This window comes from Arachis stenosperma, chromosome 6, assembly GCF_014773155.1.
Source record: "Arachis stenosperma cultivar V10309 chromosome 6, arast.V10309.gnm1.PFL2, whole genome shotgun sequence".
In the NCBI taxonomy this organism is placed as follows: Eukaryota; Viridiplantae; Streptophyta; class Magnoliopsida; order Fabales; family Fabaceae; genus Arachis; species Arachis stenosperma.
Window position 1 is genome coordinate 133648407 of NC_080382.1, and position 72089 is coordinate 133720495.

General features: G+C 34.1%; 5 protein-coding genes across 6 annotated transcripts; 4 read left to right on the forward strand and 1 right to left on the reverse strand.

Annotated features, from left to right (window-relative positions):
- Positions 1 to 11751: 11751 nt before the first annotated feature.
- On the forward strand, positions 11752 to 16404 carry LOC130934688 (UDP-glucuronate 4-epimerase 3-like). Its single transcript, XM_057864231.1, has 3 exons — positions 11752 to 11772; positions 14981 to 15531; positions 15648 to 16404. The coding sequence occupies exons 1-3, from the start codon at positions 11752 to 11754 to the stop codon at positions 16402 to 16404; spliced, it is 1329 nt and encodes a 442-aa protein (XP_057720214.1).
- Positions 16405 to 21335: 4931 nt separating this feature from the next.
- On the forward strand, positions 21336 to 23163 carry LOC130932853 (uncharacterized). Its single transcript, XM_057862296.1, has 2 exons — positions 21336 to 22262; positions 22809 to 23163. The coding sequence occupies exons 1-2, from the start codon at positions 21442 to 21444 to the stop codon at positions 22810 to 22812; spliced, it is 825 nt and encodes a 274-aa protein (XP_057718279.1). The 5' UTR covers positions 21336 to 21441; the 3' UTR covers positions 22813 to 23163.
- Positions 23164 to 23708: 545 nt separating this feature from the next.
- Positions 23709 to 26440, forward strand: LOC130934689 (B3 domain-containing transcription factor VRN1-like). The gene is made up of 4 exons (XM_057864232.1): positions 23709 to 23816; positions 24731 to 25079; positions 25191 to 25342; positions 26109 to 26440. Exons 1-4 carry the CDS (start codon positions 23709 to 23711, stop codon positions 26370 to 26372), a joined length of 873 nt encoding a protein of 290 aa, XP_057720215.1. The 3' UTR covers positions 26373 to 26440.
- A 1675-nt stretch (positions 26441 to 28115) lies between these two features.
- On the forward strand, positions 28116 to 34965 carry LOC130935310 (uncharacterized). 2 transcript variants are annotated; one of them, XM_057865004.1, is made up of 3 exons: positions 28116 to 28401; positions 32045 to 32115; positions 34536 to 34965. In XM_057865004.1, the coding sequence occupies exons 1-3, from the start codon at positions 28189 to 28191 to the stop codon at positions 34609 to 34611; spliced, it is 360 nt and encodes a 119-aa protein (XP_057720987.1). In that variant the 5' UTR covers positions 28116 to 28188; the 3' UTR covers positions 34612 to 34965. The 2 variants fall into 2 exon arrangements, with proteins under 2 accessions (XP_057720987.1, XP_057720988.1); XM_057865005.1 differs by having other exon boundaries at positions 34553 to 34960.
- Positions 34966 to 35476: 511 nt separating this feature from the next.
- On the reverse strand, positions 35477 to 37096 carry LOC130935309 (hydroquinone glucosyltransferase-like). Its single transcript, XM_057865003.1, has one exon. The coding sequence runs from the start codon at positions 37078 to 37080 to the stop codon at positions 35653 to 35655; it is 1428 nt and encodes a 475-aa protein (XP_057720986.1). The 5' UTR covers positions 37081 to 37096; the 3' UTR covers positions 35477 to 35652.
- Positions 37097 to 72089: the final 34993 nt, after the last annotated feature.

Sequence of the window (72089 nt, forward strand, 5' to 3'; positions counted from 1 at the left end):
TTATGCCTGATGGATATTTAATGGAGCCATCAGTAAGTTGGAGGCATATCCGGGTTGGTTTGACTTCTTCAGTCAACCCAAGTTTTCTGATAGTGGATGCAGGTATTAGATTGATACTTGCTCTAAGGTCACACAGGGCTGTCTTGGTGCAAGCACCTTCTAATGTGCATGGTATCATAAAGCTTCCTGGATCTTGAAGCTTTTCTGGTAAGCTTTTCAGAATGACTGCACTGCATTCTTCAGTGAGAAACACTTTTTCAGTTTCACTCCAATCCTTCTTATGACTTAAGATCTCTTTCATGAACTTAGCATAAGAAGGTATTTGCTCAAGTGTCTCTGCAAACGGAATCTTTATTTCAAGAGTCCTTAAATAGTCTGAAAAGCGGGCAAATTGCTTATCCTGTTCCGCTTGGCGGAGTTTCTGAGGATAAGGCATCTTGGCTTTATATTCCTCAACCTTAGTTGCTGTAGGTTTATTCCTTACAGAGGTGGTTGGAGAAGCCTTTTTAGAGGGGTTACTATCAGCACTCTCAAGTGTCTGATTCCCCATTGGCGTTTGAACGCTAGGATTGGGTGAAGAATGGGCGTTTAACGCCAACTTTTCCCCCTTTTCTGGCGTTTGAACGCCAGAACTGGGCAGGGAATGGGCGTTTAACGCCAGCTTTTCCCCCCTTTCTGGCGTTTAAACGCCAAGAGTATTCCTCTCTGGGCTCTTACTGTCCTCAGAGGGATTTTGGATAGTGGTTTGGCTATCCTCTGTCAATTGTTCCTTTATTGGCTTTTTGCTACTTTGAGCAGTGTTATTCAATGTCTTTCCACTCCTCAGTTGAACTGCTTGGCATTCTTCTGTTATCTGTTTAGATAACTGTTGTTTTGCCTGATTCAACTGTGATTCTATGTTCTTGTTAGCAATTTTAGTTTCTTGGAGCATCTCTTTAAATTCTGCTAACTGTTTTGTCATCAGGTGTAATTGCTGATTAAGCTCAACCATCTGTTCTTGAGGATTAGGATCAGTGGCTACTGCCATAACTTCTTCTTTTGTAGAGGACTCATTGCTAGAGTACAAATATTGATTTCTAGCAACAGTATCTATAAGCTCTTGAGCCTCTTCAATCGTCTTCCTCATATGTACAGATCCACCAGATGAGTGGTCTAGAGACATCTGAACTTTTTCTGTAAGCCCATAGTAGAAGATGTCTAACTGTACCCATTCTGAAAATATTTCAGAGGGGCATTTTCTTAGCATACATCTATACCTCTCCCAGGCATTCTAAAGGGATTCATTATCCTCTTGATTAAAGCCTTGGATGTCCAGCCTTAGCTGTGTCATCCTTTTTGGAGGGTAAAATTGATTCAGGAATTTGTCTGATAACTGTCTCTATGTTTTTATGCTTGCTGTGGGTTGGTTATTCAACCACCTCTTAGCTTGATCTTTTACAGCAAATGGAAACAGTAATAATCTGTAGACATCCTGATCTACCTCTTTATCACGTACTGTGTCAGCAATTTGTAAGAATTGTGCCAGAAACTCAGTAGGTTCTTCCTGTGGAAGACCGGAATACTGGCAATTTTGCTGCACCATGATAATGAGTTGAGGATTTAGCTCAAAGCTGCTTGCTTTAATGGGAGGTATACAGATGCTACTCCCATATGCAGCTGTAATGGGGTTAGCATATGACCCCAGGGTCCTTCTGGACTGTTCAATTCCACTTAGGTCCATGATGGAGAAAGGGAATATGATATGAATTCACAAGTAAAGTAAATTTTTTTTTATTTGACCGAAAATAATAAAATAAAGCAAATGGAAAAAAAATCAAATTTCGAAAACTAAAAGAAAGTAAGATCAAAGCAAATTGAAAACTAAATCAATTAGTTAATTAAAAAGATTTTGGAATTAGCAATTGAAAATATATGATTGAAAATTATTTTGAAAAAGATTTGATTTTTGAAATGAGGAAAGAGAAAAACAACAAAATGACACCAAACTTAAAATTTTTAGAAAATCAAACACAAATTTTCGAAAATTTTAAAGGAAAACACAAAGAGGACACCAAACTTAGAATTTTTAAAGAACAATAAAGGACTACGAACATGCAAATTCGAAAAATTAAAAGAAAACAAAAGCATGCAATTGACACCAAACTTAAAATATGAAACTAAACTCAAATAAAAGACTCTAAACCAACAAAAATAAAACAGTCCTAATCTAAGCAACAAGATAGACCGTCAGTTGTCCAAACTCGAACAATCCCCGGCAACGGCGCCAAAAACTTGGTGCACGAAATTGCAATCACACTTTTGCAATTCCGCACAACTAACCAGCAAGTGCACTGGGTCGTCCAAGTAATACCTTACGTGAGTAAGGGTCGATCCCACGGAGATTGTCGGCTTGAAGCAAGCTATGGTTATCTTGTAACTCTTAGTCAGGATATCAATAATTATCAGGGTTGATTGTAAAAAGTAAAAGAACATAAAATAAATACTTGTTTTGCAGTAATGGAGAACAGGTTGAGGTTTTGAAGATGCTCTATCTTCTGAATCTCTGCTTTCCTACTGTCTTCTTCTTCATGCACGCAAGACTCCTTCCATGGCAAGCTGTATGTAGGGTTTCACCGTTGTAAATGGCTACCTCCCATCCTTTCAGTGAAAATATTCAACGCGCTCTGTCACAGCACGGCTAATCATCTGTCGGTTCTCAATCGGGTTGGAATAGAATCCAGTGATTCTTTTGCGTCTGTCACTAACGCCTAGCCCTCAGGAGTTTGAAGCTCGTCACAGTCATTCAATCCTTGAATCCTACTCAGAATACCACAGACAAGGTTTAGACCTTCCGGATTCTCTTGAATGCCGCCATCAATTCTAGCTTATACCACGAAGATTCTGATTAAGGAATCCAACAGATATCTACTCAATCTAAGGTTGAACGGAGGTGGTTGTTAGGCACACGTTCATAGTTGAGAATGATGATGAGTGTCACGGATCATCACATTCATCAGGTTTAGGAACAAGTGATATCTTAGAATGGAAGCAAGCATGATTGAATGAAAAACAGTAGTAATTGCATTAATCCATCAAGACACAGCAGAGCTCCTCACCCCCAACCATGGGGTTTAGAGACTCATGCTGTAGAAGATACAATGAGAAACGTGTAAAGTGTCATGAGGTAGAGATACAATATCAAAAGGTCCTATTAATAGTGAACTAGTAACCTAGGGTATACAGAAATGAGTAAATGACGTAAAAATCCACTTCCGGGGTCCACTTGGTGTGTGCTTGGACTAAGCATTGAAGCTTTCATGTGTAGAGACTTTTTCTGGAGTTAAACGCCAGCTTTTATGCCAGTTTGGGTGTTTAACTCCAATTTTTGTGCCAGTTCCGGCGTTAAACGCCGGGAATTCTGAAGCTGATTTGCAACGCCGGTTTGGGCCATCAAATCTCGGGCAAAGTATGGACCATTATACATTGCTGGAAAGCCCAGGATGTCTACTTTCCAACGCCGTTGAGAGCGCACCAACTGGGCTTCTGTAGCTCCAGAAAATCTATTTTGAGTGCAGGGAGGTCAGAATCTAACAGCATCTGCAATCCTTTTCAGTCTCTAAATCAGATTTTTGCTCAGGACCCTCAATTTCAGCCAGAAAATACCTGAAATCACAAAAAAACACACAAACTCATAGTAAAGTCCAGAAAAGTAAATTTTAACTAAAAACTAATAAAAATATAATAAAAACTAACTAAAACATACTAAAAACAATGCCAAAAAGCGTATAAATTATCCGCTCATCACCCTCCAAAGTTACAACCTGATCCTACACTCCAGACTCCTCCAAGATTAAAACCAGGGACATTGCATGTTCCTAACACTCCAACTAATGCTACTTTAGAGGACCTGACTTCTGTTTTAAATAAAATTATCCAGCAATCGCAAGGCATGATACATCGAAGCCTCCAATCGAATTAGATCCTAACACTCGGGAACAACTTCGATCACTCATCAAACTCTTGGATCATCCACCTACCATATGGGTTAATGATCCCATTCTCAACAAACTTCTGGAAGATTGCTTAAATTTCTCCTTTGTATTGCCAACTAACACACCACATTCTGCCTCAATCCAAGAATTTCAACAACTTCTCAATGAAAGTGTTGCATCTCAATTTCAACTCCAAGAAACTGAAACCGAGGAGGCTACAGCCAAATCTAAAATAGAAAACTATTTTGCAGTTGCTCAACCAATCCAAGTTTTTCGTGAAGAATTTGATCTTAAGATCTCCCATGCTATTTCTGTTCAGGCTTTCCATGATCAAGAAGAAGCAAGACTCGAGGCAGAATTACCTCAAATTCAAGAACAACTTACTACTATTCGCCAAAATCGAGCCACCTTAGCCAAGCCTCTAGCCGCAGCCCAACAAGAGCAACATCTTCTTATCCAGAAACTTATCTCAATTGACACCAAACGGGGAGAATATGAAAAAAAACTTGAGAAAATCCAAATTGACAAGCTCAGGTGGATTGAAATGCTTACAATCCTGGAAAACAAAAGAACAAAGCTGCGCTCCGATTTGGCAAAACTATTGACACCTTGAACTCCTTTTCTATTTCCAACTTTATTTTGTAGTAATTTTCATCTTTTCTGAACTTTAATATATGTTGAAATTCTAAGTTTTCCAACAATAGAAGAGTTTTAAGTATTTTCCATTGATCGAATTAATCACCTTTCCTGACTTGATATCTTTAATTTGATAGGCATTTCCAGAATATGTCCCTGTTATTTGAAAGGGACCTTCCCAACTATGGGACCATTTACCTAGAAATCTCGACTTCTTTTCCATCGGTAAAATGACCTTTAACACTAATTCGCCTATGTTGAAAGTCTTTTCTTTAATTCGACGATTATAACTTCGAGCCACACTTTCTTTTTGTCGAATTACATTATCGAGTGCCAGGATTCGTTCCAAATCTATTTCATTTAACTCATCAAACATTGCATTCCAATAATCATCAACTGAAAAATCATTCTGTTTTGATACCCATAAAGTATTTACATTAATTTCCAATGGTAATACTGCATCATGACCATACACCAGCTTATAAGGTGAAGTTAATGTTGATCCTCTTGGCGAATTTCGATAAGCCCATAGTACTTGGTTTAAAGTTTCATGCCATGTTTGAGGCTTATTTCCAATATGCTTTTTAATTAGACTTATCAGAATTTCATTTGCTGCCTCTACTTGCCCATTAGCCTGTGCATAATAAGGAGTCGAAGTAACCATATTAATACTCCTCGAGGCTGCAAAATTCTTGACTCTCTGACCAGTAAACATAGTTCCTTGGTCAGTACTTAACGTCTGAGGAATACCAAATTGATGAATAATATGTTCCTCGACAAAGTCTATTATTTCACTTTGACCAACTTCTATTAGGGGAACTGCTTCAACCCATTTTGTGAAATAATCAATAGCTACTAAAATAAATTTGTGTTGTTTGGATGAAGGAGGGTGAATTAACCCAATTAAATCCAAAGCCCAGCCTCTGAATGGTCATGGCTTTATTATCGAATGTAACTCGGCTGCTGGAATCTGTTGTATCGAGCCATGTTTCTGATATTCTTAACATGCCTTTACATAATCGATACAATCTTTTATTATAGATGGCCAATATACATGATTGGGATATAACACCCATTTCATTTTCTTTCCTGCCTGATGAGCACCACATATTCCATTATGAACTTCATCCAAAGCAATATTTTGACCTTCTCGACTCAAGCATCTTGATAAACTTCCATCGATCCCTTTTTTATACAACTTATCAGCCATTAAAACAAAGTTCATTGCTCATAACTTTACCTTTCTATCGATTGTAATACTGGGATCTCTCAAATAATGAGCAATAGGTTTTCTCCAATCAGAATCCTCCCATCCATCCACACACAAAACTTCTCTTTCATTTGCTGGAATTAAAATTTGATGGATATCAGATAATTTCTTCAAAGTTTCTGGACCAACCCGATATCTCGAAGCAATTTAGGCTAACTTGTTAGCAATTTCATTATGAATTATAGGGATATGTACCAGAGAAATCTTCTAAAAAGACGTTAATAACTCCCAAGTAGTTACTAAATATTTCTATAACGTCTCATTATTACACTTATATTCTTTCGACAACTGCTTTAAAACTAACTGTGAATCCCCTAAAATTTGAACTTCTAAAGCTCCCTTATCGATTAAAATTTCAAGACCCAAAATCAGAGTTTCATATTCAGCCACATTATTAGAACAAGGATACTTTATCTCGAATAAAAATTTTGATGGAGTACTCTCTGGTGAAATAATGAGGATTCCAACCCCTGCACCATCTTTATGCTTAGATCCATCAAAATACAATTTCCAATAGTTGATTTCCACATCAACTATATTTGTCCCTTGGTCATTCAGAATTTTCGAGTTATCCATAAGAAAGTCTGCAATGATCTATCCTTTCACAGCCTTAGCTGAAACATATTGTAAATTGAACTCTGTTAATGCCAACATCCATTTTCCCAACCGTCCCCTTAACATAGGAAAACTCAACATATATTTTACGAGATCAGTCTGTGCGATAACTTTTACTGTTTTAGCCACCATGTAACACTTTAATTTCATGCAAGCATGATATAAAGATAAGCACAATTTTTCAATTGGGGAATACCTTATTTCAATATCAGTTAAAACTCGACTAAGCTAATAAACTGCTCGTTCATTCCCATTTTCATCATCTTGGGCTAATATACAACCTATAGTAGTTTCAGTTGCCGCAATATATAATTTCAAAGGTTCAAAAGGTCGAACATTGGCCATAATTGGGGCTTGAGACAAATAAGTTTTGATGGAATCAAACGCCGACTGATGGGCTGTTGTCCACCCGAAATGTGAATCATTTTTTAATTTTACTAAAGGTGCAAACACTCTAGTTCGATCTGAAAGATTCGAGATGAACCTTCGAAGATAATTCACTTTCCCCAAAAACGATTGTACTTCCTTTTTCGATTTGGGCGCAGACAATGCTAATACAGCATCAGCTTTATTTTTATATATAGCTATCCCTTTTTTATGAACAATAAAACCTAAGAAATTTCCAGCCGATACCCCAAATGCACATTTCAAAGGTTTCATTTTTAATCATTTCTTCCTCATAGTAAGGAACGTCTTTCTTAAACGGTCAATATGTTGACTTACAAAAATTGATTTGACCATCACATCATGGATATAGACTTCCATAAATTTTCTGATAAATTCATGAAAAATGGCGTTCATTGCTCGTTGATATGTTGCTCCAGCATTTTTTAAACCAAAAGGCATAACCACCCACTCATATGTACCTAAAGCTCCAGGACAACGGAAGGCAGTTTTAGCCACATCATCTTCCACAATGAAAATCTGGTTGTATCCAGAATAACCATCTATGAAACTAAGAACTTCATTTCCTGCTGCGGAATTGATTAACATATCGGTAATTGGCATAAAATAATTATCCTTTGGAGTAGCATTATTCAAATCACGAAAATCGATACATACCCTCAATTTTCCATTTTCTTCATTACTGGGACAATATTCGATACCCACTCTACATACCGAGCAGTTCGAATAAATTTTACTTTAATCAAGCGTTCTATTTCTTCTTTAATTTTCACATTGATTTCAGGAGAAAAATGCCTCAGAGCTTGCTTCACTAGTCGAGCATTAGGTTTCAATACTAATCGATGTTCTACTAATGAACGATCGAGACCAGGCATCTCATGATAATCCCACGCAAAACAATCTTTAAATTCATGTAACAGATTGAAAAGCTCAGTTCAAAAAGGATTAACAAGATCTTTACAAATATATGTAATTCGAACATCATCATGAGTCCCCAAATTAATTTCTTCCAAAGGATCTTGAGATTCGAACCCTTTATAATGATCATCCTCTTTGGTTGAATATTTTTCAAATCCCAAAAGCTCCAAATCATAAATACAATCAAAAGTAAAATCAATAGAAGCATTAGAAATAGAAAAAACTTGATCTTTGATTAAATCATCATTACTTTTATTTTCTACACAATGAGCCTCTGTTATTAAATCGGCAGTTCAACTCACATCATTAGTTTCATTACAAGTAATAGGGAAATTATAACTAAATTCGACTGGAAGTGTCGAATCAAACATACTACAATAAGTAAATTTACTAATCCTATCTGATTCAACTTTATCAGAAGAATCATCTTTATTCTCTAAAACTTGAAAAGTATTTAAATAATTATGTAAAGTTACCAGGTAGTCGGAAACCTCCTCAACCTGGTCCATAGTTCAAGCTTCGAGGTCTTCAAGAAAGACGATCCCAACCTGTTGGCTCGAAACCCAATTCTGGATAACGCAACTTCACCGAAAGGCCTTCCGAAGTCAGATAACACCCTTCACAATTGTAAGGATTCAGAGATCGATCAACATTTAAAGGCTTTAACTTGCGGTTATATATCCTAAAATCGACATGCATTTGTTCGACATATAAACTCGAATCTGCTTTGACAACTTCAGGTTTTCCTTCTTTAGTCCATAGAAGCACGCTCTGATGCATTGTAGAAGGTACCGCACGTACACCATGGATCAAACCCCCCCAACAAGACATTATAACTGGCCTTCGATGGTACCACTACAAATACGGAATGCCTTTCTGACGACCCCACTTTTACAATTAAAGTGACCAGCCCTCTCGCTGGCGTAGAAATCCCACTAATATCAGTCACAACAATATTTGTAGGGATCAAATCATTAGGATGCTTTCCTACTTTTCCCAACATCCTTTCAGGCAGAAGACTAATTGCTGCCCCACCATCGATTAACACCTTGTTTATTTTAAATCCATTCAGTATAGCAATAACATGAAGAGGGCGTAAATGGGACATTTGTCTCTCAGTAGGCCAAGAAAAATAGCCTGGCTCATCTTCAATACGTATGAAGGAATAAGCTTCTTCATCTTCCTGATCATAAATCCTCATCTGGATTACTTTCACATTCCCCAAGATATTCAGTTGGAATGATCGAGATCGTCCCCACCATGTCATCATCTCCTTCATCAAAATACTCCTTATCAACATCGACATCTTTATTTTTATCGACTCCGGAAGGCTGAGCAACCGCTTTGCCCTTCTCCATCTTTTTAGGTGACGAAATTTTTTTAGGATAAGTTTCTCCATCAGAAGGAAAAACAATCCGAGAATACACAGAGGGCATTGCCCCCTTGCTTCCCTCTTTACCTGTCTCTATTTGAAGTTTCTTATTTTGAATGAAACTCCTTTTTCCACTTCTTCCTCTCGGGTAACCCCTGGCACGTCCTCGATAGAAAGCATATTGATTTTGAGACGGTGCTCGATGCCCCCACTGAGGATTGCATCGATACAAATGATTATGCCTTTGGAATTCTTGACAATTTCTAATCCACTGAACACCTATGGCCTGAGATTGACTCAAAGGTGCAGTTACATCACGCTGAGGAACCTTTGAACTAGAACCCTCCATACGTCGAATTGGCTGCCTTTGACACGCTTCTTCTTCCCTGTGAGCTAATTCCTTCTTCATTCTTTCTTTTTCAAAGATTGCTGCCACCTCAGCATCAAAGACAACATTGCACCGAGAACACAGAGATACGTCCCAATCTTTGATCTTCTGCTGAACTAAGAAATTCAGCAAGCCATCTCCCGTTCGGGGATAAATAGATCTCACCTGTGACTCAAAATCATCAAGAGCCACATCAAAATCATAAGACATACCAACCATGTTCACCCCCAAATAGGGCTCAACATAACTAGTATCAACCTCGAAGGGATCAACATCAACATTCATCTCCTTCTTGCCATCATCAAATTTCAACCATCCTTCCATGATTGCTTCTTGGATCAAATCCCTGAAACAGACACAGCTTTTAGTCAATTGACTTGTTGTTTCATGAAATTTACAGTAAGGCTTTCCTTTTAAATCTTTTACAGAAAGCAAAGTTCTACCCTCAGACAAAACTAATTGTTTATCTTTAAGCAACACATCAAAAATCTGATCAGATTTTGAAATATCAAAACTATACTTCTTTCCACTTTTTAGTTTTGAATCATTCGACTTTTCATTACTAGAAAGCTTCTATAATAAAGAGCATACATATGGAAGACCTTTTTTAAGTTCAGCCAAATCGACCTCTGTTTTGAAATCGATTTCCTCCTCTGAGGATTCCATGGTTACATAAGTAACCTTTTCTCTTCGAGTAAATGGTTTACTCTTCAACCTTTGCTCATTTCTATATTTTTCTTTCTCTTTTTTCATAAGCTCGGTCTGCCAAACTTTTTCAGTCAAATGAGCCAGATAAGGAATATGCACATTAAGCAACTTTCTGCGCATATAAAATCCTAATCCCATAGTCACTATTTTCACAGTCTCACTTTCAGGTAATGTTACATAGCACCTACTTCTAGCATTTTTGAAATATATTAAATAATTATTGATGGTTTCACCATCTTCACGTTTCAAAGCTACTAGATCGGTAACTGCTACATTCATTTTCCCTCGATAAAACTGAACGTAAAAAACAGTTTCCAACTGATTCCATGTTGTAATCAAATTTGGTCTGAGATTCAAAAACCAAGTAAATGCATTCTTTGTCAATGATGAAGGAAAGAATTTTATTTTCAAATTCTCATCATTGGCTAAATTTCTGATCTCAACCAAATAACAAGCAACATGTTCAGTAGTGGACTCTCGAACTTCTCCAGCAAATTTTGTGGTTATTTTTAGATTTTTTACCCCTCTTGGTACTTCAGCCATCTGAACCACTTGAGAAAAAACTGACACAAAATGTAGTTAATTCATAAAATCAACATTAAGTCCAACCTGATTCAGTACCTCTTCTACAATCCTAGTTACTTGGTAGCGATCACCACGCAATCCATTTAAAACATTATCAGCATTTTCACCTCAAAGAACCACGCGGGAATTTTCTCGATTTGGAATATAATTTTCATTTTGAAAAATATTTTCTATCCCCTCATTGCTTCCCCGGGCATTGTGCCTTTCACCTTCATCATAATCGACGATTCGAGCAATCCTCTCAACTTGTCTAGCAAGATGCTCAAACCTCGATTCATGATCACCCATCATGGGATTTAGAATTGTAGTCATTTGCTGAGTCAGTAAATTGACCAGATCATGATGACTTTCTTCCACTTGTTGTCGATATGCTACCATCGAATTAGCAACATTCGAAGTGGAACCCATATGATAATCATGAGAATATTCAGAAGGTTGTGGGTTTTGAACATTATTCGCTCCATTTACATTCCCAAAATGGATAGGCGGCATAAAACCACCCGCCGGTGGAGTATAACCAATAGGAAGACCATAAGGGGGCCAACCAGCGGTTAATGGAGGTTGATATGGTGGTACAGGATCACGCGGACGAGTGTTGCGTCTAATATTTTCAGTTTGAATAGTCATAACGACTATACTTTCAGTTCTAATTGCACTCTCCGAATGTGAAGATACATCGGTTTGTTGCATGGACACTGGTATGCTATTATTGGTGGATGAACCACCATTCACATTTGATACTTCATCAGCCATGTGAATGATCTTCCCACTTCACAATCGCATACACTAAGTGATTACTAAAAAAATACTTATTTTGACACACTTTGATTTAAAACTGTCCCACCGGGCATGCCAATTTATTTTGTCGATTTTTAGCAAATCGATGGTGGTTCGATATCTAATGGTCTGGGAGCGAAACCTACTCCTCTGTGCGAGTACCAGTTTCTAGAAGTGCATCAAAACGTCTCCGATTAGACAAATTATTGAAAATAAAAAACAAAGAAATTTATGAGCTAATAAATAAGATTCAAAAATTAAAGATTTGAAAATTAACGTTTTCAAAAAAAAAAAAACTAAGTACATGGCAAATGAAAAAGTTTGTATCAGAATTAGAAAGAAACAATAAAAATGCCTTTAAAGAGATCAAAAGACTATTAAAATCATGTTAAAATGCAAAAAGATAAATTCAAACAAAGGAAATGAAGAACATTTAACAGATAAGATTAATTGGAATGTTAAGTGTACACAGAAAATAAATTGAAAGAAATAGGAAGGTGGAAGGAATCCTACAGAAAATATAACTCAAGTGCAAACTCAAGAATTTTCTGGAATGTGAGAGTGCAAGAGTGTTGTTTTCTGAGTAAAAGTTCCAACCCCCATTTACTAAGATTTTCTAGTATTTATAGGCTAATCTTACATAACTGCCCATTAATTTACAATTAAATTCGACATTTCAAATTTGAAATGCAGTCTCTCTTGGTAACCGTTCCCGCCGCGTGATTGTAGATATTCTCCATAATCTCCTCGTGCAATAAAAACTATTAACTTCCCATTTCTACAACTAATCGATCAGCTCTTTCGAAAGCTTTGCTCAATTCTTCGAATCGAATCTTCTATTCGATTTGGCTCACTCGATCAACAACACAATCGAAATACACATCAGCACCGATTACCTCCAACTTCAGATTTACAAGCATATCCTTTCGAGAAACCATACTCAACTCATTTCGATTTAACTCCCTGTTATCAAAAAATATTTTTCGATCAACAATATATAATTTTCATTACTTATAAATTACTAGAATTATAATTTTAATTAGGTAAAATATTACATCATAAAAAAATATATATATATAAGAATATGAATTTAATTAAATTCTAATAGTTATAAAATTAATTTAGTTACTTATAATAAAATAATTTTTAAAAATAAAGAACACCAATTTATAAAATAAATTATAACAATGGGTCGTTACATTTTATTAATTTATTCTAAATACTAAAATTCAATTTTATACTATTAAAAGTTTTCAAATAGGCTAAAAAAAAGTCTCATTTAATAGCCAACACTTAAAACAGAATTTTAAAAGATCTTGGACTTTAACTTTATAGTGGTTGTTCTCCCAAAATTTTATAGCTCGTTCATTACATTAGTATTCCTATTGAAAGTCAACTAATCGACAAAGACTATCTATAATTAATTAATTATGAAGGTTTTATTCGGTGGAGAATTTTAACTAGTAGAAGGCCGAGTGAAATAGTACTAAATAAAGCGTTGTAGAGTGTAACTATCGGAATACTAGCTGGACTCTCTCACTACAAAACTTACTTAGTTTTTCTAAGATCTTATAACTTATTGCATTAGTGTTTTCATTGAGAATCAGTCAACCAAAAAAGATTACCTGTAAAGTATATATTATGAACCTTTTGAGACTAATAGCACTTGAAAAGAGCAAATGTTGTAAAAAAATTAACAAAAATTGTAAAAAATTGAAAAAAAAAAAAAAACAAAACTTAAGAAGAAAAAAAAAAGAAAATTTGTAATTTGCAATACTTGATTTGCGTATACAAAACACACTCACATATGCGGTGGTATACTCACTATTTTATTTGGACAAATGCATATCACTTTTGAAACTCTGTTTCTTAGTTTTCCAATAGCACTAGAACCGTCTAGTTTGGATCTATATAGTTCATATTATGATCCAATTAGTGTATAAAATTCAAGATTTGACAGCATTAGAAATACTCATTACACTAATTTTTTATTGTGAGTTTTCACCTACAATTATTGAGAATTAAAAAATGTGAGCAACATAAAAATTGTAGAGATCAAGTTCTCATTTCTAATGATTCCATGTTTGCTTCAATTCAATTACTATAACTCTTTATGATAGATCACTCTTATTTTAAGTAATACCTTACATTTCAATATTTTTATGGGTATATTAAATCAATTATACTCAAATTAAAAGTAAAATCTGTATAATTTATGAATGATCGCAATTACATGAGAGAATACAAAACTAATTTAAATTATACGAAAAGTAAAATAACTTTATTTAAATTAAATAAATGTATATTAAAAAGATGTAAAATAGAGATTAATTTTAGAAATGGCCATTCATGTAAATAATTATTTATTAAAAAGATGCTCTACGACATGGAAAGGACTATGGTTTTAAATTAGTAAAGACCAATTTATATTTTATATGCCCAAAATAATCTAAACTAAATTATAGTAATACTAAAACTCCCCAAGATGGCATAGTAAATCAATGAAACTATTTCCCCTGAATATATACATTATCAGAAGTTATGTTAATGGTGGAGAAAGAGAGATCCTCTTATGGAAAGGCCTAAAAAAGTTACCATTTACTTAAAGACAGTCACTATTTATTATGCTCTTCTAATTACAAACTTAAACTCTCTTCCCCTCAATGAAAACAACTTTTCTCCCACACATTATTAATTTATTATATCCTCAAATAAAAAAGGATAATGCAAACTATTGGAACTCCCAACTTCAAGGCCTTACATCCAATCAATTTAGCTTTATTTTAGATAAAAGAGAAATATTAGACTTCTTTTACTATTGAACTTCCATTTCCAGCAGGCAAACATGTCTTCTTTTTTTCTTTCTTCTTTCTTACAGGCAAATATCAAAAGGATACACATACAATAATTGGAAACAAAATTTTGTGTTTTTAAATCAAATTATTATAAGCCTTTTGATTCACCACTAACCAAATGCTTCAAACTTTCTTTTTTCTATCTAAGCAATATAGGCAGTCTTTCCAAATTTTTAAATTCTTTGGTTTGAGAAACTATAAACCCAAAAGAGTGGCCATAATAACAACCTTAACAGCCAAGAAACAAGAAGATTTGCATATATAACATTGAGAAAGTTCTCTTTCATTCCTTTGATCCTTTCACCATCCTCACATTGAACATCATTCCATAATGTCCAAGTATAGTGATACTTAATTTTCTGAAATAACAATGCACTATTTCTGAAACAATAAATTCTTAAGGAAAGTGCTCTATCTTCTTCACAATTTGTGAGTAATTCAATTTCATATTCTCTATCATTTTAATAAAAATCGTTGAAGAAAGTTGAGATGGATAACACGCCGTCCACACCTGGGAAGTTCAAGATGGAGAAAGGTTCATATTTTCATAGGCCTCGGTGGCACACTTCCTTAGCCAAGCTCACATTTTGGTCCTTTGTGTTCTTGGGTCTAATGTTCATCTTCTTCTTTAGAACCCCATCAATACCATCACCATCATCGCTTCCTACAGACCATTCACGCAGGTCCCTAAGGACCTATAACAATTTTGGTGCCGCATGGGAGAAGAGGGTTCGTTCTTCTGCAAGAATTAGGTCCCCGAATGGGGTGTCTGTGCTTGTAACTGGTGCTGCAGGTTTTGTTGGAACCCATGTCTCTGCTGCACTCAAACGTAGGGGTGATGGAGTTCTTGGCCTTGACAACTTCAATGATTATTATGATCCCTCTCTAAAACGTGCACGCCAAGCTCTCTTAGAGCGTACTGGGGTCTTCATTGTTGAAGGAGACATTAATGATGTTGACCTTCTCAAGAAACTCTTTGAGATTGTGGCTTTCACCCATGTAATGCATTTAGCTGCTCAAGCTGGTGTCAGGTATTGTTTGTTTTATACCCTAATTAGAGACTTATGTGTTCCTATGAAAAAAGGTATTGTTTTTTGACAACTCTTGAAGCTTTTAGAGAACTAATAAGCATCAATATTTGACATAGGTATGCGATGGAAAACCCCGGTTCATATGTTCATAGCAACATTGCAGGTTTTGTGAATTTGCTTGAAGTTTGTAAGTCTATGAATCCACAACCTGCTATAGTATGGGCATCTTCAAGCTCAGTATACGGATTGAACACCAAAGTTCCATTTTCCGAAAGGGATAGAACTGACCAACCTGCAAGCTTGTATGCTGCAACTAAGAAAGCAGGTGAAGAAATCGCTCACACATATAATCACATCTATGGACTTTCCTTAACAGGCTTGAGGTTCTTCACTGTTTATGGCCCTTGGGGAAGACCTGATATGGCCTACTTCTTTTTCACAAGGGATATCTTGAAGGGCAAGTCAATTCCGATCTTCGAAGCGGCGAATCATGGAACGGTTGCTAGAGATTTCACTTATATTGATGACATTGTGAGGGGTTGTTTGGGAGCATTGGATACTGCAGAGAAGAGTACTGGTAGTGGAGGGAAGAAAACCGGACCGGCTCAGTTGAGGGTGTTCAATTTAGGGAATACTTCGCCGGTGCCGGTTTCGGAACTTGTGAGCATTTTGGAGAGGCTCTTGAAAGTTAAGGCAGAGAGAAACATCATGAAGTTGCCAAGAAATGGTGATGTTCAGTTTACTCATGCAAACATTAGTTATGCTCAGTCAGAGTTTGGTTATAAACCAAAAACGGATTTGCAGAATGGTTTAAAGAAATTTGTTCAATGGTACATCAATTACTATTCTGATGGCAAGAAAGCTGATCAGTGAATGATTTTGTGGTAGGATCGTAGGAGGGTAAATTTGGGAGAACAATAAACAGTCAACATGCATCTTGAGATATAATTGTTTGATTTTTTATGTGAATTTTTTGGCTGATTTTTATTGTAGCCTACTATAATTCTTGTAGTTGTACTTTGGCATTTCTGTTCTGTTGCTTGTTCAATGTGCTCTTCATATGTGACAAAGATGGCTTATGAGGAGGTTCATTGTTTCCTGCATTGAGGAAGTCTTGTTCATGCTTGGAGACTAACTAATGCCTTGGCACCTAGTATCAAATAGGAAGAATCACATTCTTCTCTTTAGTCTTTTCCCTAAATGTAATTATTCTTGTAACATTAGAAAATGTAGCATTCATTGCAAGTGTATATGCCTTTTGTTTGTTGTCACTAGAACAGTATATGCTGATTTCAGGCCATGTAATATTTTGAGAAATTTAAATTTTAGTTTACATAAGTTTACAACTTCAGTTTGATTGATATTGAAAATTTCAATATATATATATATGATGCATATTAGTGGTTTAGAGAATGAGAGTTAAATCTAGGCCTCTTTTAATTTTGTTTGAGTAATCTTAGAATTGAATGGGATTTTTGAATTATGTAGAGTTACTTCGGAAGAAAAGTAGAAGATATTTTTATTTTGTCTATTGTAAAAAGAAGGATTCAGAAAAGAATTGTGTGCAAGTTATATAGCTGTGAAATCTAGTTGGATAGAATAATTAGGAGATTATTTTGTTTTATCCCTAAGATATAAAACTAGAAACAGAGAAGAGACAGAGAAGTGACACAGCCATATATCTTGGTTCAGCTACTCAGTGCAATGTAGCTTATATCGAGTCTCCATCACAACAATGACAGAATTTCACTATCTTTGAACAAGATTACATTCACAAATTTTTTTTAAAATTCTACCCAATCCTATCTGGGACAAAGTCAACTTTTATCCAAGCTAGATTTGACTAGAAACTCACCTTAACTTTCAACTACAAAGTGCTCACCCAATTTATAAGAGAATCTTGTCAGGATCATGAAAACAAAACAAAAATACATACAAAAAATTTCTGAAATAAGCATTGACTTTTTTCCAAGTCTAACTCTTTCTACTTTTTTCATTAAAGGAATTGCTACCTACGGTTCACCACAGATTTTGCGGATGGCATTTATGATAGAATTTCAATAAATAATGAAAGGAGTTGGAGTTGAGAAGCATGTTGTGGGACTATGTTAGGGAAACTATCCGCCACGGGTTTGAACAGAAGATGAATAGATTAAAGAAGAAGAATGAAGAGGCATAGGCATACTTGGACAAGTGACCTAAAAGGTCATGGACAAGAGCATTTTTCAGTCATGGATCGAAGATGGACAACATTTATAACAATGGCCATGAGGTATTTAACTCAAGAATCAAGGAGTTAAGAGCGAAGCCAATTGTAAAACTATTAGAGGAGGTTCGGATATTTATAATGAGATCAATTGTCAAAAATAAAGTGAAATTATCTCACCTTATTGGCAAGGTGCCCCCAATCCAACAAAGTCGGCTGCAGAAGATCAGGAAAGAATCGTAAAAGTGGACACCTATATGGTGTAGAGATGATGGCTATCAAAGTTTGAAATGTACGACTGGCCTACTAACATAGCAGTTGATTTAAGTAAAAGCATCTGTACTTGTAAATTCTGGCAGATAGCAAGTCCAATATGATTTTTTAGTTAACATTTTTAATTTGTACATTTAAGAGTTTTAGATTATGACTAATTAAAATTTGAATCTGTAGGCATGTCGTGTGTCCATGCATGTGTAGCAAGTTTAAAGATAAACAGAAATTTCGAAGACTTTTGCCATCATTGATTAACTATGGAGACATATAAGGCTATATATATGCATTCCTTAAATCCAATACCGGGTGAGAAACTGTGAAAGAAATCTGAATACAACAAGTCTCAAGCACCTAAAAGTAGGACAAGGCCAGAAAACCTTAAAAAGAAAAGGAGAAAGGAAACTGATGAAGAGCCTTCGGGAAGTAAAAAGTCCAAAACTGCAACAAAGTTAAAGAGGGTGTACAAGGAATTCACTTGTATCTACTGTAGTGTTAAAAGACACACTAAAAGAAGTTGTTCTCATAGGAAAGCTGATGATATTGCCTAAGCTCTTTTTGCTGCTGCAGCAGCTGTTGTAGCTAAATCTAAATTCCAAGATAGAACTAACGTAAATGCACCCAATGATGCTGCGACAACTACTGGTATACAAACTGTGGATGCTCCACAGGCTTTAGAGATTGCCATCACCCAACCCACTTGTTCACAACCAGAAATTATAGAGTAAGTAACATTATATAATACATTAATTAATTATAGTAACTTAATCTATCAAATACATCTATTTACATGTAGGTGCCTCCACCTCCACCTCCACTCACAAGGCTGGATAAGCTACTGCATAACGAAGAGCAACTCCGAGTGTGGACCTAATGCAAGAAACTAATTCTAGTACAACATCAAGGTTGGCAGGATTTATGAATTTTTTTTTTTTTTACTCTGGGCTTCAAAGCACCAAAGAAGAAATAGAGATTAAATTATATTGTCTTTTGTGGATGAATTTGATAAATGTAATCCGATGTATTTTGATGTTGTCTTGTGGCTGAAGTTTGTGTTAGTAGTTGTTTATGTCTTTTGTAATGTCTTATATAAGGCTGTATTTTGGAACCTTTTAAATAGTTCTTTTGTTTTGTGTTTGTAATGATGATACTCTAGACATCATTTTTGGTTTATCATGAGTTAGAATGCTCATTGTCATGACTATGGTTGACTTATAAAATCATATTCAAAGTTTATTATTATACCTTATTTTGTAATTTAGAGATTTTGTATATATATGACAAGTTGGTTCATTAGTTTTAAGTGCAGATTTGTAAAATACTTCTTCAGTCTCTTGTTTATCCTTGTATTTATCATTTTACAGGTTTAGTAACTTCTAATTTACAGAATCGTACATATTTATAATAGAAAAAATGTACATATTTAAAACATTTGGAAGAAAATGTTACGCAATTACAACTTTTTAAAATACCAGACGCAATTATAACTTTCTTAATTATATATAAACTGCGATACCCTGCCAATATAAACTGCCACTGGGTGTAGCGGTTTATGCACAAGCCAAATTCAACATAAACTGCGTCAGGATGTAGCGGTTTACGTGCAATTCTATTTTGCGGTAGGGTGTCGCGATTTACATATAATTAAGAAAGTTGTAATTGCGTTTGGTGTTTTAAAAAATTTTAATTGCATAACGCTTTCTTCCAAATGTTTTAAATATGTAAATTGCCCTTTATAATATCCTGAGTGAATTTACAGGTTTAGTTTACAGGTTTAGTCATAACTTACAATTTACAAAACAGATTTCTATTAAAAAAAAATATAATTGTAAGGACATTAATTAAATTTTATTCATCACTTTTCTACACCCAAACCATAGTCAATAATTACAACTACAAACAAAAAAAAAAAAAAATTCAAAATATTATTTCATACTTTTAAAATCTTAATTTCAGTTTTTATTGCACCAATTCTCCAACCCACATCCATCTTCCGGTGCTCAGTGTTATTTTCATTTTCATTTCTCCCAGGCATATCTTCTTGTTCCTCATCATTTGTCAACACAAAGAGTCTATACCATCTTTTTTCAGAGATGTCATAACAAGAATCACAAAATAAATTAAGCATCTATAAAAAAAAGAGGTAAATTCAAGAACTTACTTATAGTTTGGGTATCCAAAAAATGGTCTTTTTAGATTTAGGACTTGTTCGGGTAAGCTTTTAAGAAAAGATCTTTTTTCGAGTTATCTTTTTTTAAAAGATCTTATATAGAGAAATAAAAGTAATTTTATGTTTGGATATCTCATGTAAAAAGGTCCTTTTATCTATCAATTATGTTTGGGTATAACAATATAAAAGTACTTTTTTGTTTATTTATTACATGAAAAACATTTTTTTTAAGGAAAAAAATCTTTTAAAAAAAGATATAAATTACAGCTTCTCAAAAAAGATCTTTTTTATTTTACTAGTGCTTTTATTTTTACTATTAGAAATTTATCAAACACGTTAAAAAATAAAATAAAAAATTTTTTCATTGAAAAAAAATCTTTTTTTAACAAAATAATGACGCCCAAACATGCACTTACTTTTATTTCAAACAAACGAAGAACAAAATGCATCCTACAACCACACCATTGTAGAACTTTTTCAGCTCTACTTCTTGGGTTTCTTTCCAAACTTCCATGTGAATGAGACTTGTTACAGCTTTCGAAATCTTTGCTGGTATTCTCCACCATCTTCTCCAATACCTAAACAATAATTTCAATTTGGGACTTTGGCACTTATTAAGGTTTTATGTTTATTAAAAGGGACTAAATTGAATCTAAGCTAATTTTTTTTATGTCGATACAATCTTATTATGCCAAGTAATCATTCATGTATCATTTAATATTTTAGGTGAGTATTCTATTAATAAAATTAACAAAAATGCTGACATGAGTCACTTATTAAAAATTAGAGATTTAAATTGAGTTAATTAAAATTTGAGTGAATATCCCACCAGTTCTCTGACAATTGTCTAGAAAGGACAACAAAATCTTTAAGAAAAAACTCGACTCAACTCTTGATCTTTTTTTAGGATTGATTAGTTCTTGTGCTAAAAAAAATAATATTCACATTTTTTTTGACAGAATCTAATTAATCCTATAAAAATAAAATTTTAGGAGCTGAATTGATATTTTTTTTATTAAAAATTTTATTGTCTTTTGAAATAATTGTAAGGACTATTTTAAAATACCGATTTAAAGCTATTTACAAATTTCAGGATTATTTTGAGTATTAATTGGAACATGTCACAGGGTCAAAAAAGGAAAATTAGCTTCATTTTCATATTACATTAGCAAATTACAAAAAGTATCGGGCACTGCCGCTTGGTTATTTTCGATCCCTCCCAGGCTCCGACTTCTTTGATCGAAAGCTCGTCAGTTCTGAATCCATGGAAGCCCTTCCCACGGTTCACAACAGCCACCAATCTCTCTGCTCTTCATTTCACTACTCTTCCCCCTCCCCAACACAATCCACCTGTTGTTCTCTCCTTCGCACACCACTTTCTCCGCCCTCCTCCTCATCGCCTCCATCTTCTTCTATCAGAGCCTCTTCTTCCTCTCATTCTAATTCTTTACCGTCACCTCCTTCCTCCGACCCTCCTCAACAAAATTTTCAATACTTAGTTCCCTCCCTCGCCACCGTAACTGCAGCATCGGCGTTTTTGTTTCTAGGGTTTTGTAGAAACGGTTTCGTCAACAGGCCAGTAACACTAACGACCACGCTCTCCTCGATCGAAACAATTCCGGAATCGTTGGATTTGGATGGCAAGAACTATCTTGATGAAATCTTTGGTGGCAAGCCGTACCACGTTCAATCCACTCTGCACCTGAAGCTGAAAGAGAGAATCCCCGTTGTTCACGGCTTCAACAAAGCAAAGACCGATGACGACGATGCCTGGCAAGTACTGAAGGCGCATGTGTTTAGCTGCAGCGAGCAATTGGAGATGGTGAGGGTTGGATTCGAGGAGATATTGGACAATGAGAGGGATTTAAGCAAGGCGAGTCAAGATTGTGTTCTTGAGTATCTGGAGAAACTTGACAAGTACATAGTCATGTTGAAGGGTATTAAGTTGGCCATGGAGAAGTGTGAGAGGGAGAATGGAAATGTTAAGTATTATCTTAGGTTGTGGAGCAAGCTCGTTGAGGAAATTAGGGTCTTCGAGGGAAACATGGTTTGTGCTTTGAAGCAGCTCAAGGAACTTGAGCAAGAGTAAGAACAATTTCTTTCAAGGCTCATAGCTATTTACCCTTTGTGGCCTATTTCAAATGCAAAGTATTGGTTTATTAAATATTAACTATTGTAATTAGAAGCACTAAGCCTCTAGGACTCGTCTTGAGGGATTTGGATAGTACGCATGAGTATCTAGGTTGAAATTTCATAGCCATAGTGTAACCAAAAAAAGAATTAGAAGCTCTTTGAGTAAGCATGGGCGAGCATATATGTGCATATATATATATAGTTAAGAAATGGATTGATGTACTAGTAATTCGGTCCTAGAGGTTTTATAATGCAGCATCTTGGTGGTTATAATATGCCTTATTACTTTTGCTTTGGGTTTAATTTTGCTTGGATTGTTAAGTTAGTTAATTCAGGCATAGGCTTTTGAGAACTTAGCTTTGCCATAGTTGATGAGTTTTGCCAATTATGCATTTCTTGAAATTGGTATGCCTTTATAGATTCTAAATAATTTGCTCCATGTTTCTGATTTTGACATTTTGAGGAGTGTATGAAGCAGATTACTCATTGTTATTGCAGATAATCTGGGACCACTTTTCATAGCTTTTTTCGTTTCTCAGCAACTCGGTTGTGCTGTGACTAGTTGATAGATGAATCATTCCTTACTAGGAACCCTATGAAATCCATGTGGAATTATTCGCTTGTAATGAAATCTCGAGCAGAGAATCAACTTCTGTGTAAGTGAATTTGTGACTCTAATTTCCTATGGATAATAGTGTTTGCAGGTGTGTATTAAACTATTAATTAAATTTGTTAGTTTGTTATTTGGGTCAGTTAGTAGTTTAGTCCTAGCAGGAAGGTTAGTTTTCCATGTAAATATACACAGTTTCTGGAATGTTGGAATATCAATAAGAGTTTACATTTTTCTCATTCACTATTTTACCTGAATCTCTATTCCTTGATAAATAAATAGCTATATCCTTTTTCTTTTACATTTGTATTGCAGCATTTAACTGCTTAAATCCTTTATGGCCTTACTACAGGTTGTTCAATAGAGTTTAAGTGTACAATATCCATTTATCAGTTGGCAATGTTAATATTACTAATCAATTCAGTTTTCAAAAACTTGGAATTAGATAATGGGATTCTATGTTCATGATAAATTAATTTCATAATAAACCTCATTGCTGAGATTTTTAATAAATTTTATGAAATTAATTTACAAATTGGAAAGTGAAAGACAATATTTAGGTGAAAGTCAAAAACTTGTTTTAAGGCATTATTATATTCAATGACCATATAATGTTATTGCGGTTAATAACATCTAGTTTCTTGTAACTTTATGTTTCAGGAGTTATATTGATTAAATTTTATAACTCGTTACAACTTTAAAGTATCATATACGAAACCCTTTTTCGTTGATATTTGGGTTACAACTAAGAAGCTTAGATTCATCAATTGTGTTGCTAATAATTCAAAATGGCTTCTAAACTTTACAAAGATGCCTCCAATGGTGATGAGGCAACAACAAAGCCTGTTCACTTCTTCAAGATCCTGCTCCCGAGCACCATTTTAGATGGAAAAATTGTAAGCAAGTCTATTAGGTAGCGTTTGTTTTGAGGTATTGAGACAGAGAGACTAAGAGATTGAAACTCAGTATTATGTTTGTTGGTTCAAAAGACTGGTACTAAAATTTCTGTCTCAAAAAGTGGGAATACAGGATTAAAATTTTTAGAGATGAGACTGAAATTTTAATAACATTTTATACCTAAAATACCTTCATTTCAATTAATTAATTCTAATTTTATCCTTTGTACAAATTAAATTAGAATTTCATTCTTGTTTCAATTTCTGTCTCCCACTTTGCACCAAACAAAATATTGAGATTTATTTCGATCTCTGTTTCTTAGTCTCTGTCTCTTAGTCTCAGTCTTTCCATCTCTGTCTCTTCACCAAACCCTACATGGGATATTAAAAGAGAAACCAAGCTAATTTACAATTGTTTTTAGACAACATTATTTGATATCGTGCTCAAGTGCCTTATCACATTTTTGTTTTTTGTTTTTTTTTTTTTTTGTTTTTTGTTTTTTGTTTTTATCAAAAGTGGCATAGCCTAGCTTTTCTCTTTAGTTTTTACCTTTCCAATGTAGAACCAACACACTAGAACAGAACACGAACAAAATTATTAAACAATTTTAAATATAATACTACAAATCTTGTGGACGTTAATCTAATATATATAGTTTCTTGTCAAGATCAAATTCTATCAACTTTATACTCACTAGCATAATGCCACATATTCAATTCGTTTTTGACATTTTACCTGGAATATAACACATTTGTAACTTAATGAAAAACTAGGCTAACCTAGTTTACCAATGTGTATTCCCTATCAAAATGTCAAGTGTTTTTGATAAAGTTATTGATGTATACAATTAAACTTGAGTTTATTAGAACACACTATATGATATATTCATATTTAATTTGAATCTATATGATAGATGATTCCTAGAAAGTTTGTAACGGAATATGGAGAACGCTTGTCCAACAAAGTTGTTCTTAAGCTTCCAAATGGCACAGAATGGGAGGTATATTTGGAGAAACATGATGGAAGAATTTGGTTACAAAATGGTTGGAAAGAGTTTGTGGAGTATCACTCTCTACGGTTTGGGGATATATTGGTTTTTAGATTTGATGGAACATCTCATTTTAATGTGTTCATATGTGATATGAGTGCCACGGAAATAGACTACCCCTTCAAGAATAAATATGGTAAAAGGGCCAACACTAGTGATGAGGAACTTCTTCCTCGTAAAACCAAGAGAACAAATGCAAACAACAAAGATGGGGGTACTTCTAATATTCAAGACAATACCATTTCCCATTTGTGTTTTATCCTTATTTAATTCTTAGATGAAATTTTTATAACTTCTTGTGTTTAATTTGTTTCTTTTTTTCTAGGTAAGTTGAAGAATCCAAGGGAAGGAAAGATGTCCAATGACTTGCTTTCTAAAACTAAACCATCGGGTTTTGGAAAATTTGAAACTACAGAAGTTGCGAAAAATACTTCCTTCACGGTTATGATAAAACCAAACAGAGGATCATGTTGCATGGTATGTATAATATTCTATACAGTAAACACCCGAATCAATGACTAAAAAATTTTAGATAGGTCATTTTAGTTTTTTTAAAAAAATTATTTTCTAAAAATCCTCGAAAATGACTATAGTCGGATAGATTAGTTCCTTCTTTACTTTCAATTAAATTTTTAATATGTGTATGGATAAATAAGTTTTAACAAATTAAATTTTTAATATGTGTATGGATAAATAAGTTTTAACAAATTTTACTATAAAACAACTATGTAAAGAGAAATTTTTGGGGATCAGTAATTTTTAATAATTTTTTCCATCATTTGATTAGCACATATACTAAATTATTTTTAATAAATAAATTTTACTAATTCATGCATGCAAAATCTGAAAAATATGAACATAAATTATATTAATTCATATATGCAAATTTTAGTAAATATATGTGCAAATTATATGCATTTTGTATGCAAAATTTCTGTAAATATATATACCAATTATTGCTGGTCAAGTACTAGTTAAAAATGATATATTTGCTGGATGGTGACCTAACATTACTTTTAGATGAAAATAAATATACTCTAGGACAAAGTAGTCCATTTTCAAAACGACTTTCTCATGAGAATAATTTTTTAGAATTTTTAATTTAGAGAATAAAATATTATTGAAAACCAAAGTGTCTCGTTGGAATTTTTTGAGAATGGATTTGGGTGTTTATTCTATAGTATATAATAAACGTGTGTCTAATCTCATAAACTAAACACAACTAAGTATGCATCTTATGTAGTGGTTACCGAGGGGCTCCTTAAAGGATTATATCAAACCTGGCAAGCAAACTGTTACATTGTTGGTTGGAGAAAGATCTTCAAAGGTTAGGTTGATCTATTACCAAAAACATTCTACCGGTTGCCTTACAGCAGGTTGGACAAGATTTGCAAGGGAATCTGATTTGGAAGTAGGGGATGCATGTTCCTTTGAATTACTAACTAGCCATTCTGAAGACATAGTCATGAAGGTTTCCATTTTCAAGCACTCCACTACTGAGCCATAATTGGGCATCAACCTATGTTTTTATCATGACAAGTACAAATAAATTCTACTCATTTTATCTTATCAACCATGTGCTTATTATGGACAAAATTTTATATATTTAATTAATTATGTCTTCTAAAATACCTGCAAATGTTTGTCAGTATTTAATTTTGAAATGAATAAGAAATTATTGAATATTGAAATACAAAATTACTGAACCATAACCATAACCATGATATATATCCTCAAATCTCAAAGTTCTCAAAAATGACAGTGAGGAGAATTCTATATGGGTCTCCAGTCTCTTACATTCTTCCTCATCTCAACTTTGTCATTCGTCTCTTAGAGATTTGATTGAATTAATGACAAACCATATGAATTAAGTCAGCTTTTGGATCTATTTGTTAAAATAAATTCAAATTGTGTATAATAATATGATATGATATTATTATTTATTAAATTTAAGATAATATTTATATTATATTTAATTTGTTTAATTTAGATTTTTTAAAATAAATAAAGTGATAAAGTAAAAAATTAATCACTATTTAATTTATAACTTTTATTGAGCTCTATTATATTAATTTAAAAGTGATTAATTCCCTCACTTTATTACTTCATAACTCTCTTATTTTAGAGGAATTTGATATTAATTTGTTATAACTTTTTTTTTAAAAATTTTTTCATGTATTATTATTTAATAAATATTTTGTAATATAAAATATTTTTTTATTTATTTATCAACTTAAAATTATTTATATTTTTTAATAATAAAATCTCTTTAAAAAATTGAATAAACTAATCCAATCAAAATCACAATAAATTGGAATTAGTTATGATTAAATTGAAAAATAAAGTCAAACAATAATGCAAATTAAAACAAATTATCTACTTTCGAATAGATTGATTTTTCTTTCAAAACAAATCTAAACAGCAATATTCTGCAAATATCTCACTATCTTTACTAATCATTTTGTATAGAATTAAATAACATCTAAAATATTTTTATGATATGCAAGTATATTAATAGACACTAATATACTTATTAATCTATCATTTTATAAATTAAATTTGGATGATAATAAATTTGATTTTAGCCAAAATAGCATGCTATATTAAAAAATCATAAATTTTCTCTTAAAGTTAACAAAGTATCATTTTATAAATTATATATAATAAAAATTATTTTAAAAAAATTGTTACCGGAATCTCTTTTATTTAGAAGATTATAAATTTGTTTAGGTGTTTTTAAGTTGTTAGAAAAAATATTTTTTTAATAAAAAATAAATTTTTTTTTATTTTTTGACGTAATTGATTAAATTTTAATAGTAAAAATAACAGTATTAAAAAATTTTAAAAAATATCATTTTTAAAAGTTACAATTTATATTATTATTTAAAGAGGTCTTTTTATTTAAAAAAATATTTTTAACGAAATAAATAAGGCAAAGACTTATATGCAATTATTTTCATATGAAATTGCTAGTTAAAAATCTTAATTTGACATATTTAACTAAATTATTATTTAAAAATTATCAACTAACAATTTCACATGAATATTTATTAATAAATAATTAAAAATTTATATCATTATATCTAAATATAATTATTAAATAAAAAATATTTTTATATGAAATTTTTAAATATAAAATTACTTTTATCTTTTGAAAAAAAACAAAAACTTTTCGCACAAGCTCGGGTAAAAGGTAATGGATAAATAAATTGTGTTCTGGTCCAATTTTTCCAAATTTATTTGAAGCACTAATTTGGGAGTTCATTGAAAAGGAAGGCCCTATGCTATGATGAGTTAGAGAAGCGAGAGAGGGAGTAGAATCAATGGAGAACATTGGTAGCGGTGTGGAGTGGACACAATGGCTGTGGGGTGCGGCTACTGCTGCTCAACTCGGATGGGGTCTACGTTCCTACACTCAAGGCTTTACAGGCGATTCTCGCTTCATGCCTGTCAAGGCCTTCGCCGTCGCTTCTCTCTTCGTCGGCAGCGCCGCCTCCGCCTCCGTCCTCATCCTCCGATCTAACGGCATTCACAAGGTACTGCTGTCATGAATTCAAGATTCCTGTTTCTGTAGTAATATGCTGTGGTGGGTAATTTCATATGAATTATGTTGTGAGTTGAAGGTTTGAATAGGGTTCCGTTGCTTCATGTTGGTTTTGGTTTTTATTTTGTTTATTTTTTTATATGTTTTTTGTTCTTGTAAATGTGGTATGTGTGATCATGTAATTTTGCAGAGTGAATTGTGATGGTTTGTAGTTTAGGGGTTTCTTGTGATTGCAGAAATATCTTGTGGATAGAAGTAGGGTTTTTGTGTAACTGAATCTGGTTTCAATTGGGTTTCGTTGCTTCAAGACCCGAATAAGTGTGGATGGAAATGTAGTTTTATTAAATAAAACTTGATATGTTTATGTGATTAGATAATTTGGTCGAGAATGAAGTGTTTGGCAACTTTGAGAACTAATTAGGTGCAGATGGAACTCGTTACGTTAGGCAGGTTAAAATTGAACCGGTTTCGTTGTTATATGGTGTTTGATTCCAAAACTTAAAACTCATTCAAAATTATTATGATCAATGGTTACCGACAATGACCAGTGGTGGTTAGTTGGTAGTGTGCAGTCACTGGTTGATGGAGGTAGCATAAAGAGGTAACATATATTAGAGAGAAATTAGTTTGTTGTAAGAACTAGTTGTAGGCTTAAATTGTTTCAATTGAAAACTAGCTCCATTCATTTGTGATGTTACTAAAGTAACTAAACAATAATTTAGAAAGAGCAAAGCCACAATGTACCTAGCTAGCTGGGTTCTTGTTACCAATACCCCCTTATGAAATGGGTATGGGTTGTGTTTGAAGAAGGTTGATCAACAAAGAGAATATTGATATGGCTCAATTTGCAATGAAACGGATGGTATTGCTTGTAAAGTGTATGTGACCAAGATGCACGTGGTTTTGTATAGTGGAAGGAATGGGTATGTGATTCAGTAACTACGAAGAATGAATTGTTAGGGTGGTTTCTTGTTACATGTTTATGGTGATGGTGAGATGCTCTAATTCAAATTACAAAGAATGAGTTGCATTGATATATATATATATATATATATATATATATATATATATATATATATATATATCAACTAGGAGATAGAATACATATTCTGTATTAAAATGTCAGAAAAGAGTTTGTTGATTGTAGGTTGAGTTGTGCATTGAGTCAAATGTGTTATCAGGTAATCCTGCTGAGTGAAATACGAAACGGGCCTTAGTTTTTTGTATATGGCCTTATTGGGTTCTAGACTTCTAGTGATGGAAGAAGCTGTGTTACTAAGGAATTCGAGTTAGCAAATATGATGTTTACAGTTACAGTGGGAGAAACTACGGTGTCAGAGTGTGTGCGCGTCTGTGTTCTTTTTTCCCCTTTATTATTATTATTATCGGTTCCGCTACGTTACCAACAACATATCTGCCAACTTCTACCAACTCTTATTTATAATTGTGTTTCATGGAAGTGTGTTCGTGGATGTGTCTAATAATTAATATATTTTAAATACAGTTATTAAACACATCCAGAAAAAAGACAGTTATTAAACACAATTATAAAAAAAGACATTTTTATTAGACACATCTACGAACACACTTTCATGAAACACAAATATAAATAAGAGTTGGCAGAAGTTGGCCGATACTATATTGGTACCCTATACTTTTCCTATTACGGTTCCGCTACGTTACCAACAACATATCTGCCAACTTCTACCAACTCTTATTTATAATTGTGTTTCATGGAAGTGTGTTCGAGGATGTGTCTAATAATTAATATATTTTAAATACAGTTATTAAACACATCCAGAAAAAAGACAGTTATTAAACACAATTATAAAAAAAGACATTTTTATTAGACACATCTACGAACACACTTTCATGAAACACAAATATAAATAAGAGTTGGCAGAAGTTGGCCGATACTATATTGGTACCCTATACTTTTCCTATTATTATTTATTTTTTCTGAATATGAGCTTGAATAATTACTGTTACAAGTATTGAATTTGAAAACAATCCCTGACAACAGAGAAAAATTGTTGTGACTTTAGAAAATCTGCTTATATGATTTAGCTATTATACATGTTTGGTCCACTTTTGGCTTTATTAATAATCTTCCATGACATTCTTAGTTATGATATGCATTCTAGCAGCAGCAGCTCTTCATCAAATTTATTCATTTTTTAGTGGCATCAGTTGCTAAATTACCAGTAGATGATTTTCAACAAAATCTATAAGAGGTACAAGATACTTTATATTTGCTTGATTGAAAAGATTCTAGAGACAAGTAAATTAATTAAGATTATATTCGATAGATCACTTTTATTATAGAGCTGGCTTGATGCATTTGTTTCATTGGCCTAATGTTGCACACGACAAAGCTTGGTGCATGATAAAAGTTGTGTGGTTGTTTGTTGGTGATTGGTAATCATATCATTTTCGGTCTCTCTTCTTGTTCTTTAACCATGAATCATAATTGTTCATTAATTATTATAAAAATTAAGATAATCATTTTCTTTTTGAGATAACAATCAAATTGGTCCTCCAGTTTTCTTCTGATAATCAAATTGGTCTCTCATTTTTTAAACTAATCATGCTAGTCCCCCATTTTAAAATGTGAATTAAGTTGGCTAGTTAACGGTGTTAACGTAAAGCTGATGTGGAACGTTAATTGTCAACGGGCATGTCATTAGCAGGGACGGACATAGGGGGGGGGCGAGTGGCGGCCTCGGCCCCCAACTTTTTTTAATAGTAATAAGTTATTATGTATAATTTATTTTTTTTAAAAAAATTATTTAGTATTTAGTCTAGTATAAATAAAAGTTCAGTCTAATTTAAATATTAATAATTTTTAATATCTAAAAAGTAAGTAACAATATTAAAGAAATCTGAAAAAGATATTATTACCAATATTTTTTAATTAAATAAAAATTTTCAAATCTCATAAAGTGAATTCTTTTTCTTTTTGTGGTCGTCTTTTTTTATTCATTTGGTATTAATTCTCTTTGTTTCAACTGCTACAATTAAGAGATCTTTTTCAACTATGAATATTGTGAAAAATAACTTAAAAACAAAATAAAAGATGAATTTATTGCTAATTGTCTTTTAATTATATTGAAAAGAAAATTACTGAAAAATTTGATACAAATTCTATTATCGGTGAATTTTATGATACTAAGAATCGACTACTTCGTTAGTAAAAAGTATACACATATTTTTTACTTTAAAATATATTTTCTGTCGGTATATTTTTGTAATACATCTTATATTATATAATTTTTTTACATAATTTTTAATATTATATGTGTTATTGGCCCCCCATAATATCATTTCTAGATCCGTCCCTGGTCATTAGGCAAGTAATGGCATGCCACGGTAGATTGGTAACTTAGAGACTAACTTGGTAATTGACGAAAGGATAAATTTGATTTAAGGTTTAAAACTTAGAGACTAACTTGATCAACTTAAAATAGAGGGACCAATTTGTTCATTTAGGGAAAACTGGAGGATCAATTTGATTATTAACTTTTTTTTTTCCACTTAACTGTGGTGCCTGCTTCTTTTAATGCTGGTTTTCAGTAAAATAAAATGTCTTCCTTCATCACGATTATGCCTATGACTCTTCATCACATTGACTATAGGTGGACGACCTCATTGAAGCTGGTGCAAATTTAAGAGCAAAACTTGGGTTGCCTCCACGTAAACAGGATAAGTAAGAATATGGTTTTAGCTTATGTAAAGAAATAATACTTGCAAATTGTTTTTTTTTTTTTTTCATCTTTTATTGGCAACCTTAATCATGTAGGAGAAGATGAGTATAAACATTGCATAGATGAGATCAAAATATTATTCAGGCATGCCTTAAACTCTTGTCATGATTACAGACACAGTTATGATGAGTTTTATATATAGGATTATAATATTTTTTAGGAAAAAAAATGTAATTAGCCTCTTTAAACATTGAGATAATTAGTAATTTGCCACAAAAAACATAAAATTTATCTCAATTAGACACTAACAATACTCCATTGTAACAATGGCTCCAACAAACTGTTCCATTTAATTTTGTTAGGTCTTAGCAGTGGTCCATGTAGTAAATTCTGAACTCTCCCCTTCGAGCTAGTTAATCAAACAAAAAAGACAGGAAGAGAAAAAATGAAGACCATCGTAACAAGAACACTTGCAAGTGTTCTTTCACACCAAGAAACCATATATGCCGCGTAAGAATATTATATTTTGTCTATCTTGAATGCTTCGGAAGAAGAAAATCTACCTACTCCTAGCAGAACCCAACCTATACTGTTCCAAATAGAAATGATGCCTGGGTTTGATTTCAAACCTGGCTTACAAGTGGCTTTCTACTTCTTTCCCTCCCATTTGTCTACTTCGTTACTATTTTCCTTTGCAAAATCTCACCTATTAGCATTTAAGTGGTCTTCTGTTGGGAGTTGGGACCCGTGGGGTGACTTGGGTGTAAGGGTACAGTTTGGTCACTAAAGGAGGAAGTGAAAATGGATGTGGGTTATATATATTACAATGCATGACAAACTGGTGTGGCGACAAAGAGAGAATAGTTAACAGGAAAGTCAGACAAATATTAGAATAGGATTTGGGGAGAGTAAGCTGTTACAGTGTGTGCACATTTTAATATTTTACTGTTTCTTGTATCAATTGACTAATCCCTACTTATTGTCTCGGTTTTATTCATTGGCTTAAGTTGGTTTTAATTACTCACGGTTGAAGTTAATTCTCCACCTATATTAAAAATTAGATGCCTTGTTGAAATGATTTCTTCTACATTTATATTTAAGTCGAGTTTTAAGACCAACACCCACTGAAGTTCAACTACATTTATTTGGAGAATCTATTATTAGTATTAAAAGATTTTTATTTTTTTATTTTTTAATGTAATAATTTAGATATGACATAATTTTGAAATATAGTAAAAATGTTTCAATGATATCTATTTTTTATATATATCTCAAATTTCAATTCGGGTATAAAGAAGGGAGAGAAGCTATGTCATTCTATGGTGTTTTTGCATCACGAGGTGAACCTTATTAGAAACAAGGAGGGAAGAGTATTTAGGGAAGAAAGGCAGAGAAAAATTAGAGAGAATGAGGGTAGAGGGTAGAGTGTGAGAGAAGAGAATGAGTGCATATTCATTATGAGGTTAAGTTCAATCAGATTACATTGTAGTGATGAGCTAATATATGAGGGAGAGAGTAACCAATTGATGCTGACTCAGTAAGAACTAACTAGTTATAGACTTAGTTACATGTAACAGACTTCACCCTTCTTCGAGCAGCTTCTAGTAGTTGCGCTGACCATAGCCCTTTTTGGAATTCTCCATTATGGTCCAAATTCACTGAATTCTTTCCTATGTTTCAGTTCTCAATGTTCTCATTTCTCAGAATTCTGTAAGATTTTGCACCATTTGTTCTATTCTACTCTCATAAATTACAAATAGGTTGTACAAATCCTAGTTAATCCAATTTATTTTCTTTTTCAATCACCATGATCAAGGTCCTATTATCTTCTTGCACCAATATCAAATGTATTAACATAAGAACAAATTATTGATCCTCTAGTTTGGTTTAGTTTGGGCGAACGAAATGTATTTCTACTAGTATTAATTAAATCCGTGATACTATATGACCAAGTTGATTCAATAGTTTATTGGCACAGTAAAAACGAGTAGAAAAAAAAAAAAGACTTGGTTAAATGTGGTTACAAACATAATTTATTCATCTAACATTTATCTAATTTAATTTGGAAGTTAATTGCATGAATGACTTGTTTTTTGCATTACCTTTACCTATATATAAATCCACCTTGGTTGGGACCAGGTAGGACTGGTACCGATACTCAGTATTGCACAGTAGAAGCTTTGTTCTTGCAAGATAGAGAGGATATCAAAGACTTCTCATTTCTCCAAGAGGATACAAAATTAAGTTGTATTGTTTTAATATAAGTTTTATATCAGTACATCAAACATTCTTTGACATGATGTGACATATTTCAATTTTTTTTTTCATTCATAACAAGCTCAGAAGCCTATAAAAGCATTAGTCTTGTTTGTTCATGAGATTTTTATTCCTTATAGGACTTGGTTAAACTTAATAAATATAGCATGTTTATTTGGTTAGGTATATGGATGATTCACGACAAAAGGCTAAGTCATGAGATACAACAATTAGTTGGTTAGGATTTCTTCTGGAGGCCATTGAAAAGTTCATGAGGTGATGGTTTTGAACCGTGGAGATTTTGCATCAACAATCATGAGTCGGAAACACTCGCATTGAATTGATCCATGTAATTTCCAATTTAATTATATCAATGCTGTTTAATTAGTTATATTGTTAATTGTGTTGAATTGATAACATTATTTTGTATTTGCATATCAAGTGTAATATACATACCAGGCACAGGGAAAAAAAGAAAATGTCGTCTATGTTTCATCACAATGAATTGCTGCTGTCTTGGCGCATTATCCTTGTATCGAATTTTTCTGATAAGATTATAAAGAAAAGTAAAATAAAACCACATGTAATAAGTCATTAAGATTTTTGGGATAAATTTGTCCTTATTCAAGACTAAATTAACTGGTTAACTTGAGCATTCAGACAAAAAAAATCTTTGGTTGTTCAGAGAGAGTAGACAGAACACATTGCTTTTGTCTTAAGCTAATATTGATATGGATCATTAAGTGACACCTGATATGTTCATATAATTTGCCATTGTCATGAGCCACAAAATAATTTATTGAGGTGTCGAATGTTGTCATCTGATATGCAACCAACTAATAATATATATTTTTAATGTATATTTTATATTTTAATATATATTTTATACTAATTTTAATATATACTTAATATAATTGAAGTAAAAAAAAGAAAAAAGAAAAAAGCCACTATAGCTGGCCCATATTAAATAATGAGGAATATTAAGAAAATAGTAGATTTGGTGATTTATAATCATCAATTAATTATTATTAATATTTTTAATAATATAAAATTATATTTTATAATATAAAATTATTCTTTTTTTTATTAATTAAATATTTGATTAAATTTTAATAAAAATATTGATCCATAGACTTTCTTTCTCTTAAACAATGTATAACATCCACATCAACCGACCCTTAAAAGGCATAGACTTTCTTTCTCTTAAACAATGTATAACATCCACATCAACCGAACCTTAAAAGGCTTTATTTTTGGGTGACTTTTTTTGGGAAAAGGCTTTATTAATTATTATCTTCAATCCCACTAAAATTTTCCCACTTAGTAGCCAATTGTGACAACGCATGCGTTGAAGAACCAGCATCTTTGTTCACTGCATCAGCAGCATAAGCTTTCAAATCCTCCATTCTTTTGCGCATTGCTTTACCTTCTTCCTGCTCCATTAGACACTTTATCACCTTTGAAACTTCCTCCTTTTCAACAACACCATCTTCTCCAACATTCGGCCTCACCGCCACTTTGAGTCCATCAACTAACAACACAGCATTCATCCTCTGCTCTGCAAAGAGTGGCCATGTGATTATTGGAACTCCCACTTGCACACTTTCCAACACCGAGTTCCAACCACAATGACTCAAAAACCCACCAACTGAATCGTGACTAAGGATTTGAACTTGGGGTGCCCACGATGGCAAAACCAAACCTTTCTCTTTGGTTCTTTCTAGAAACCCACTTGGTAAAAATTTCAAAGGATCCTCCTTCTTTTGGTTGTCTAAGTAAGCAGAACTAGATGAATCACTTGGTGCTCTAAGAACCCATAAAAACCTTTGACCACTCAATTCCAAACCCAAAGCTAGCTCATTGATTGCGCTTTGAGAGAGTGTTCCGCCGCTTCCGAAAGAAACATACAAAACAGAACTATGTGGCTGTTTATCCAACCATCTTAAACACTCTAATTCCTCATCACCATCATTGCTTGATGACCTTTTTTGTGTAATTGGTCCAACAGCATAAAAGCTGAAGCAACTTTTCTCCTTTGCAAGTTCTTTCATAGCAGCTGATTCCAATTCCAAGAAGCTGTTGATTATGAATTCGTTTACATTATTCAATCCTTTAGAACGTTCTAGATAGAGTTTGTAAACATCACTGGATCGATTTTGCATTGGAAATGGAAGATCACGCCCGAAAACTGGTACACAACCGGGTAAATAGATAGGATCTTTTAAGTCTTTGTACTCACCGGTAACTTGCTCATCAAGTTTTGGCAAATGCAAACACAATGAGAGCGCCATAACTGAAGAAGGGAAGTAAATGTAGGACAAGAAATTGAACTCCTTAGCGAATGAAAGTGCTTCGAAGGCGTAAGCATCTGCGATCAAAGCTGCAAGTGGTTCCCTTAAGGTGAGGGATTTAAGGGTGTCACGAATTGATGGGAGAGAGAGGGTAACGGTTTTTTGAATAAGAACTCCAGGGTATGCTCCTTGTGGTAAGTCTTGTTTGTTGATTGGAGGGAGAAGGATGGAGTGAATGTTTGAAGGAAGAGTTTGAAGGTAGGATTTGGTTGAATCTGGGTGTGGCCCAAGTGAGGGAATCATGCAAGTGACATGAAAATTTGGGTGAAGCTCCAAGAATCTTTTGGAGAACTCAAGTATTGGAACTAGGTGGGTCAAGCCAGGACTTGTAACAACAGCTATGCGCGTTGTTTTTGCCATCAATTGGATTGTACGAGAAAAGCTATGGTTTTGATTTTGGCTGAGATATGTAAACTATATAGGGAAACCTTTCCCTGTAGTAGTTGACTAGTTGTGTCCAACCTCGACGTTGTGAAATGATTTTCAATTAGGATTTTGCTTAGTAGTATAAATTCTAAGCGTACTTTTCAAACTATAAAAATAGAAGAATAATTTAATTGAGAAAATAATACTCTTAAATTTTTAATAATATAAAGTTAACTTTTTTCTAATTAAAAACCTTCCTTTCCTCTAAATATTTTTTGTACATGCGGATACCGGTGGCTCATTTTCATTAAATATAATGCAGATGCGGAATGAGCATCAAGAAACATTATGGAGTCTTCTCTTTATTCTTTCATTTAGGGTTGCACACGGATTTGATCAAATTGGATATAGCAAAAAAATTCTATTCAAGTCGCACTGTACTCATCGTATCGGATCGAATACAATTTTCGCAATTTTTTAGGCCGGATCCGATCCGCAAGTATGCAGATCGAATCGGATCAGATATCGGATATATCCACATAATTAAAATAAAAGTTTTCAAATTCTATTTGGTTATTTTTACAAAAAAAAAAATTATTTTTCACCTGTTTAAGTATATTTAATTCTAAAATATTATCAATAAAAAATCTCTTGAATAACAAAAAAAAAAAAATAATAACACAAAATTTAAGTTTAATTATTCTAAGTCGAAGTAACATAAAAAATAAAAAACAAGATATCATAAAATTCATAAAACAACACACTAAAATTCATATCACATTAGGGTTTATTTTCTTAAACTATACTATTTATATGTGATATGCGGATATGCGAATTTGCAGATCGGATCCGCGGATATCACTGCCAAATCCGCAATCCGATCCTACCATAGTGTGGATCGGATCCAATGGCTCTGCGGATCGGATAATATTCGTAAAATTCGGATCGGATGCGGATAATTACCGCAGATATGCGGATATTATCCAATCCATGCGCAGCCCTACTTTCATTGTTTATTTTAGGTTTAATTACTCTAGAGGTCCTATAATTTCACCGAATTTTCAATTAGTTTTCTATACTTTTTTTTAAATTGGGTCCTATATGTTAAATTTTTTTCAATTAAGTCCCTGTCATTAGAAAAACATTTAAGATAATAGAATATTTCGTTTAAGAAACGAATATTCTTATAATTGAATTAAAGTAACTAGTTGAACATACATCTATTTCTCCAAAATACCAAAAGAACCCTTGGTTGGCATTTTATCCTAAAGGAAAAAAAAAAAACCTAGTCAGCCTTAAGTTGCTCTCTAGAGATCGTGTCCACTGCCTTCTCCTGCGTCAGTCCGTCGTCTTTATCCATCTCCGTCGTCGTCTGTGGCGGACGCTTGGTGGTTGTCCGCCCGTCGCCTCCTTCTTTTTGCGTTGGTCTGTTCTGCGTTGCTCTGTTCTGCGGTGTTTGCCTGTCCAAGCCCTCGCCGTCCCTCGCCGTGCTTCGCCTCCTGACCTCTCCACGCTGCGCCTCTCCTCGATCTGTCTCAAAACATGTGACATTAAAATTGATTTTTTTTAAGTTTTTAAAATTTGATGTAACATGTTTATGCATATGTCAATTTTTTTAAAATATGGCGTTGGTTGAATACCTATTTCTTGAATTGATTTCTGAATTTTTTTAATATAATGGTTTAGGATTTACAATATGGATATTTATATACATGAATTTTGTTAATTGGTAAAAATTGACATATGAATTAGTTTTGCTGTGAATATCGTTAGTTATGTGTATTAAAGAGGAAAAATTTTACTATCAAACAGGGCAAATTTTGCTTTTTCCAACAATGGTATCTTGCTTCTGCAGACTTCAATGCCTCTTGATTTTTCTATTCAGTTCTCATGGATGATTTAGGGTTTTACTATAAATCAAAAGTTTTATATTTAAAGTCTAATGGAAGCCGAAAGCCATTAGACATAATGTCATTTCATATTAATATTGCAATATATGCCAACCCTTATTTGGCGCTTTGGATAGATTCTAGTCATCTGTTCACATTTTGAGTTTTATGTTGAGTATGATTCATTCTTAAGGTGCTTTAAGTCAATTCAATCAGAACCTTGAAACTGGAATGTTTATTTATTTTCTTTGTGGTGCTTTGGAGTTGTAATTTGATGTTTGGTTCTATTCCTACAAGGTCAGCATATTGCTTTACCATATTTGCTTACATGTGATGCATCATATAGTATTACTAATAAAATATTGCTATCTACCTAGCTAATTTTAGATGATACTTATTCTTATAGAGATATGTTTTGGTGCTGACATTATCGAAAAGAAAAAAAAAAGATTTAAAAGACATGATTTGATCTTTAATTTTGAAAGCAGGTGACATTAAAATTGATTTTTTTCTAATTTTTAAGATTTGATGTAACATGTTTATGCATATGTCAATTTTTTTAAAATATGTCACTGGTTGAAATTAAGTTGTTGCAGATTGAATAGACTAGGGTTTTGTATAGAAATTTTGTTCCTAGAAAGGACTTTCTCAAACGTGGAGACTTGCAAAGTGCATGACTTTATGTTCATGTGAAGCCGGCACTTGGTGGAACTGTCACAGACATTACAATGTAGATTTTCTGTCCATTCAATGGACCAGCCACTCTTAAAATTGGAATGAAAAACATACCTTTTGAGAATTGGCTTTTAATTAAGGTTTGGTGCTATTCATTTGATATTATTTGTTGTTGATTTGTGTTTTCATTAAAAATTTTAGTGTGTTTTCTGAAGTTACAATTTATCATATCTTCTAGAAAAATATTTTGTTGTGACAAAGACAGTGTGAGGATGCATTGTATTTCTTGCTCACTTTTGGTGTTTGAGTGCGTCACTTGGCATCAGTTGCAGTAGCAAAGATCATATCCAATGAAGATAGAATATCTGTTTATGCTAGAGCAAGCAACTTTTAGGAATTTCTTTCTGATGGTTCTTATTACCATAAGGAAAATTCATTTTTTCAATATACTTGCTTTTAAGTTTTTGTCAGCCAAATTGATTATCTTGTTTGAGGAACTATATATAACTCAGCTTTTGTAAATAATTTTAGTTATTATTCTATCAATGATTCTTGTTACCATATGTCATATGCAAGTTCTTTCATTATGTTGGTCATAATAAATACTTGAGTGATGAAAATTGAATTTTATATTATACTTATTACTACTATTTCTGTTTCATTTTATCCATTACTTTTATATATATATATATTTTTAAGATAAGGTATTTTGAATGTCCAAATAAATAAAGAAAAAATATTTTTGGTATAATTTGTATATAAATAAAAAAATGATAGTGATAAAATAAAAGGGATTATAGGAATATTTTTTATCTCATAGAATCATTAAATAAATATTATAGGAATATCTTTCATTGAATATTTATAATTTATCTGAATTTTCAATTAGATCCTATAATTTTTTCTTTTTAATTAAGTCCCTGAGAGAATACAAGTAATTTTATAATTCACTAACATTTTTTTAACATTTAACGTTAACAAGGATTAAATTAAAAAAAAGTATAAGAACTCAATTGAAAAGAAAAAAGTATAAAGACCTAATTAAAACTTTAATAAAATTATAGAGACGTATAGAATAATTAAATTTTTATTTTATTTTAAAATAAAGAAATTAAACTTTCAAAGAGACAGTTGCGCAATGACGTAGCGCAATGACGTAACGCAATACGCACCTGAGCTGTTTTGATCTTGAATTTTCATAGGCCGTGTAAAACAAGCTAGATTGATTTTCTCATCTAATATATTTGACATAAAAAATGCTAGATGAATACCCAATTTCAACTAAAGCGTAACTTATTATACTGGTAAATTATAAAAAATCCATTCGAATAATTTTATGTTGATAAAAAAATAAAAAATAATATTATTTTTTTAAGGACAAATAAAATTTTTATTTAATAAATTATTTATATATTCAATCTAAAATTTTATAAGAATAATTAAATAATTATTTAAAAATATATACAAAAAATCGAATAAAAATTTGATCTCTATATTTTTTTACTTTTTAAAAGTATTATTAGTTGTTGACAAAAAAATCACAAAAAATATATATTTAGCAAAAAATTATCAAATTTTAAGGATAAAAATATCTTAATTTTTTAAATTATACTTGCAAAAAATTGTATAAAAATTCAATCTTAAAGTATTATTTTAAGAATATGTATTTAATGTTGGATATTTTTGTTACATTTTAAAATTATTTGAAAATATTTTTTTCGATACCAAAATTCAAATGCATTTTTATCAACAACAAAATAATTCGAGTGCATTTTTGTGATTTACCCTATTATATATTTTATACATTTATATACATTATTTCATATCTGTTTGATAAAGAGTCATCAAAATAATTAAAAAATATATAGTAAAATATAGGGATTTATACTTATTTAAATTTGAAAAAAATAATTAATAATATACTTGTCCTATTACAATTTACAACATTATTCACATAAATATCCTAATTTTATTATTAGTAAATCACACTAAGATATTGCTAATGAACTATAGTTTAAATGACATAATCTCTCTATATTTATCTAGAAATTGCAAATTCGAGTTTCTCTCCTAACTTTAGAAAAAAAAAAATTACACTAAGATCTTTAATTATTTTTGTGTCCTAACAAGAATGACATTAATAAGAGACATAATTTATTTTTTATTTTTTTTAATTATTTTTGTTAATTTTTTATAATTATATTTTTTATTATTATATTTTTCTTTCTAAATTTTTTAAATGAAAAAATGTAAATAAATTAAATTTTCATAATTTGTTCTAGTTTATTAATAAACAAGAAACAAAAAATTTTTAATATCTTATCTTGTCCTATTTTTAAAACTGAATACAACCTTTGATGTAATTTAGATGTTATTTAATAAATATGCAATTACTACTGCAATTTACGCGTACTAAAAATAGAATATATATATATATATATATATATATATATAATATTGTAATAGGATAAATATATTATTAAATAATTTTTTAAGTAATAAGTAAATTCCTAAAATATATTAATATTTTTCATTAACATAATTAAATTTTGCATGGAGGGAAAAACAACAATTGTCTTTTTTTTTTTACTTTTATTCATGTAATATAATTTTTTTTTAAAGACAGTACGTTATATTTCATTAGTTATTGAAAAATGAAATATAAAGATGTCCAAAAGCAGGACAACATAATAAAAGGTGGAAATTTTCCAAAACAATACACTGAAGGTATTCATCCAATGGTGTATGGTCGAAAAACGAAGAAAAATCTTAAAGAAAAAAGAATGATAGATCGAATTGAATGAAGCTAAGAGTTTGCATCATGGAGATGACGAACAAAACTGGGAGTTCTCTGGATTTCACGGAGCAACTTGACAGAGCTTGTTAGAATGGCAGACGACATTGAAGTAGAACCTTCAAAAATTAACTGGTTGTGAGCTTTCTAGCAGTTCCAGCAAATGATGGCAAGCAATTGAGGATTACGGTCAGCATTCTTCAACGGTTAAGCATCTCTGTTGATGCAGTCCACCATGTCCAAAAGTCGTTAGGACTCTGAAGAGGAAGATAGTCACGAACATAAATCTGAGACCATACTTCTTTAATTCTAGAGCAATCGTTCAAACAATGAGTAACTGTTTCTGTTGCTTCATGATAGCAGGGGCATATTGGCGATATAGATAGGATGCGGTGTTGAATCTGAGCAAGCACCGAAAGCCGGGCATGGAGAGCTTTCCAGATAAATAGCTTAATTTTGTGGGATTTGGATCCTCTAAAGTTTGAATTTCACTTTAGAGAGTAAAGTGTGATCTTCTACCCTTGAATAGTTTCTCTTTCATATTTATTCTTGGTCTCACCTATAAAATCAATGGTGAGAGATCACACTTTACTCTCTAAAGTGAAATTCAAACTTTAGAGAATCCAAATCCAATTTTGTGAGGCAAGTTCAACTTTCATAGATCAATTCACAACTTTTTTTGTTGTATATAATCAGGAAAAAGCTCTAAAGGCGGATGGTAAAATAAATAGCCAATTCTGTAACCTGAAGATGTATCATATTGCTTGGATTTGTTCAAATTCCATTGCAATTTGTCCCTACTCTGCTGAATTTTAACTAACAAAATCCTGCTACAACGTCTTGGAAAATAATTCTTGAATGAGATTCTGATTCTAATTTCTATCTTCAGTAATTAGATCTTTAACTCTTGGAACCAACTCAGAAATAGCCTGTTTATTTGGCATGTCAGAAATCATTAAAGGATATGGAGGAGGCAGCCAAGGATTCTCAAAGGTTCGGATATTCTCTCTAGTACCCATAGCCCAATTAAGACCTTATTCAACAATCTTTCGGCCTTCTAGTATGCTTCTCTATCCCCAAGAAGGTAAGGCTCCAATTTTTGTCGTTATAGCATTACCATTGCTAAAGTATTTACCTCTTAGGATTTTGGATAATAGGGAAGTAGGCTGTGTTACGAGTCGTCAAAACTGTTTGCCTAAAAGCACTAGATTTTGGATTCTGAGATCTTTAAATCCAAGGCCTCCTTCTCTTCGTGGGCGAGTCATACTGTCCCAGCTAATCCAAGCCATCCGCCTTTCAGAACCTTTTTGTCCCACCAGAACTGAAAAAATAGAGAGTGAATTTTCGAAATTAAACCATCAGGCAACTTGAAGCAAGACAATGTATAAATAGGAATAGCTTCTCCCACTGCCTTAAGCAATACCTGTCTACCACCTGACGATAGAAGATTGCGCCTCCACCCTTGGATTCTGTTCCGAACCTTCTCTTTGATCATACTAAAGAAGTCTTTTTCGATTTAGAGACTGTAGAAGGCAAACCAAGGTATCTATCTTGAGTCCCAATATGATTAATGTTCATAGAGTTAGCTAGTAGTATACGAGTAGTGGAGGAAGTGTTGTGGCTAAAGAATACAACAGATTTATTAAGATTTACCCTCTGGCCACTGATGCTTTCATAAGAATTCAATAAATGCAGGATGTTTGAACATGCTTCAGGATTAGCCTTACAGAATAAGATGGAATCATCAGCAAAGAGGAGGTGGTTGATCTTGGGACATCGCCTATGTATCTGAAGATCCTGAATTAGTCTGTTTCGTTCTACCTTGTGTAGCAAGAAGGAGAGACCTTCTGCACAGAAAAGAAAAAGATAGGGAGATAGAGGATCTCCTTGTCGAATACATCTATTTGGTTTGAAAAAACCATAGGGTTGTCCTTCCACAATGACAGAATAAGAAACAATTGTCACTAATTCTCGAATCCACATGATCCACCGGGAGTCAAAACCAAACTTCTCCAATATAAACCAAAGAAAGTGTCATTCCACCCTATCATATGCCTTACGCATATATAATTTTAACGCCATTTTATTTTCGAGTCCCCTTTTTTTGTTCTTTAAGTAATGCATACACTCATGAGCAATTAGGATATTATCAGAGATTAATTCGCCTTTAATAAAAGCATTCTACGTATGGCTAATTAGTCTATTCATCATACCCTGAATTCTATGTACAAGTACTTTAGAGATAATCTTGTAAAAGACTGAGGATAGGCTTATTGGTCTTACCTGAGTCATATCTTTAGCATCAAGAATCTTGAAAATAAGACAGATCTGAGTGTGGTTAAAACCCTTCAAAATTCTGTCCCCCGAAAAGAAGCTTTTAACTGCTCGAAACACATCACCACTAAGTATATTCCAGAAGCTTTGAAAAAATTTTACTGTCATATCATCATCTTCTGGAGCACTTTGAGGATGAATGCTAAATGTTATACGTTTCACTTCTTCTATAGTCACTGGTCTTTGAAGCCTACAGTTCATGTGAGCTGTAACCTTAGGTTCAAAATCAGTAAACAGAAGTTCAGGGTTCTCATGACAAGTGGAGGAGAAGATGTCCTTGAAATAAGATTCAGCTATAGAAGCAATACCAGCATTTGAAGTAGCCACTTCACCATCATTGCCACTTAGTTGCCAAATTTTATTCCTTTGGGTTCCATTTCTAAATTTCTGATGGAAGAAAGCTGTATTTTGATCACTAAATTTGAGTCATTTGACTCTAGACTTATCTTTCCAATAAGATTTCCCATTTTGCAATGCTTTTTCAAGTTTGTCCTTTATTTCTGAAATGATGTCGCTTCTGATGAGCGGATATTTTATACACTTTTTGGCATCATTTTCATATTGTTTTAGTTATGTTTTGCTTAAGTTCTATTATATTTTCATAGGTTTTAGTGCAAAATTCATGTTTTTGGATTCTACTTTGAGTTTGCGTGTTTTCATATGATTTCAGATAATTTTTGGCTGAAATTGAGAAGTTTTGGCAAAGTCCGATTCAGAGGCAAGAAAAGCGTAGCAGATGCTGTCAGATTTTGACCTCTATGTATTTAAATGCGCATTTTTAGAGCTATAGAGGTCTAAATGACGTGTTCTCAACGGTGTTAGAGAGCTAACTTTCAGAGCTTTCCAACAATATAGAATAGTTTATACTTTGCTATGAAAATGAAGGCTCAAAACTGGTGTCCAACGCCAGCTACCAACCTCATTCCTGGCGTTGAACGCCCAAAAAGGAGCAGCTGGCGCCCAAAACGGAGCCCAAAGCTGGCATTCAATGCCCTAGAGGGAGTACCAACTCGTGGCTTCACCCCAAGCTCAGCCTAAACACTCATCAAGTAGGCCCGGAAAGTGGATTTTCGCACTTCAAGACTAGTTTATCTTATTTTTGTAAACTCTAGCTATTAGACTAGTATTTAAGGAGGAGATCACCCTTGTTAAGGATCTTCTTCCCCCACTTTTACTTTCGAACATTATTGTACAGTATGAGCAATTGAACCTGCTAGGTTAAGGTTAGGAGCTATCCTGATTCTTATGGATTAATAATATCATTGTTCTATTTCAACCTATGCTTGATTCTATTCTAATATGTATCTTTGTTCTTCATCCTAATGAATTGGGAGTGTAACTTGACCATCATCCCTATTCTACATGGGTTCTTGCGAGTCCTTGACGAGATAGTATTGAACCACAAGCTTGATTATACATCTCTTAGACGGCTGATCCACGACTTTGTTGGGGACTTGGAGACATCAGTTCAACCGAGGTATGGGGCGATTAGGGCCTTTGTGGTATAGACTAGAATCATGAAGCAGCATTCTCTGATCCAGAAGATCCGACCTTGTCTGTGGCATTTTGACTAGGATCACCAAGGGAATGGACTACAGGAGCTTCACCCCCGTTCAAATTGGATGACCACTGACCTGGCATTTGATCTGAAGCAGAGGAGATTAATGACCACTGACCTGGCATTAATCACTTACAGCCTGTCATGGAATGCATCATTAGAAGTTGAAGTAGACAGTGAAAAAAGTTGATCCAAAAGGAGGAAGCATCTCCGAAGTCTCGATCGTTCTCTTATCATTGATTTCACACCTATCCAGTAACACTTTATTTATTCTATTTTTATGCGCTTTTTACAACAACTATATTTTATATCTACCTGACTAAGATCTACAAGGTAGCCATTGCTTGCTCAATTCGACAATCTCCGTGGGATTCGACCCTCACTCACCTGAGGTATTACTTGGACGATCCAGTGCACTTGCCGGTTTATCTGTGCGAAACTTGCGGAGTTCAATTTTGCACACCAAGTTTTTGGGGCCGTTGCCGGGGATTGTTCGAGATTGACAAACTACCGGACTATCTTGTTGCTTAGATTAGGTACTTGTTATGGTTTATTTGCTCTTTTATTTGTGTTTCTTGTTTTCTTTGTTAAAAACTTTTCAAAACCTTTTCTTTTCTCTAGTAATCTTTTTCTTTTGTTTGAGTCTTGTGTCACTCTTTAAGTTTGGTGTCTTTTTGAGTCTTTTCTTTTCTTTTCTAAATTTTCGAAAATTAGAGCCTTTGATTTCAAATTTCTTAAGTTTGGTGTCTTTTTGGTGTTTCTTGGTTTTTCTTTCTTTTAGTTTTTCGAAAATTGTTCTTGGTGTTCTTCCTTGTATTCAAAATTGTTCTTGCTATTTTTCTTATTTGATTTTAAAAATTTTAAGTTTGTTGTCTTGTAGTGTTTTTCTTTTAAAATTTTTGAAATTAGTGTCCTTGATCTTCAAAACTTTTAAGTTTGGTACCTTTTCTTGGTTTTGGTTGATTTTTCCTTTCTTGATTTTTCAAATATTGTTCTTGTTTTTCTTTCTGGGTGTTTGAATTGTTCTTGGTCCTTTTCTTTGTTTGATCTTAAAATTTTTAAGTTTGGTGTCTTTTTGTGTTTGTCCTCCAAAAATTTCGAAAATCTTGTCCTTGGATTTCAAAAAAATTAGTTTGGTGTCTTTTAGTGTTTGCCTTTTTAATTTTTCAAACTTTAAAATAAAATCTTTTCAAATCTTTTTCAACATTTTATCATATCTTTCTTTTTTAAATTTCAAAACTTTCTTTATCTTAAATCTTTTAAACTTGATTTTCAAAAATCTTTAAATTTTTAAATCTTATCTTTCTTAATCTTTTGAAATCTTTTTAAAACTTTTAAACTTTTAGTGTTTGTACAGGAACACTGGAACTACTATGGATCTAGAGGAAGAGGCACAACCAAAAAGAACCTTGGGGTCTTATATAGCCACCACTCTTGACTTCTATGGAAGCAACATTAGCATACCTCCTATTGGAGTAGCTCATTTTGAGCTCAACCCACAGTTAATCACTCTAGTACAGCAAAACTATCAGTTTCAGGGACTTCCACAAGAGGAGCCCACAGAATTTCTTGCTGAATTCCTGCAGATAGCTAACACAGTAAGAACTAGTGGAGTAGACCAAGATGTCTACAGGCTATTGCTCTTTTCATTTGCTGTAAAAGGCCAAGTAAAGAGGTGGTTGGATACTCAGCCCAAATCAAGCTTGAACACATGGAACAAGCTGATGGAAAAGTTTTTGAATAGATACTTTTCTCCAAGGAAGCTAACCCAGCTAAGACTGGCCATTCAAGGCTTCAAACAAGATGATAATGAGTCTCTTTATGAAGCATGGGGGAGGTGCAGGATGATGCTACGAAAATGTCCTACTGAAATATTTTTAGAATGGGTAAAGCTAGACATCTTCTATTACAGACTCACAGATATGGCTAAGAGGTCCTTAGACTATTATGCTGGTGGTTCAATACACATGAGAAAGACAATTGAGGAAGATCAAGAACTCATTGAGACAGTCGCCAGCAACCAGCATTTATACTCATCTGGTGAGACATCAATGAAAGGAGAGGTCAAGACAGTGACCACTGTATCTAATCGTCCAGAACAGAATGAGTCTTTAACTCAGCAGTTACACTCCCTTGCACAACAAATGTTGAAATTGCAAGAGATGTTGCAAGAAACTCGAGCCTCTAACAAGAATATAGAGGCATGGTTGAGTCAAGCTAGACAGCACTTGTCTAAACAAATAAGAGAATAGTGCCAAACTCTTCAATTAAGGAGTACCCTGAACACCCAGCCTCAAAATAGTAAGAGGCAGGGAGAAGAGCTAGTAGAAGTTGAGCTGTAGTTCAAGGCAACCAGGGCATCCAACGACCAGAAGGGGGGAGCCAGGGCGTCCAACGCCCAATAGGGGGCAGCCTGATGGTGTTTTTGTGGAAAAACAAATTTCCAACACACAAATCTAACCGGCAAGTGCACCGGGTCGCATCAAGTAATAACTCACAAGAGTGAGGTCGATCCCACAGGGATTGATGGATCAAGCAACTTTAGTGGGTGATTAGTTTAGTCAAGCTAACATTGAAGTGAAATTGGATGAAATGTAGCCAACAGAAAGTAAATTTGCAGGAATTATAAAGTGCAGAAAGTAAATTGCATTGAAACTTAAAGAGCAAAAAAGTAAAAGAGCTGAAACTTAAATTGCAAGAAAAGTAAATTGCATCAAATGTAAATGGGGCTGGGGTGCTGGAAATTAAAAAGAGAGCAGTAAAGCAAAGTGTAGAACAATTGCAAGGAAATTAAATTGCAGGAAAAGTAAATTCAATGTCACAGTAGCTTAAATGTAAATTGCAGAAGAACACAAGTGCAGGAAATTAAATTGGGAGCAATGAGATGCAACAAAGAGACATAGATCATTTCTCAAATCTCAAAGTGAAACTAACAATTTTAATGAAATAGTAAAAATAGAAAGGAAGTCAAGAGCTCACTTGCTCTCAAGATCAAAACAGAAAGGAAATTGAAGAGGAATAAAACAGAAAGTAAAATGCAGCTCAATTTCAATAGCTAAAGGAAAGCTGAAGATCTCAGGGGTGGAGGAGACTAGAAAACAAGTCTAGATCTCAATCCCTTCCTTGATCCAACAACAAACAAGATGCAGGAAAATTAAAGATGAAAGCAATGAAGAAAACTTTGATTCAAATCACAATTCACTTGAAAGTTTGCAGGAGAAGAACAAGAGAAGTTGCAGATGGAGAATGAAAACAGAATTCCTTCCAATCTCCACGCAAGATTCAAAACAGAAATGAAAACTAAAAGAGAGAGCTATCTACTACTACTACTCCCTAATGGAGCTAGCCTTCCTTCTAATCGAGCTCCCGTAACAAAGATGAAAATGATGCCTTATATAGGCTTTACAAAGTGAAAATGAAAATAAAATTAAAACAAATTACAATAAAAATCCTAATCTAATTGATCCTTGTGCCTTTGAGAGATGATAATGGGCTTAGCTTGCTTTGGATTTGAGGGAGAATAGGTCTTGGATGGCCTTGGTTCAATTGGTGAAGATTTGAGTTCAAAGGGAATTTTAATTGAATTTTGGCCCATGGGTGTTCCCAAGAGGCTGCTCTGCTCTTGTGGAGGGCAGAGCAGTGAAGCTTTGTGTGGGGATGCATGTTGCGTGCCAAGTGTGGGAGGGGCATCAGGATGCTGCCCTTCCCTTGTGGAGAGCAGAGCAGTGTTGTCATGGTGCGTCCAAGCTGCGCGCCCAAGCTCCCTTGCTGTGTGCCAAGGATGCCCGTGTCATGCATGCCCATGTGCGTGCCAAGGGGAGTTCCCAAATTCGAACCTTGGTGAAAGCATTTGGGGGAGCAATTTTCCTTGATTTTTCATGAAGAGAAGCACGACATTGCCCTGCTCTCCAAGAGGGCAGAGCAGAATAATGAGCGCTACTTTGCTTTGGAGTGAGGCTCCAGCTTCGAACTTTGGTGGAAGCACTTTGGTTTATTTTCGCTTATTTTTTGCCCTTAAAGATGCCTTTCTCTCATGCCTCAATTCTACTCCAAATATGGATTGCCATATATCGTTGGAAAGCTCTGAATGTCAGCTTTCTAACACAACTGGAAGCACATCAATCGGACGTCTGTAGCTCAAGTTATAGCCCTTTGAAGGAGGCATGGTCATGCTGTGAGCGCCCAGATTTTAACTTAGCGAATATTTGCTTCCAACCTCACTTTGTTTCATCATGATATTGCCTTGCCCTTGGCAAGAGCAGGGCAATGTGCGTGCTGGTTGCTTCCTCCTTTAATCTGGTTGCTTTTAAAAGCGTGGCCTAAGGCTCCAAAGTGTGCTCCAACTTCAAAGTGTTCCCCAAAGCTCTTTTTTTCTCCTTTTTAGCTTATTTTGTGCTTCTTTGCTTCTTTTTATTCTTATTTCCTACAAGATTTATAAAATTAAAAGATTAAGAAAATATATCATTTAAGCACAAAAGCATTCAATATTTAAGCACAAATCATCAATTTCTTGTATGAAAAAGCATAGAAAAATAGGTATATGATGACATGTCATCACAACACCAAACTTAAACCTTGCTTGTCCCCAAGCAAGAAAAGAATCATGCAATAAAGATTGACAACCCAAGGTAAGAAGAATAGCAACTCAATGTTCATGGTAAGCTAGTTTTCTATGCATGCTTCAATCACAAAAGAAATGTAAATGATTGATGCTTCTATCTAGCTCAATTTATGAAATCTTTTTCTTATAATTCTTCCTTGAAATAAGCTTTTGATTTTTTTTTTAGCTTCTCCTTTTGGGTGCTTTGCCCCATGAGTTGATAACAAAGCTACAACTTCTAAATGCTTTGTTTTCAAGTATTACCACTTGATACATAAGCACCACAAGCATTTAATTAGAGGACTTCATTAAGCTCATCATTTTTTTCTAAGCTCAGAACCTTGAGCTTTGAGGGAGTGCTTTTGCACTTGAGCCTAGCCTTGACTTCTAAGTGTTTTGTTTTCAAGCATTTGGCTTGATACATAAACACCACAAGCACTTAACAAATAAATTGCCATTGGTACTCAGAGCCTTCAGCTTTCTCATTCTTTCCCTTTTTCTTTTCTTGCTTTAATTGTATTTGCTTCTTCAAGGTTTTCATGATTTCAAAAGATTTCACAAAATGTACTAGATGAAAAACTTCAATTAAATAAAATTCAATGCAATTGAGCAACAATTAATCATACTAGCTTTCCAATACTTGTATGCACATGCTAAAATCTTCTTTAATTCCTTGTTTGTTTATGATCATGATGCTTTATTGCTTTTGAACTCACAGGATTCAAGTTGGTAGTCATAATGGTACAGCACCATGTTATAATTCAAAATTCAAGCTATGCTTTATTCATACACACATGTAAACAGAAAAGATGAAGACAATCATGCAATTTAAGTGTTGGAAACAAATGAGAAGAAAAGGAACTCTACAACCTTGTAGTTCATTTTCATTATTGTTGTCCTTTTTCCTCTATTCTTCCTCTTTCCCTTGCCAAACTTAGAATGCTTGCTCATCCTCAAGCAACAATTAGAACAATGGCTATGGGGCTAAGATGGATCATGAATGTCTTATACAATGAAATGTTAGTAGTACATGTGTTTTAAGCAAGCAAAATGAAAGATAATAATCAAGGCACAAGAGACAGAGACATTGTGATTGCAAACTTAAGAGGGTGTGCATGATACATGGCATAAAAGATAAGTGGCACACCAAACTTAGTGTGACACTTTCACTTGGAATTGATGCAGGTATCTTGTAAGGATTGGAACCAAATTTTTTTTGCATAGCAACACCAAACTTAGAATGCAACCATATGTCAATTTTATTTGAAATAAAACTAAACAAAAAAAAACTGTTATTTGTTGAATACAATCACCAAGCCAAAAATCTGTCATGAATGAGGATCTCTTGATGCTGTATTAACAAAAACAGTTGATAAAAGAAAACTTAAAAATAAAGAGGTGACTAAAACAAAGAGAATGTAAACGAAATGTCAAAACAAAAGAAAAATAACAATGCAAAGGCAATATGATTATGCAGACAAGTGATGTTGCTGGATGAGTTGCATAGAAAAATAAGTGGCACACCAAACTTAGAATCTTAATGTGACACTTTCATGTAGAATTGATGCAATCATCCTAAGGAATTGAAAACAATTTGTTGCAGGGCAACACCAAACTTAGAATGTGATTATATGCCAATTTATTGAAATTTTAAACGTAGCAAAGAAAGAGAATAAACTAAGCAGAGAAATGAAATGTTACCTAAGGTTGGGTTGCCTCCCAACAAGCGCTCTTTTAGTGTCATTAGCTTGACATATTGTTCTTCACTTTCTTCCTCTTCTTCCAGTTTGTTAAAAGGAATGACCTCAAGGGGGGAGAAGATTCAGCTACTGTCCCTTGTCTTGGCCTTTCCTCAGCAAGCTTCCTTTTGAACATGGCTTGATTGACCTTGCTTGCTGGACCAGGGACATGATTGGTGCTCTTGTTAGTTGCCTTCACTTCTTTGGATTCATGAATTGGTTGCTGTGTGATTTTTGGAGTTTGATCTTCATCCAGAGCCTTTTGAATTGGTGGTTCAATGAGCTTGTCCTTCATGTGTCTCTCTGTTTCCCTTGAGTTTGGACGTTCTTGATTGTCCTCCTCACTAGCTTGTTCTTCCACTTCCTCTTTTACACTCAACATTTGCTTTAATAGCTCTTTCATGGAGGAGGTTTGTTGATCTTCCCAAGCTTTCTTCATCTCCTCTTCATACCTTTCAATCATGGATTCAAGTGTTGAGGCGTTTTGGTCCAGGGAAGTTTGTGAGAGTTGTGAGTTGCCATGTGCTCTTGTCATCTCAAGTGCAGTTTCAGGTTCAAATACCTCCACCACCTCATTCTTCATTGAAGGTTTGCTTGATATAGGGGCCTCTTCACTTTCCTTCTTTAGCACTTTCCTTGCTTGCTCCAAATCTCCATTTATCTTATTGTAGAGGGCTTCTTGCCTTTTCCAGGATTGTTCTTCTCTTTCAAAAAATCCTCTGAAATATTGAAGGAGATCCTTTGAAGGTTGGGAGTGATTTTGTGGACATGGACGTATTTTGTTTTGAGGGGTATGGAGTGAATTTTGTGAGTTGTGGAATGAACTTTGTGGTTGATGAGATGAGTTGTATGAATATTGAAGGGAGTTTTGTATTGAGGCATAATAAAGTGATGAAGAACTTTCAAATGCAGAAATGGAAGGTGAGGTTGGACAATCTCTCATGTGTCTTGACTGCTCAGAATATGCAGTTTCTTGGTAATACTCCCAGCCACCATTAGAATAATGACTTGAATCATTTTGTGGTGGTGAGAAATATTCCATCTGATTTTCTTGCTTATCTTGTGATTCTGAAGCATTTCTCCATGGATTGGAGTGCTCAGAATCTGTTAATTCTTGGTGATATTCCCAACCACCATTAGAGATTTGTGATGGTGGGTGATATCCCAGAAAATTTGTTTGATCACAAGATGAGTTGAACTCCATTTGAATTTTGTAAAACACAACACCAACGAAAATTGAAATTACTCATATCAGAAATGAGTTTTGCTTAGTGAGGCAAAAACACAAACACCTTGGTTTCAACTTAGAACAGAGAACAAAAAAGAAAAAAATGCTTGATCTAGACTTCTCACCCACTTAATCATTGTTGATCTAAATCAATTCACGGTAACGGCGCCAAAAACTTGATGGTGTTTTTGTGGAAAAATAAATTTCCAACACACAAATATAACCGGCAAGTGCACCGGGTCGCATCAAGTAGTAACTCACAAGAGTGAGGTCGATCCCACAGGGATTGATGGATCAAGCAACTTTAGTGGGTGATTAGTTTAGTCAAGCTAACATTGAAGTGAAATTGGATGAAATGTAGCCAACAGAAAGTAAATTTGCAGGAATTATAAAGTGCAGAAAGTAAATTGCATTGAAACTTAAAGAGCAAGAAAGTAAAAGAGCTGAAACTTAAATTGCAAGAAAAGTAAATTGCATCAAATGTAAATGGGGCTGGGGTGCTGGAAATTAAAAAGAGAGTAGTAAAGCAAAGTGTAGAACAATTGCAAGGAAATTAAATTGCAGGAAAAGTAAATTCAAGGTCACAGTAGCTTAAATGTAAATTGCAGAAGAACACAAGTGCAGGAAATTAAATTGGGAGCAATGAGATGCAACAAAGAGACATAGATCATTTCTCAAATCTCAAAGTGAAACTAACAATTTTAATGAAATAGTAAAAATAGAAAGGAAGCCAAGAGCTCACTTGCTCTCAAGATCAAAACAGAAAGGAAATTGAAGAGGAATGAAACAGAAAGTAAAATGTAGCTCAATTTCAATAGCTAAAGGAAAGTTGAAGATCTCAGGGGTGGAGGAGACTAGAAAACAAGTCTAGATCTCAATCCCTTCCTTGATCCAACAACAAACAAGATGCAGGAAAATTAAAGATGAAAGCAATGAAGAAAACTTTGATTCAAATCACAATTCACTTGAAAGTTTGCAGGAGAAGAACAAGAGAAGTTGCAGATGGAGAATGAAAACAGAATTCCTTCCAATCTCCACGCAAGATTCAAAACAGAAATGAAAACTAAAAGAGAGAGCTATCTACTACTACTACTCCCTAATGGAGCTAGCCTTCCTTTTAATCGAGCTCCTGTAACAAAGATGAAAATGATGCCTTATATAGGCTTTACAAAGTGAAAATGAAAATAAAATTAAAACAAATTATAATAAAAATCCTAATCTAATTGATCCTTGTGCCTTTGAGAGATGATAATGGGCTTAGCTTGCTTTGAATTTGAGGGAGAATAGGTCTTGGATGGCCTTGGTTCAATTGGTGAAGATTTGAGTTCAAAGGGAATTTTAATTGAATTTTGGCCCATGGGTGTTCCCAGGAGGCTGCTCTGCTCTTGTGGAGGGCAGAGCAGTGAAGCTTTGTGTGGGGCTACATGTTGCGTGCCAAGTGTGGGAGGGGCATCAGGATGCTGCCCTTCCCTTGTGGAGAGCAGGGCAGTGTTGTCATGGTGCGTCCAAGCTGCGCGCCCAAGCTCCCCTGCTGTGCGCCAAGGATGCCCGTGTCATGCATGCCGATGTGCGTGTCAAGGGGAGTTCCCAAATTCGAACCTTGGTGAAAGCATTTGGGGGAGCAATTTTCCTTGATTTTTCATGAAGAGAAGCACGACATTGCCCTGCTCTCCAAGAGGGCAGAGCAGAATAATGAGCGCTACTTTGCTTTGGAGTGAGGCTCCAGTTTCGAACCTTGGTGGAAGCACTTTGGTTTATTTTTGCTTATTTTTTGCCCTTAAAGATGCCTTTCTCTCATGCCTCAATTCTACTCCAAATATGGATTGCCATATATCGTTGGAAAGCTCTGAATACCAGCTTTCTAACGCAACTAAAAGCACATCAATCGAACGTCTGTAGCTCAAGTTATAGCCCTTTGAAGGAGGCATGGTCATGCTGTGAGCGCCCAGATTTTAACTTAGCGAATATTTGCTTCCAACCTCACTTTGTTTCATCATGATATTGCCCTGCCCTTGGCAAGAGCAGGGCAATGTGCGTGCTGGTTGCTTCCTCCTTTAATCTGGTTGCTTTTAAAAGCGTGGCCTAAGGCTCCAAAGCGTGCTCCAACTTCAAAGTGTTCCCCAAAACTCTTTTTTTCTCCTTTTTAGCTTATTTTGTGCTTCTTTGCTTCTTTTTCTTCTTATTTCCTACAAGATTTATAAAATTAAAAGATCCAGAAAATATATCATTTAAGCACAAAAGCATTCAATATTTAAGCACAAATCATCAATTTCTTGTATGAAAAAGCATAGAAAAATAGGTATATGATGACATGTCATCACAGCCCAGGCGTCCAACGCTCAGAAGGGGGCAGCCCAGGCGTTGAACGCGAGTCCAAAGGAGGCCAGACACGTGTAAGTGCTGAGAACACCTTTCATAAGCAAGCTGGTAGCCCTTCTTTAGGCACCATAGACACTCACCCTGTATAACTCATGGCCCTTGAGTACAAGGCCAAGTTATTAACCCTCAAAGATTCCAAAAAATAGAAAAAGATAGTCAATTTGCCAAATTCTTAGAAGCTTTCAAGAAGCTGGAGATCGAAATCCCCTTTGTAGAGGCTCTTGAATAAATGCCTTCATATGCTAAGTTCATGAAGGAAATACTAAATAATAAGAGGGATTAGAGGGAAGTAGAGACAGTGGTGCTTGCTCAGGAGTGCAGTGCAGTCATTCAGAGGAACCTTCCTCAGAAACTGCAGAGACCCTATAACACTCTTCCCAGAGACACAGAGTTGAATCCAAGAGAAGAGTGTCTGGCCCTCATTAGTACCAATGAGGCTGAGTCTAAGGTGGTATACACTGTTAAGGAACTAGATGAAGAAGAGACTCAAGAGGTTGGAAGCACACTATTACACACCCCTCTTATGGGAAGAAAGCCTAAAGTACCACATCCTCAGATGCCCCAAAAGGAGATCAAGGATGAGCATTGCTCACAATCCTTGGAAGACTCTAAAAAGATGCAAATCAATATTCCTTTTGCTGAGGTTTTGGAGCAATGATCTATCTCTACTGGAAGAAACCTCTCTGATGCTGAGAGAGGTGAATTGGTGTTGAGGTTACAGAAGGATTACATGATTATCAAGGTTCTGAAACCTCTACTATCCCCTGACAAAGGAGGTACTTCCATACAGAGTACAATACATGAAAACTCATACAGTTTTCCCAAATATCAAACCTAAGTTTGGTGTTGGATGGTCGCCACCCACCATGAAGGAAGGTCCCAAGAGGAAGATGCATAGAGGATGGAGAAACAATACAACCCCTACCCTAACAAGCAAGGAGAATCAAGCTGATCACGCTAAAAGAAAGCTTGTTAGGAGGAATTGAAATTTAAGGGCACTAATCTCTTCCTCTTTTCCCATGGAGTCATTTCTATTAACCAACTGGAAGAAGAGGAAGAAATTCAACAATCAAGTGTCAAGCTAATGACATTAAAGAAGCGTTTGTGGGAGGTAACCCAACCAGGAAGTAGAGTATTACTATTTCTTCTTTAGTTCATCTCTATTTGAGTTATTTCAGTTTATTTTTATAGTTGTTTCCTTTACTTTTTAATGTTTGTGATCATGTATAGCACTTAGAACAGAAACAAGGGCATTGAAAGATGAAGAACAGAACTCCCTGAGGAGACCCCTAGCTGGCATTGAACGCGACACAGGGGGCAGCATGGGCGTCCAACCCCCATTAAGGAAGGAGAAGCTGGCGTTGAACGCCACACAAGGATCACCCTGGGCGTTCAACGCTCCACAGGGAGCAGAGATCTGGCGTTAAACGGTAGGAAGGGAATCCCTGGGCGTTTAACGCCCTATATGGAGCAGAGGCTTGGCGTTGAACGCCATACAGGGGGTACTTTGGGCGTTCAATGCCTAACAGGGGCCAGGGATCTCGAAAATTGAGACCCTCTCAGCCAGTGGGGCCCACAGATTCTATACCTATCCCACCTATCATTCACCCCTTCTCTTCCCTCCCTCTATCTCTACCTTTTTCTTATTTCTTCTTCCCTTTTGCTATTCTTTGCTCGAGAACAAGCAAAAACCTTAAGTTTGGTGTTGCAAAAGCTTTGCTTTTTGACTTCTACCACTCCTAAGTATGGCACCAAAGACTAGTGAAACCTCAAGGAAGAGGAAGGGAAAGGCACTTGCCTCCACTTTCCTCACCTCATATGTCACTTATGCAATTCAGCCGAAATTGTCATAGATGTCACAAGCCCATCACTAAAAGAAGGATGGAGCATGTTAGAGAGCCAGCACATGGACCACAACAAGAGCATATAGAGCCGCCTCAACAAGAAATTCCTAAGATACCTCAAAGAATGTACTTTTCTCCCCAAAATTATTGGGACCAACTGAGCACTTCTCTAGGAGAACTAAGCTCAAACGTGGAGAAACTGAGGTTGGAACATCAAGACCAAGCCACTATCCTCCATGAAATAAGAGAAGATCAAATAACTATGAGGGAAGAGCAACAGAGGCAAGGGCGAGACATAGAGGAGCTTAAACGCTCCATTGGATCCACTAGAGGGAGTAGTAGCCGCCGTCACTAAGGTGGTCCCGTTCTCTTAGTCCCCTTGCCTATGTTATTTTTCTGTTATGTTTTATGTCTGTTTCCTATTTCTAGTGTGTGATCATCTTCATTTGTGTCTTAAAGCTACGAATTAATCCATATATATCTCACCTTGTTTAAAAGAAAATTTTACTTGAAAAAGAATAGGGAGATACTTGAATTTTGAGTTATACCATAAAAATAGTTCAATTATCTTGATGTGGTGGCAATGCTTTTACTTTCTGAATGCATGAATAAATAGTGCATATTTGATGTTGAAGTTAAGAATGTTGGCTCTTGAAAGAATGATGAAAAGGGAGAAGTGTTATTGATAATCTGAAAAATTCAAAAAAAAATGATTCTTGAAGCAAGAAAAAGCAGAAAAAAAAAAGAAAGAAAGAAAAAGAGAAAGAAAAATGCGAAAAAAAGAGAGAAAGAGAAAAAGCCAATAGCTCTTTAAACCAAAAGGCAAGAGCAAAAAACCAATAGCTCTTTAAACCAAAAGACAAGAATAAGGGTCCAAGGCTTTGAGCATCAATGGTTAGAAGGGTCAAAAGAAACAAAATCTTCACTTAAAAAGTTCAAAGGAACTGCTTCCCTAACTACATGTTTGTGGTGTGAATGTGTCAAGTGAAAAGCTTGAGACTGAGCAGTTAAAGTCGTGATCCAAAGCAAAAAGAGTGTGCCTAAGAACTTTGGACACCATTGTCTGGGAATTCTAACAAAGCTGAATTACAATCCGAAATGATTCACCCAGTTAAGTGTCTGTGGCGTTTATATATCCGATGGTAATACTGGAAAACAAAGCACTTAGGGTCACGACCAAGACTCAAAAGAAGCTGTATTCAAGAATAAAAAACTAAACTAGGAGATTCAATAGTATCATCTGGATTCTGAGTTCCTAAAGATGCCAATTATTCTAAGCTTCAAAGGAAAGTGAGATGCCAAAACTATTCAGAAGTGAATAGCTACTAGTCCCGCTCATCTAATTAAAACTGAGCTTCATTGAAAACTCTGGAATTTATTGTATACTTATCTTCTTTTTAATCCTACTTTGTTTTTGGTTGCTTGGGGACAAGCAACGGTTTATGTTTGGTGTTCTGATTAGCGAATATTTTATACGCTTTTTGGCATCATTTTCATATTGTTTTAGTTATGTTTTGCTTAAGTTCATATTTTCATAGGTTTTAGTAAAAAATTCATATTTTTGTATTCTACTTTGGGTTTGCATGTTTTCATATCATTTCAGGTCATTTCTGGCTGAAATTAAGGAGTTTTGGTAAAGTCTGATTCAGAGGCAAGAAAAGCGTAGCAGATGCTGTCAGATTCTGACCTCTGTGCATTCAAACACACATTTCTGGTGCTACAGAAATCCAAATGACGCATTCTCAACAGAGTAAAAAATTTAACTTCCAGATATTTCGAGCAATATATAATAGTCTATACTTTGCTCTGGAAATAAAGGCATAAAACTGGCGTTCAACGCCAGCTACCGATCCCATTCCTGGCGTTGGATGCCCAAAAGGGAGCAGCTGGCGCCCAATGCCCAAAAAGGAGTCCAAAGCTGGAGTCCAATGCCCCAGAGGGAGTAGCAACTCGTGGCTTCACCCCAAGCTCAGCCCAAACACTCACCAAGTGGGCCCGAAAAGTGAATTTTCGCACTACAAGACTAGTTTATCTTATTTCTGTAAACCCTATCTATTAGACTAGTATTTAAAGAGGAGATCACCCTTGTTTAGGATCTTCTTCACCCAGTTTTACTTTCGAACATTATTGTATAGTATGAGCAACTGAACCTTCTATGTTAAGGTTAGGAGCTCTGCTGATTCTTATATATTAATAATATCATTGTTCTATATGCTTGATTCTATTCTAAGATGTAGTTTCATTATTCATCCTAATGAATTGGGTCATCCCTATTCTACATGGGTTCTTGCGAGCCCTTTATGGGATAGTATTGAACCACAAGCTTGATTATACATCTCTTAGACGGCTAATTCACGACTTCGTTGGGGACTTGGAGACATCAGTTTAGCTGAGGTACAGGGCGATTAGGGCCTTTGTGGTATAGGCTAGAATCGTGAAGCAGCATTCTCTGATCCGAAAGATCCGACCTTGTCTGTGGCGTTTTGAGTAGGATCACCAAGGGAATGTACTGCAGGAGCTTCACCCCAGTTCAGATTGGATGACCACTGACCTGGCGTTTGATCTGAAGCAGAGGAGATTAATGACCAATAACCTGGCATTAATCACTTACAGCTTGCCATGGAATGCATCATCAGAAGTTAAAGTAGATAGTGAGAAAAGTGGATCCAAAAAGAGGAAGCATCTCCGAAGTCTCAACCGTTTTCTTATCATTGATTTCACACCTATCCATAACACTTTATTTATTCTGTTTTTATGCACTTTTTACAACAACTATATTTTCTATCCACATGACTAAGATCTACAAGGTAGCCATTGCTTGCTCAATCTGACAATCTCCGTGGGATTCGACCCTCATTCACCTGAGGTACTACTTGGACGACCCAATGCACTTGCCGGTCTATCTGTGTGAAACTTGCAGAGTTCAATTTCGTGAACCAGCCTCCATGAATTCCTGCTAAATGAAGTTCCTCTAATTTAGACTGTAGTAAATCAATCTCCACCTTCGAATTAGATTTGTGTTCTTGCTGCCATCTGACAATCTTATGCCGGCAATGCTTTATTTTTTGAACTAGGATATACATGGCTGAACCATCAATCTATTCATGCCAAACCTCTCTAACAATCTGCCTTATTTCATCATTGGAACACCATCTTTCTTGGAATTTGAATCTTTGTTTAGATCTCTCAGTTCTCAGATTAGAGTCTAAGAGAAGGGGGGAGTGATCCGACCCTGATTCTGACATTCTAAGAACCGATGCATTGGGATAGAGTTGCTGCCAATCAACTCCTACCAGGAATCGGTCCAGTCTTTTCTATATCAACTCATCACCATTCCGCCTATTAGACCAAGTGAATGGTCTTCTGACCATACCAATATTAATAAGGAAATTATCATCAATAAAAATGTTAAAAGTTTCAATAGAAGAAAGAGATTTAACACCCCCACCTAAAATCACCCATTAACATAACTTTATCATCAAACTGTTAGGTGACTAAAGTTAATTCAGCAAACTGAGCCATCCTATGTTGATCATTTGAACTGAGATAAACACCTAGAACACCATAGGGATCATTAGAACCAACTGTCAGAACTGATACCGCAATGAAGAATCTACCATGCTGTAAAATCTGAACAGTACAACCATCCCTCCATGCCATTGCCAAACCCCTAGATAATCCATCCGGATCCACAATAAACCATTTCTTGAAAACCAGAAGATCTTAATTTTCCTTCAACTTGTCGAGATTGATTTTTTATTTTACAAATAAAACCAACCTCAGAAGAGGGGTAGGATTTGCAAATTCCTTTAAGATTGTGGATTGCCAGAGATCTTCCCATACCAATGATCAAATATGATTATTAAGGATAAAGTAGGCTATTTTGTGCTTAATCGAGAGCATCCGTTTTATCAAAATTTTACTATCTTCACATTTATTACCAATTTCATTCTAAGAACCACAATTTAAGCCACTTAAGGATTAGGAATTATAATCTTGAAGCTTTAAGGATTTGGTTGGTGATTTTGGACTCCTAGATTGTGATCAAAGTTCGAGATTGAAGTAGCGTTTTAAATCAAAATTGTTTAGCACGTTTGTCAAAAGATCTTAGGACCCCAACTTGCCAAAACTTATGAAATTAAATGTGTGTTAAGTTGTTGGTGATAGCATGATGAATATCAAGGAAATGAATTTTTTTTAATAATTCAAGGAATAAAGTGTGATTTTTAATTTTTTAATATTTTAATTCTTCTATGTTTTTTTTAGTCTCACTTATAAAACTAATTGTGAGAAATCATATTTTACTCTCTTAATTGATAAAAAAATTAAGAGGATTCATCTTCAAATATCAATAATTTGAATCGAAATTAAGTTTCAAAGTGGTCCCTAAAGTTACATTCGAAACTCAAAGTAGTCCCTAAAATTAATAGTTACCAATTTTCGTCCCTAAAGTTACACTCTGAGACCCAAAATTATCTTTTAGGCACATTCCATCCACCTGATGCCACCAAAAATTGACATGGATTAGTAAACTTTTTTAGTGCAATTTGTTCTCTAAATCAAAATTAAAAACTCTAATTCTCAAATTTAAAGATCACTCTCTGCAGTACCCTTCTCTTCTCTTCTCTTTCCTAATCTTCTATGCATTACCCCCATTTTAAAAGTGGACTCGAATCTCCAAGAGCGCCTTGTAACGCAATTTGAGATGGACAATAGGTCTGAGGGTTTCTCATTGTTTGATGTTGATAAAGGAAGTAATAATAAAATAGATAATGCTCACGAAAACTTCTATTGGATCAGACTACTAAATGCATTAACAACTGAAATTCACAGGTTTAACTCAAAATATACATATTATTTGGTGTTGTTCCAATGTTTTTTTATCCAATTTCAATATAATTGCTGTTATCAAATGCAATCATATAGTCACAATAAAAAATCATGTGATTATGGTCCATTGAACAAGGAAAATTAAGCTATTTTTTTAACTAATCAATATATTAAACAAATTAAATTTTAAAATAAATTAAAAGAAAACATAACTTTTGAACCTTAATTTACACTGAGCTCATCTTTTTTCACACAGTGTCTCTCTCATCGCCTCCCTAACTTTCCGGCGAGTCCTGGTCGGCACCATTTTTGTCGATGTCATTTTTGTCGGTGTCATCTCTCCTCCTCGAATCTTTATCATTGTTTGCCCCCTCGTTGCGTTCTTCGTCTGCTCGTTAATCCATTGTCGCAGATCGTCACATCTCTATTCAGATCCGTCGTTGCTCGCATCGCATCGTTCTTTTCTCAGCGCCGCTTCCTGTGGTAAATTTTTTTCCGGTAACAACAGCAGTCTTCCAATTAAGCAAATTTTTTTCTTCCGTCATGGTACTTTATCTTCATATCTCTTATTTTGATTTCTCACTATAATTTCAGAGAATTTCTCACTATTTTAATTTTGATTTTGATTTAGTTTTATCTATTAGAATATTAATTAAGTCTGTAAGGCCCACATCGGTTGGAGAAGGGAACAAAGCATACCTTATAAGGGTGTGGATACCTCTCCCTAGCATGACGCGTTTTGACGATTGAGTGTGGGGGGATTCGGCTAGCATCCCTATTGTCAAAGGCAAAATCGTGAGGCCTTGTGTGCCAAAGCGGATAATATCGTGCTAGCGGATGGTCTGAGCTATTATAGATGGTACCAGAGCCAAAACCCGGATCGATGTGCCAGCGAGGATGCTGGACTCCCTTAGGGGGGTGGATTGTAAGACCCACATCGGTTGGAGAGGGGAACGAAGCATGCCTTATAAGGGTGTGGATACCTCTCCCTAACATGACGCGTTTTGACGAGTAAGTGTTGGGGGCTTCGGCTAGCATCCCTATCGTCAAAGGCAAAACCGTGAGGTCTTGTATGCCAAAGGGACAATATCGTGCTAGCGGGTGGTCTGAGCTGTTACCGAATTGTAAGGTCCCACATCAGTTGGGGAGGGGAACGAAGCATGCCTTATAAGGGTGTGGATACCTCTCCCTAGCATGACGCGTTTTGACGAGTGAGTGTGGGAGGCTTTGACCATCATCCCTATCGTCAAAGACAAAACCGTGAGGCCTTGTGTGCCAAAGCAGATAATATCGTGCTAGCGGGTGGTCTAGGCTGTTACAAAGTCTCTCTAATCTGCTATTATTTATCTATTTCTCTATCTTTTTGTCTATTATGTGCTTTAATTTCAAATTATTAAATTTGTCACAGATCATTGCATCACCGTTTAGATTCAACGTTGCTCATTGTCCGAATCCTCCAACGAGGCTGACAGGTATATAATTTTTGATTTTGTACTATTTTTATTGTTTTTCTCTTTTGGCGCTCTTTTAAATTATTTGCATTATGAAGACCAAGTAGTATATAATTTCAAATTTTTTGTGTTTATGTTTTAGAGTTTTTGTGTTTTTTGGTTGAATTGAACTAACAGACCATCTTCGTCGAAGCGAAGCCATGGCGTTGGTAAGTTGTTCATTTCTTCTTATAATGTTCATCATTTGCTGAATAATTCGGTTTTAGTTTCGGTCTTTCTTTTATTAGGCTTTAAGATTAGGGTGTGTTTCTTTGGGGTTTAAAATATAAAAATTTACATACGAAATTTATTTATGTTTTGGCACAATGATTTAGCTTATAGCATTCCTAGTTGATTATTAATTAATTCATGTAATAAAGGACAAAAAGTTGAGATGCTAGATGGTGTTAACAATAGTTTATAAAGTTAAAACTAGTTTTTTTTTTTATTTAATTCTACATACACATAAAATTAGTTTACCTCCCATTAAAAAAGTATAAAAACTTATGCACCGCAAGTTTATTGCTGTCGTTCAAAACAAGCAATTTCATCTAAATTTAATTTATGTATGAATTATTTAGTATTTAATATATTACTAAATTTTCATTTGTCAGGTTTTTTATTTGGGGGAAAATGCTCCGGATAAGGTGCTGCATTCAACTTTGCTAAGTTGGAAAATCTCAAGGTCCAGGGTGTTCAATTTTCCAGAAAGATTATGAAGTTAATCGTGAGTTTGTGATTAATAATATTTTATGGGTTATGTTTATGTTTTTTGAATAATAATATTTGTATTCATTCTTTTTCACATAAAGGGACTGACTCACTCTTTTTTTTTTTTCGTTTGTTATGGTGCCTAAAAAGTGTTGTCTAATTATTAAAATAGATAAAATAATTAATTATAAATTTAAAAGTATAAAAGTTAAAAAATTTTAAATATTTTAAAGTTACTATAAAAAATAATTTAGGCAAAAATTAGACACCAAACAAAAGACATCATAAAATTATTCTTTTTTCTATTAGACGAGATTTACGGTCTACACTAAATAATACATATAAGATTTTTTTAAAAATAGATTTTGCATATTTTAACCACTTATTCTGTGTTGTCTTTTCTTGTTGATGTAGTGATATTTGACTTCTGCAAAGAGAAAAAAGAGATGATAAGTCATATGATTAAATGGCATATATACAGCAAATATACATATATGGTTTTCACTAATCTCTTCTGTACCATGTATACTAATTATAACTAGTGATAGCAATTGTTAAGAATTCTTAGCTTTTTAAAAGGAAAAAAGAGAAGAGGAAAAAGGTTTTAAGAAATAGAAAGAAGTATCAGCATCTCTTCTTTTTTTCATGCTTTTTTTTTTCTGTGCACCACAAAAACTTGAGTGAAAATAGTATTTGTGGAGCTATTCTATTTGCATATGATTTCATTTACTTTGTTTATTTGTTTTACCTATTTATTTGTTTTTATGATTCCATATGCATTATTTGTGATATTCCGTAATTTGATTTCTAATTTTTGAATATATAATTGTTCTAATATTTAAGAGTTGAAGATTTAATTTACATTTTGTAAAAATCTAAAGGAAAGTTAGGCAGTTTAATGCGTCCATTCAAATGGTTATTATAATGGATGTTAGTTCAGAACAATTGGAATTTTTAATTTATGCATATTAACTATTTTTGAGAAGTAAATGTTTTTGTCTGGCTTCATTTATTCATTTGATTTATTCTTCTCTTGGAATTAGAAGTCAATTTTTTAAGAATTGGTAACTTGCAAGATATTTATTCTCTTAATACTTTTTAATACTTTCATGTATTTAATGAATATTATCTTTTAATGTTTTTGTGTTATTTTTCATTTCATCTTAATATATTATTTCACAGCAAAAGTGATTGTCATTATTGCTGGATAATAATCCTGCGATCATGGAAAGACGTGATGCTCTTGAAAGAGGCTCGAATTATATTGGAGTGTACAATCTGAGATAGATGCAATTGTTTAGTTTAAGTAGATATTGAATAGAGTAGAATTATGTTATTCATGAATTATTTTTACCATGTTTTAGTCTAGATTATGAATTATGAATTTGATGTATTTAAGAATTTTTAATATTTTAAATTCTATATTTTTATGTAACCATTGTGAATATTTTTGGTATTTATTTGAAAAATTGATCTATGTTTGATTCTTTTTTAAATTTGTGGAAATATAATTATTTATGAAAATTAAGTTTTAATAGTGGTAAATGTGAAATTAGTAAAAATCTATAATTATAAGATTAGGAATTGTGACTGATTTAACGACTGATTTAGATTTTTAGTTCAGAAATTAGAGAAAGATTTTAAATTTTCAAATAAGGCATCGATGACCAATTTAGTGACCAATTTCATCGGCAACTGATTCAGCGACCAAAAAGTTGGTCGCCATTTAGCGACTTAGTGACGGAAAATTTGGTCACCATTTAGCGACCGATTATGTTAGCGACCGATTTAGTGATTGGTATTCTTTGGCGAGGATTTTGTGGCCTTGTTAAAAAATTGGTCGCTAATGGTTAGCGATCAAAGTTGGTCGCTATTTTCTAATTAGCGACCAAGGTTTTAGGATCACCAGAATCAGTCGTTAAATCGGTCGCTATTCCTGTAATTTCTTATAGTGAAGCGAAAAATGCAGGAAGAACATTTTCAAAATACACACATTAATCGATGAAATTATGAAAAGTAAAGGAGAAAATTTTACTGGATTTGATATTAGGGGACTTGACTGTTAGTATTTGCAGAAAGCATCACTCGTCACTTGGAAGAAGGTAGAGAGAAAAATCGAGGGAGAGAAAGAAGAAAACATTTGGGAAATTTCTCTTTGAGAAGAGGAATTGTTTTTGAAAATTAGGAAAGTGAAAGTTAAAGAGGAGTTATTTAATTAATACTCAATGTAGCATTGATTGATACGAAGAGAAGAATCGATAACTTAGCGATTTGCAAGTTGAAAAAAAGTTATTTCTCCTTGCATGAAAGAAATTGAAAGGTTTCTTAGATATTTTTCACACTTAAAAATTAATAAGTAAAAATAATCTATTTTTGATCCCGTAAATTCGGATATTCCCAACAACATTGTTAAGTCGAGAAACTCAAGTTGGGGCACTGTTCTGGATAAGATCAGTCATCCGACACTATGATAAAGAAAATAGACCAGATTATTACCAAATAGATATGTCATTAAGACTAATGAAGTAGCGATTACACAAAATTGTCGAATTCGAATATTGAGAGCAGTAAACGTTCAGAATGCCATTATCTTAAAAAAAAGGCATAAAAAGAAAAGGAGCTTAGTAGATAAAGACACCACAAATTTTAACACCAAAAAACACTAATCATTTAAGTTTCAGAGTATTTTGCAAATTATTTTTCTGGCATAATTATTTTTCTGGCATAAATTTTATTGAATGATTGAAGAAAAATGTTTACAGAGTGAAAAGGAATTATATATCCAACCGTAACAAAAACTTATCCCTTTTTGTACATCCACACTTATTAACTATTCTTGAGAAGTATTAACTAATGGGCTGCTATTGATTCATTGGGCTGCAGTGGACTATTACTAGTTAGGCTTATCCTTTTGGGCTGTTGCTCTCAATACCCCCCCCCCCTTCAAGCTCATGTTGCTCCTTGGAACAACTCTGAGCTTGTCTTTGAGCCTCTCATAACTGGTTGCTGACAAAGGTTTTGTTAAAATGCCAGCAACTTGTTCAATTTCAGGAATATGTATAACTTGTAATGACTTTTTGTTGATCTTTTCTCAAACAACTTGAATATCTAACTGAAAATGCTTCGTTTTGTCATGTAAGACTGGATTTGCAGTGAGCAAAACAGTGCTTAAATTGTCACAAAATATTGATGAAATAGTATTCAATGCAATCTTCAACTCAGACAGCAAATTCTTCACCCATGTTATCTCTGCTTCACAGGCTGCCAGACTTCGAAATTCTGCCTCAGTTGAAGATCTACTTATAGTTGTTTGTTTCTTGCAAGACCAAGTAACCAAATTAGTTCCAAAGAAGACACAATAACCCAAAACAGACCTCCGATCTTGTAAATCTGCTGCCCAGTCAGAATCAGAAAAATCATACAACCTATAGTCGTTGCATTCATGTAAGAGCAAACCATATTCTTGTGTTCCTTGAATGTATCTTAAAATCCTCTTCACAGCCTTCCAGTGAGCAAGTAAAGGGCTGTGCATAAATTGAGAAACCTTTCTCACAGCAAAACTTAGGTAAGGCCTAATGATGGTAACATATTGCAATGTATCTATAACAGATCTGAAGAGTTTCGAATCCTCAAATTGTTCTGAACATGTAGACAGTAACTATAAAGAGGAGACCATAGGAGTAGGCATAGCACTTGCTGTACTCATTCCTAATTTAGACAATAGGTCTTTAATATGTTTAGTTTGGGATAAATGAAGCTGTCTAGTTTCAGTTTTATGAACCTCAATACCAAGAAAATAGGATAACTCTCCCAAGTCTTTTAGAGTAAAAATCTTGTTTAACTTTTGTACCATAACATCAATTTCATTCGAATCATTACCAGTGATGATAATGTCATCAACATAACATAGAATATAAATGACCTGATGAGAGCCATGTTTGATGAATAAAGATGTATCAGACTTAGTACTAACAAAGCCAAACTTGTTTAGAGTATTACTAAGCTTTAGAAACCATTCTCTCGGAGCCTGCTTGAGGCTATAAAGGGCTTTATTTAATTTACACATTAAACTGTTAGAATCATGAGAGAAACCAGTAGGTTGATGCATATATATAGTTTCATGTAAATCACCATTAAAAAAAGTATTATTAAAATCCAATTGTCTTATAAATCAGTCTTTAGATAAAGCTATACTTAACACAATGCGAATGGTGGCGGGTCTAATAAAAGGACTAAACACCTGTTCAAAATCAAAGCCTTCAGATTGGTGGAAGTCTTGAGCCGCCAATCTGGTTTTGTACTTTTGTACGGTGCCACCGAAAAGCCTTTTTATAGTGAAGACCCATTTTGAGCCAATAATTTTGGCATTTTAAGGTTTTGGCACAAGTGTCCAAGTATGATTTCTGATTAAGGCATCATACTCCTCTTGCATAGCATTTTTCTAATGAGGAATAGCTAATGCAACACTAGGTATTTTAGGAGGTGTTTCATGTAAAACGTTTAAATCAACATTTCTAATTAAAGCTTTGGGTTTGGAATTTTCGATTTTAGACCTGGTGAGCATGGGATATTGATTTGGAAGTTTAGAAGATATAAGAGCATCTGCAGATTTAGGAACGAGTGCAGAATTATTATTATTATTATTATTATTATTATTATTATTATTATTAGAGTCAATAGGTGGAGGGCAGATTTGCATTCCAGAGACGGGAATATGATGTTATGTTTCAATATCACAGTGTATAGAATTAGAATTAGTAGGAATACTTGGATTATGACTACTAACATCTCTTGGAGTACGATTAGTATACTGAATATTCGAAATAGAAGAACTATGAGATGAAGAGCCTAAAACAGAACCTATACTAGGGATAAAATGGTTAAAAGAACTAGATTTATTAAAATTTTTAGAGGAGTCATTCTAATCAGTTTTAACAAATAGTTCCTTGTAAGGAAAGGAGGTTTCATCAAATTGAACATGTCTTGCGGTATAAAGTTTACCACAAAGTGCAAGACATTTGTAGCTTTTTGAGTTTGGGGCATAACCAAGAAAGACACATTTATGAGATCTAAAATCTAACTTTGTTTTGTTGTAAGGCCTCAAAAGAGGAAAACAACTACTACCAAAAACTCTTAGAGAAGTATAATCAGGGACAATGTTAAACAAGGTCTCGTAAGGAGATTTATTGTCCAAAATTGGAGTTGGAATGCGATTAATCAAGTGAGTAGCTGTTAAAACAGCCTCATCCCAGAAAATAAATGGCATAGAGGCTGTAGATAACATGGCAAGACTCATTTCAATGAGGTGCCTATGTTTTCTCTCAATCCTACCATTATCAGACTGAAAAGCTTTTATTTTGTGGTTTGTAATATTTTCCATTTGCTGTTTAAAGTATTTGAAAGCTAACAGAACTTGAGATTTAGAGACAAATAAGAAAAGAAAAGTATACCAAGAATATGCATCAATAAAGGTAATATAATAACGAAATTCTAAGTGTGATACAATAGATGCTAGACCCCAAACATCAGAGTAAACAAGTTGGAGAGGTTCATTATAAACAGTAAGTGAGGAATTAAAAGGCAATTTATGCATTTTAGCATGCATACAGTTCTCACACACCTCAGAAAACAAAGTATCTTTATTCTTGTCCATGTCAATATTACAACTTGATAGAATTGTCAGTACAATTTTCTTGGCTGTGTGGCCAAGTCTTTTCAAATAAACTTTGGAAGAAAGAAAAGCACAAGGTTGTAAAGAATCTAGAGAAAAATTAGGAACAGTAACATTGAAAAATTTGTAAATGCCACCCTGTCTATGTCCTTAAAGAAGCACTTTGTCAGTTTGCTGGCATTTAACAAAACACACATGAGCATAAAATTGAAAATAAACATCATTATCTTCAGCAAATTTGGAGACACTGATAAGATTTTTAGTGATTTCTAGAGAATAAATTAATTGTTGTAATATGAAATATCTATTAGAATCATAAGCATATAATAAAGAACTACCAATTTTAGATATATGCAAACCTGAGCCATTCCCAATCTGAACTTGGTCAGAAACTGAGTAATCTGAAGATGTGATAAACGAAGATGAATTAGGAGTAATGTGGTGGGAAGCACCAGTATCTGGGTACCACGAGGAGTTAGCAATAGATCCTGGAGCAGCTATGTAGGCAGTAGGATGATGAAAAGATGGAGGGGGTGGTGGTGGTGTAGTTGTAGTGGTACTCGCTTGTGACAGATTAGAAGAGTTTGGAGAATTGGTGAAGGAGGTGGAAGAGGGAGTCTGAGAATTTTGTGATGGAGGAGGTATATGCCAGTTGAATCTATTGAAACAATTCCAAGCAATGTGACCAAATCGACCACATACCTGGCATTGTGACCTATTCTGATTGAAAAAGGATTTGCCTCCTCGTGAAAACCTACCACCTCTACCTTTTCTTCCTCCAAAACCACGACCTGGATTGGAATTGGAAGGAAATGAACTCTGAGAGATATTAGCTTGAATCATAGAGGTTGTGAATTTTTGGAATTTATCAAGCATATCATCAAAGGTTAAAATTTGAGTTTCAACCTCACAAAGACTAAAAATTTGTCGCTTGGAATTGACAGTGTGAATTAAAACTTGATATTCTTCAGTCAATCCTTCAAAGTGCATCAACATGTTCTTCAACAGTTAAAGAAGAGCCTAAAGCTGCTAAAGAATCTACAATCTCCTTAATCTTCAAAATATATTCAGAAGCTGTTAAACCTTGCTTCTTGATAATCTTTATCTGTGCTTTGAGCTGTTTGACACGATATGTGGTAGATTCCTCAAAATGTTGTTCAATTCTGTCCCAAATTTCATGACTGAAAGAGCAACCAACCATTTTAGTTTTGAATACAGGATCAATAGATGCCAAAAACCAAGACTGGAGATTATAATCACC

What these genes read in the sequence shown, in the direction of transcription:
- LOC130935309 (XM_057865003.1), bottom strand. Translation starts at nt 37,080, where the DNA reads ATGGCAAAAACAACGCGCATAGCTGTTGTTACAAGTCCTGGCTTGACC.
- LOC130935310 (XM_057865004.1), top strand. Translation starts at nt 28,189, where the DNA reads ATGGAGAACATTGGTAGCGGTGTGGAGTGGACACAATGGCTGTGGGGT. An exon ending in GATCTAACGGCATTCACAAG is followed by an intron (nt 28,402 to 32,044) that starts GTACTGCTGTCA and finishes CATTGACTATAG; the next exon opens with GTGGACGACCTCATTGAAGC. An exon ending in CCTCCACGTAAACAGGATAA is followed by an intron (nt 32,116 to 34,535) that starts GTAAGAATATGG and finishes TAATAAATATAG; the next exon opens with CATGTTTATTTGGTTAGGTA.
- LOC130932853 (XM_057862296.1), top strand. Translation starts at nt 21,442, where the DNA reads ATGGAAGCCCTTCCCACGGTTCACAACAGCCACCAATCTCTCTGCTCT.
- LOC130934688 (XM_057864231.1), top strand. Translation starts at nt 11,752, where the DNA reads ATGGTGGTTCGATATCTAATG. An exon ending in TGGTGGTTCGATATCTAATG is followed by an intron (nt 11,773 to 14,980) that starts GTCTGGGAGCGA and finishes AAATCGTTGAAG; the next exon opens with AAAGTTGAGATGGATAACAC. An exon ending in GCTGCTCAAGCTGGTGTCAG is followed by an intron (nt 15,532 to 15,647) that starts GTATTGTTTGTT and finishes TATTTGACATAG; the next exon opens with GTATGCGATGGAAAACCCCG.
- LOC130934689 (XM_057864232.1), top strand. Translation starts at nt 23,709, where the DNA reads ATGGCTTCTAAACTTTACAAAGATGCCTCCAATGGTGATGAGGCAACA. An exon ending in TGCAAACAACAAAGATGGGG is followed by an intron (nt 25,080 to 25,190) that starts GTACTTCTAATA and finishes CTTTTTTTCTAG; the next exon opens with GTAAGTTGAAGAATCCAAGG. An exon ending in ACAGAGGATCATGTTGCATG is followed by an intron (nt 25,343 to 26,108) that starts GTATGTATAATA and finishes CATCTTATGTAG; the next exon opens with TGGTTACCGAGGGGCTCCTT.